At 37.0% G+C, this 72089-nt stretch overlaps 1 protein-coding gene and 1 long non-coding RNA gene across 2 annotated transcripts; one reads left to right on the plus strand and one right to left on the minus strand.

Moving 5' to 3' along the window:
* Positions 1–30966: 30966 nt before the first annotated feature.
* LOC149820911 (uncharacterized) lies at positions 30967–34947 on the plus strand. The gene is made up of 3 exons (XR_016426345.1): positions 30967–31205; positions 34002–34513; positions 34653–34947. It is a non-coding gene; the product is annotated as an uncharacterized LOC149820911 (long non-coding RNA).
* LOC149820912 (putative 38.1 kDa protein) lies at positions 32881–35604 on the minus strand. Its single transcript, XM_089981698.1, has 9 exons — positions 35386–35604; positions 35247–35302; positions 34437–34551; positions 34249–34362; positions 33970–34157; positions 33829–33885; positions 33562–33721; positions 33399–33467; positions 32881–33298 (listed from the first exon to the last, which is right to left on the minus strand). Exons 1-9 carry the CDS (start codon positions 35545–35547, stop codon positions 33200–33202), a joined length of 1020 nt encoding a protein of 339 aa, XP_089837824.1. The 5' UTR covers positions 35548–35604; the 3' UTR covers positions 32881–33199.
* Between the last annotated feature and the right edge of the window lie 36485 nt (positions 35605–72089).

A 72089-nucleotide genomic window follows, 5' to 3' on the forward strand; every position in this document is an offset into this window, starting at 1 on the left:
ACTTCAATATGCTTAGTTCTTGAGTGCTGAATAGGATTTTTCGAAAGATTTATAGCACTAGTGTTATCACAATAAATAGTTGTTGTGGAGTAATTCAAACCAAAATCTTTTAAGGTCTGTTTCATCCAAAGTACTTGTGAACATGCTAAACTAGCCGCTATATATTCTGCTTCAGTTGTTGAGAGTGATACTGAATTTTGCTTTTTACTAAACCAAGAGACTAAGGAATTTCCTAAGAAATGACAAGTTCCACTAGTACTCTTGCGATTAGATTTACTTCCTGCAAAATCTGCATCACTATATGAAACCAAATCAAAGGAAGATGATTTTGGGTAAAAACAAATCGAAATCTGAAGTATCTTTCAAATAACAAAGAATTTGTTTTACTGCAGTTAAATGAGATTCCTTTGGATTAGCTTGAAATCTTGCACACATACAAACACTAAACATAATATCAGGTCGACTAGCAGTTAAGTATAATAGAGATCCGATCATACCTCTGTAGAGTTTAGTATCTACACTTTTACCATTTTCATCTTTATCAAGAGAAGTAGTTGTACTCATAGGATTCCTTCTTGATTTCGATGAGTCCATCCCAAATCTCTTGAGAAGTTCTTTTGTATACTTAGCCTGATTGATGAAGATTCCTTCTTCAGTTTGCTTTATTTGAAGCCCAAGGAAGTAGTTTAATTCGCCCATCAAGCTCATTTCAAACTCTTCCTGCATAGCTTTAGCAAATTCTTTATAAAGAGAATGATTAGTAGAACCAAATATTATGTCATCAACATAAATTTGTACAATAAGAATATCTAAATTAAGATTTTTAATAAATAAAGTGGAGTCTACCCGACCAATGGAAAAACCAGATTGTTCTAGAAAATTTCATAGTCTTTCATACCACGCTCTTGGTGCTTGTTTGAGTTCATACAAAGCTCTTTTCAATTTGTAGACTTTTTCTGGATATTTCTCATTTTCAAAGCCTGGAGGTTGCTCTACATAAACTTCTTCATTGATGTGTCCATTTAAGAATGCACTCCTAACATCAATTTGATATAACTTGAAGTTCATGTAACTAGCAAAAGCAAGCATCATTCGAATTGACTCTAATCGAGTCACTGGTGCATAGGTTTCATCAAAATCTATGCCTTCTTCTTGATTATAGCCTTGTGCCACTAGCCTTGCTTTGTTACGAATGACTTCACCATTTTCATCCAGCTTATTTCGGAAGACCCATCTTGTTCCAATTACCGGATGATCCTTTGGTCTATCAACTAGATCCCAAACATCATTCCTAGTAAATTGGTTAAGTTCTTCAGACATGGCCAAAAGCCAAAATTCATCAACACAAGCCTCATTGATATTCTTTGGTTCTAATTTAGATATGAAAGCAACATTTGCAATATATTTTTCTAACTACCTTCTAGTTAGGACACCACTCTTTATTTCACCAATAACTTGTTCATGTGGATGATTAGGAACTTCTTTCCAAACCGGTTGAAGAGGAATATTTTCTTGAGAAGTACTCTCTATCAAGGGTTCTTCTTGAAGTATTACTTCTTCTCCTTCGCTTAGAGGTATAACCTGCTCACAATTCTCATCAAATGCAACATGTAAAGATTCTTTAATACAAGATGTTCTTTTATTGAAAATACGATATGCTTTACTTCTAGAAGAATATCCAAGAAATATTGATTCATCTGATTTTGAATCAAACTTATCAAGATTATCTTTGGTATTTAACAAGAAACATTTACTACCAAAAATTTTGAAATATGAGATCTTTGGTATACGATCATAATACAATTCAAAACATGTCTTATGTAAAATTGGTCGAATAAGAACACGATTTAAGACATAACATGTTGTATTAATTGCTTCAGCCCAAAAGTATTTTGGTAAATTTTTATCTTGAAGCATGGTTCTAGCACATTCTTGCAAAGTTCTATTCTTTCTTTCAACAACTCCATTTTGTGGAGCCGCTCTAGGAAAAGCAAAGTTGTAAGATATACCATGTAAATCACAAAACTTAAGAAAAGATTCATTTTCAATTTCACCACCATGATCACTACGAATTTTAATAATAGATGTAGATTTTTCATTTGTAATTCTTCTACAAAGTTTAGAAAATTCTGAAAAAGCATCATTTTTGCTTTTTAGAAAAATCACCCATGTAAACCGAGAATAATCATCTACTATAACAAAAGCATACTTGCTACCATTCAAACTTTGAATTCTAGATGATCCAAATAGATCTAAATGTAAAAGTTCAAGAGGACGTTTTGTTGAAACTATATCTTTTGCTTTGAAAGAACTCTTGATTTGTTTACCCCCTTTGACAAGCATCACATAAGTGATCCTTTTTATATGGTATTCTAGGTAGGCTTCTTACAAGATCATTCTTGGATAACTTTGAAATAATTTTAAAGTTAACATGTTCAAGTCTCTTGTGCCATAACCATTGAATTTCATTTAAAACAATAAGACATTTTTCATTAAAAGAGGGTAATTCATCTAGATATAGTTCATACACATTGTTTCTTTTTTTACCTTTAAAAATGATCTTTTTAGATTGAAAATCAGAAATTAAGCATAAATCATTTTCAAAAGAAACATGAAAACCTTTATCACATAATTGACTGATAGATATTAAATTATGCATTAAACCATCTACTAAAAGAACATTTTCTATCAAGGAAAATTTTGGATTACCAATATTACCAATACCTATCACTTTTCCCTTGTTATTGTCACCAAAGGTGACGGTTCCTCCATCCTTATTTTGGAGGGTGGAAAATAACTCCGGCCTTCCAGTCATATGTTTGGAACAGCCGCTGTCCAATATCCATTTGCTCCTTATGTTGTGTACCTACAACAAAATCAGAAAACAGAGCATTTGACCCCTTTCTATTTTCGGGTCCATGAGAGTTAGTCTTAGGAACCCATATCCATTTGGATTTTGGTTTCCTTTGATAATAAATATTCTTTCTATAAAAGGATTTAGAATAAACATGTCTAGAATAATCATATCTAGATGCATTTCTATTAGAACTAGAAAGTTTAGTTCTATGAGCAAAAGGTTGAGAATAATGTCTTTGATTTTTCACCACATAGTTTGGTCTATTTTGAGTATCAAAGAAGCTATATCCCAATCCGGTTTTATTAACCGAGCATCTTTGAGAACCAAGAAGTTTTTCTAGATTCTCTTGACCATTTGTGAATTTGGTCACTATAGAAAGAAGATCATTTGACTTTTCTTCAAGACTAGATATTTCTTTTTGTAAGAGATTGGTTCTAACTCCAATTTCTTTTATCTCAAGTGCTTGGCAAGAATTTTCCTTCTTGAGATCTTCTATTTCTTGAAGTAACACTTTATTTTGAGAGTCAAGAGTTAAATTTTCAGTTTTTAACTCTTTATTTTTAGAACTAAGACTCTTAAATTTAGAATATAAATCATTAAATGCTTCAAATAACTCATCATAGTCAAATTGACTTACCGAATCTTCTTGTGCTACAAAACACATGTTGGCGACTTCTTCATTTGATTCTTCATCGGAAGAGGAGTCACTATCATCCCAACATGCTTGAAATGCCTTTTTCTTCTTGAATTGGTCCTTGGGCTTGATTTTGAGAAGAGGACAATCTTTCTTGATATGTCCTGCATTTTTGCAGTTAAAGCACTTTACTTCATTGGGAATGGAAGAATCTGCTTTCTTTGCCTTTCTTTGAAATCTTTCCTTTTTGATGAATCTTCTGAATTGCCTTGTGATGAGAGCAATATCTTCATCTTCATCTTCTTCTGAATTTTCTGAGTCAGAAGTAGTCTTAAAAGCAAGAGATTTCTTCTTAGGCTCTTCTTCTTGTCTGTCTTGAAGTTGGACCTCATATGCCATTAGGTTACCAACTAAGTCTTCAAGAGTGAGAGAATTGAGATCATTTGCTTCTTCAATAGCAGTGGTTTTTCTCTCCCATTCAGGAGTTAAACACCTTAGAATCTTTCTGACTAAATCCACTTGTGAATATTCTTTTCCAAGGGATTTCAAAGTGTTAGTTATATCGGTCATTCTAGTTACCATGTCCGATATAGATTCATTTTGCTTCATTTTGAACAATTCAAATTTATGAACTAAAGAAGCAATTTTAGATTCCTTTACCTTTGACGTACCTTCGTGAGTTACTAGAAGAGTATGCCAAATTTCATTTGCTGTAGAGCATTGAGAGATGCGATTGAGTTCTACCTTGTCAACGCCACAATATAATGCATTCGTGGCTTTGGCATTTAGTGAAGCAGTCTTCTTTTCATCATCGGTCCATCGGCTGAAATCAGTTGATGGAGTTTGGTACTTTTCTGAAACAACTCTCCAGATATTGAGATCCATGGATTGCAAGAATATTGTCATTCTTACTTTCCAGTATCCATAGTTTGTTCCGTCGAACAGAGGAGGACGAACAGAGGAGCATCCTTCTTTGTGCTGAGATGTTGTAGTTGCCATGCTAGATGATGGTCAAATAAAAGTAATAGCAAACCTGTGCTCTGATACCAAATGAAAGTGCACTAGGATCGAGGCAACGAGCACTAGAGGGGGGTGAATAGTGCTTTTAAAAATTGCCTGCGGAATATTGAAGGATTTTGCAATTTGAAAAGCAAACACACAAAGAACACAAGATTTTATCCTGGTTCGGTCTAACCCGACCTACATCCAGTCCCCAAGCAAAACCCGCTTGAGATTTTCACTATCAACCTTGTAAACTACAAGATCACACAGACCATAACTGGTCCCACTTTCAGTAACAACCCTACTGAAAGCAAACAACTCCTTTACACCAAGGAGTCCTTCTTTTTACAGAAAATAAGTAACAACTTACAAAACAACCTATGAGCCTTCCTTTTGAATGCAAATGAGATGCAATTGGCTTTTGAGGTTATTGAAATACTCTACTCACGAATTCACTATCTCTCAAAGTGATTTGAGTGAAAAACTGAAGTGAAAATATCACGTGAGTGAGAAAACAAATACTTGAATGAATAGGAGTGAAAAACAATAAGTAAATAATTCAAATCGATTGAATTCTTGTTATTTTTCAGTGTACAATGCACTCATATTTATAGTTAAAGTTTTCCATACGTTGAGAGTATGAAAGGGTGTCAAAACTTTCCATTTTGAACGATCAAAACGTTTGAAAAATGAAAAGACACGCTTTTTTGAAGTTTCAGGAAAACGGCAAAATTAGTCGACTGAAACATCAGTTAGTCGACTAATAGTTAGTTATTAGTAGACTGACAGTTATCTTCGGTCAACTGATCTGTTAATCGAGCCGTTTGAAAATCTGAACTTTTGAAACTTAGTCGACTTGAGAAAAGTTAGTCGACTGATAATATCATCAGTAGACCGAAAAACCTTTTAGTCGACTGCTGCTAAAATCTTCTGAAAAACAAACATTCTGTTCGATCGACTGATAAAACCTTCGGTCGAATAATTTGACAAAAATGACTTTTTAGAAAATATGGCACAAAAGGATTAGTCGACTAGTAAGTCTATTGGTCGACTAATAAACATGAAAATTTAAGAAAAGAGTTTTCTAAAAAGATTTTCAAGAGGGTTCTTTTTAGAAAAGTTTTTCTAAAGACTTTTAAGGTGAAATGCAACCTAAATATGCACTCTAAGTAAGGCTCTTACAAGAATCTAAGACTTTTAATTAATTAAACATTTGCACACTAGTCTTCAAAGATTCTTCACTGAATTCTTCAATTTCTTCATAGCCTTAGCTGAAATGCAGTTGATTCCAGTTGCTCATCATCAAAACCTTGTACTTGAAGTATCATGTATGGCTTCATTATCGTAACAATCTCAGCCGATAGTGCCTCTCGTAGCATTATGTGTCACCATTGCCTTTTTTTTATTACTATCAGCTCTTCCCTCACGTTCATTGTATAAGTATATACATAGCATCCTCTTTACTAATCAGTTCATTGTCTCACCATACTCACCTTCTACCATTAAGGATGAAAATGCTCCATAGGCATTTTTCAAATGTTCAGTAAAGTTAGCCCCCATGAATCAGCAAGCATGCATTCATTTAGCTATTGACCTTTCTTTGGAAAAACTGTCTAGAGAAAACATGGCACTGTTGTGCTGAAATACGAGGCAAAAGTGAGGTTAATTCAGTCTGGTCTTATGTCGGATATTAAGTCCAACATTGAGTCTGATGATAATGAGCATAAACTACCTATGGCTAAAAGTCTCTACACATGCTGGGAGCAAGGAGCCAAACCTGGCAAACTGATTCCATTCTGGTGGATCAGGATAAGAGAGCACACACAGCAATGTTGTGTGACCAGTATCATTTTGCTGAAGGTGACATTGAGCACGAGTGTCTGGGGGTTTCCAGCCCTTCATTGCTGCGTCTACAATGGTAGTGTTTACTCCTGTATGCCCATTAATAGTCATCCTCTTGTCATTGCCCAACCTGCTGTAATTTCTAATTGTAGTTCTCAACAGTACCCTGCTGTCAGCCCCTTTAGCAGTGTTCAGCCACTCCCTCCTTTCTAACACCTGCACACCAGTTATTTTATTCATACATCTGCGGAATCACTATGCAATTGCATAGTATGTCATTCACCATATAGTAAATAACTGTGTAAATGCGCATTTCATCATTCATTTAAGGCAAGTTTCGAATGCCTTCTCATATATAGGTTCCCATTGATTTCAGATATTACTTATATATATACAGATATATATACACATATATATATACATGTATATATATGCATATATATATATATATATATATATATATATATATATATATATATATATATATATATATATATATATATATATATATATATATGTATGTATGTATATCCATATGTCCTCACAGGTTGTGTATATATGCACATATGTCATTATAAGCATGATCACTTATAGGTACGAGTATAGGCAGTTTTAATGGATCTCTTTATGCTTTGTATTTCCATCATATCATGCTAACTCATCTTCTTTTGCAGGAAACTCATAGGAATTGCTATTTCCTTCCCTAGAATTAGAAACTCCTGTGATTTTGAGTTAAACTCAATGTTGTAATATGCTAGATATCAATGAAAACTCTATATTTCCTGTTTTAGGTAGAATGAATGAGCATTGTAAAAATCATGAATTGCTTGTTTCCATACATTTTTTCTTTGTTCTCACAAATGGCAACACGAATGACACGTGCACCATTTCGTAAGAGGTAATTAATCCTAAGTTGATGATTTACATCAATGGCCATAGTCAGGATGTAAACAAAACTTAGGATTTTTATTTTTTATAAAATAACACTGGATCCACACTCATCATATTTTCCTTAAATATTTTCTTCTTTTATCAGAATTTAACTTAAAATTAACTCAAAATATATACCAATGGCCATAGTCAGGGTATATTCAGAGTTCATTTCATTTGAAATTCTATAAAAGCACCAAATGTATTTTATTCTTCTCTTGATTTTTAAATATAGATTATTATATAATACATTCAACGACTATAGTCGAGGATGTATTATATCTTCAATCTTATTTTAATTCATTTAAAGAATAGAATAGCTTTTCAAATCCAATTTCAAATCTTTTAAATTCATTCATCATATAGGATAGAATTGCATCATATTTTCAAAATTCTTTTTTAAAAATCCAAGTAATATTGAATATCTCTCTTCAATTTCTACTTCATCAAATTCTATCTCATCTTCAGAGTCCAATTTGACTTTGAAAATTCAAATTCATTTTATATTCAAAAACTCCATTCAATTTCAAAGTTCAATTTAACTTTGAGATTTCTTTCATCTTCTAAAATCCAAATTCAAAACTTCAAAATTCAAGGTCTAATTTAATTTTGAAATTCATTTATATATTCAAGATTCAATTTCTAAATTTCATCTTCTAAATTCAAATAAAAATTTTTTGACTCATCTTCTGATCCCAAATTCTGAATTCAAAGTCGAATTTGACTTTGAAATCCATTTGTATATCCAAAATTCAAAATCTAAATGAAATTTCAAAGTTCGAATTAATTTTGAAACTTCTGATTCATATTCATATTCAAAAGCTAAGTTTATCTTCAAAATTCAAAATCCAAAATTTGAGATTGATTTTGAATCTCAAAAACTTGGCCTTTTTCTAAATTTTAATTTCAATCTGAGTTTTTAAAACCCAGATCCATCTTCAGAAGTCTCATTTGGATTTCCAGAATCAAAGTCTAAAACTAGATCCCAATCATAACTTGGATCCAGTTTTCTAAACACAATTCTACCTTTGGATCTCAGACTTCAGATCCAAAATCTATCTTAGGATCCAGAGTCCAACTCTACATTGGATCTCATACTTCAGATCCAGCTCCATTTTAGGATCTAGAATCCAATTTTACTTTGGATCTTAGACTTCAGATCCAAATCCATCTTAGGGTCCAGAGTCCAATTCTACATTGGATCTCAGACTTCAGATCCAAATCTATCTTAGGATCCAGAACCCAATTCTACATCGGATCTCAGATCTCAGATCTTAAATCCACTCTAAGATCCAATTCCACTTCAAAATCTGGATTTAAAATCCAAGTCCATTTTCAGATCCCATTTGAACTCCCTAAATCCATTTCTATTTTTAAATACATTTGATTCTCTCAGATCCATTCTAAGATTCAAATTCAATATCACTTCGAAACTTCATCTTCTTCTCCTAAATCCATGATTAAATTCAAAGTCCATTTCTGACTTTGAAACTTCATTTCCTTTCATTTCAAGGCTTTAAATCATTCTTTTTCGAAGTCAAGATTTATTTTTCCAACTCTGATTTGCTTCAAAAACTTAGAACTTCTCTGATCTATTTCAAGTTCTAAGTTAGATTCAATCATTTCTTCACTCCTTTACCAAGTTCATCTCAGAATACTTGGAAATTTCCAAATCAAATTTTTGAAAAGAGCATACATCCTTGCATTGCACAAGCATGATTCTTTGTGTATTTAAGTCTTTAGGATAAATTCTTAGATAATGTTTAGGCAAAACAAAAGGCATAGATTCGATCCTTGGTTCGATTACCCCTGGTAAAGGCGCCAGGAACGGTTGAACCTCGTACCGACGAGCGAATCCCGTCTCTCTATTTTTCCCGCAAATTTTCAAAACAGAGGCGAGTTAAATTTTTTAAATATTTTTCAAATCAAGGTCAAGTGAGACCGCGCAAAAGAGTTCCTCTTCTCTTTTTCTTTCTTTCTTTTCTCTTCTCTTTCTCTTTTCTTTCTTTTATTCTTCTCCCTTCAAAAAGGAGGAAAATAGAGGTTAGAAAAGGAAAAGAGAAGGGAAAGAGAGAAACCACGAGAGAGGAAAATTTTTGCAATGATCACACCTATACAACCTTTTCTTAGCTTTAAGGTAGCTTTCGTTCAATTCCTATACCCCAAACCCCAAAATTGCATCTTGTCAGATACTCAAAATATCTGAATTCCCTAATCTGATAACCCATGACTGTCAAGAACCTTTTTAAGTGTTTAGAATATATCCTAAACCTTTGCATACATTTCTAGATGACCCTAGAACCCCTGGATCAGGTCTTCTTAGTTCTTGACTGAAACTGCACTTGAAACGCTTATCAGAGCCAAAGCACACCTACCCGATTTAGTTGTTTAATCATGTTTCCACTATTTTGCACAATCAATAATCAAAAGAAACCTTAGCTTTCTCTTCCACATTGTCCAGCAGGGTTCTTCACCCCTGACACGTGTACCATAGGTCCCATGATCCAAGAATCTTAAGTTCAATGATCTTGAGTTCATCGGACTCAAATTGCAATTATCGTCTGTTGGTAATCCGAACCTACCTTTTGGCCCTTCTTTCGAACCATCAACTTCAAAAATTTTAAAGTGTCTAGCAGAGTGGTATTAGAGCGAACATACGCAAATGGAGACTCCTCCCTCAAACATTGATAAGATGGAAAAAATCTGCAAGCATGTGGAACAAGCTCAGGTGATTGTCGAGCAAACACAAGATGAAGTTTTTTGGTAATGGCAAGAGAGCATGAAGCAAGGAAACTGCTTGAAGAGTATATACTTGTCAATTGTAGACCTCGTAGGTCATATCAAGGTTCTCACACTCAACATACCGGGGCAACCAGGCACCCAGGGCTTCATATTTTCCAGTGGGCACATTGAAGGACCGAACAACTCGATTCTCGGGGAGCCGCCTCATAACTTCATGCAAGGCATGGGTAAGAAACCTTGTTTCAAAGTACCTTATTTTGCTAGCGAGAACATGCACGAGTGAGTTTTCAAACTCAAGTACTTTTTTACATGTCACAATATGTCCCCCGAGACATGTGTTGCCAAAGCAGTCTTCTGCCTTGAAGGTAGCACCCTTTGACAGTACGAATGGTTGGATATTGTATACAAGAGACCCTCTTGGGAGTAGTTTGTTGAGCATATCATGGAGAGGTTTGGGCCCACAGTATTGGTGAATCTTCATGTGGAGCTCAAAAATCTCAAGCAATGGGGCAGCTTAAATGAATACCAAACATAATTTAAAAATCTATACACACTTTTGCCCTAAGTCGATGATGAGACCTTGCTCGGGTATTATGTTGGTGGGTTGTGTGAGGATCTTCATATAGAGGTCCTAGTCGTAGCCGTGTTGAGTCCAAAGGAAGCCTATAAGGTTGCCAAACTTAATGACGATAAGCAAAAGAGACTCCAAGACATGTGAAGGTTGAATCGCCCTATCGATAGCTACAACCATTCCTCGAGAGGCCAAACCAAGTCTGATTTATCCAAAGAGGTGATGCCAACCCTTAAAGTGGAGCCCATCTCACGAGCATAATGTAGGGAACACATCAAGAAGTGGTTGTGCTTTAACTATAACAAGAAGTAGTTCAAAGGCCATATGTGCATGCACTACCATATCTTTCAAGTGGTAGAATTGAACTCCAAAGACGACCAACCACCAAATAAGATAAATAGTGAGGAGTTGTCTAGATATGGTATCTCTTACCATGAGCTCTCGAGCATCTTCATGCTCAACTCTATGAGGATCCATGACCATCTCAGCTCGCGAGAGGTAAATGTTCCCATCAACACTGGTAGCACTCATAATTTCATCTTTGAGAGCATAGTTCAGGAAATCCTATGCAAATTCAAGAAGCATCATTCCTTTGATGTTATGGTTGGCAATGAGACTAATCTCAAATGTTTAGAAGTCCGTTTTGATATATGTTTATAGCTCTAAGGAGATAAATTTATGGTGGACCTATACGTCTTCCTTATTCATGTTGTAGACGTGATTCTTAGTATGCATTGGCTACGAACTTTGAGAAAAGTAGCTTGAGACTTCTATAATATGTAGATGTCTTTCTGAAAGGATGGAGGAAAGGTGATGCTTGCTACTATCAGACCTCCGACAGTGGAGGAAGTGCAACATAAAGGGACATTAACATTTCTACAAGGCACTCAAACTACCTACTTGCTCGTCGCCCAAGTGATAGAGCCAAAAACTGCCATGGTCTTCTTGGACATTTTCCCCAATATGGCAGATTTATTGGCAGAATTTTTTGACGTATTTGCTAAGCCACATAGGCTATCCCTAGGCAGTCCCAAAACAATCACATACTCTTGAAGGAGGATATGAGACCCGTGAACATCCTATTGGTACACCTACTCCCATGTGGATGAGATCAAAAAACTTGTGGGAGAGATATTGGGCCAAAGAATCATTTGCCCTAGTGTGAGTCTTTTCTCCTCGCCGCTGCTCTTGGTGAAAAATAAGGATGTAATATGAAGGTTTTGCGTTAACTATAGGGTCTTAAACAGCATCATCGTGAAGAACAAGTTCTTGGTCCCAGCTATCAAGGAACTACTTGACGAATTGCATGGTATCACTTATTTCACCAAGCTATATCTTTGTTCGGGTTACCATCAAGTGCATGTGGCCTATGACAATGTTCATAAAATGACTTTTAAGACTCATGAAGGTCTCTATGAGTTTCTGGTCATGCCCTTTGGGTTTGTCAATGCACTCACAACTTTTTAAGCTATCATGAACGATGTTTTCAAATCTATTATATGAAAGTTTGTGCTTATTTTCTTTGATGATATATTGGTGTATAATTGTTCTTGGGACGTACATATCCAGCATGTGCATTAGGTTTTGAATACTCTACGGGAGCATCACTTGTATGCTAAGATATCCAAGTGCCTCTTTGGATAAGAACAAGTGAGCTACCTTGGCCATATTGTCTCTGGCCAAGGCGTCTGAGTCGATCCGGACAAAGTGGATGTGTTGCAAGCATGACCCAAGCTGCAAACTGTACAGGCACTTTAGGGTTTTCTCTAGCTGACTGGGTACAACTTGAGATTTGTGAGGGACTTTGGTCTTATAGCCCAACCCCTTACCTCCCTCTTAAAGGAGGATAACTTTGTATGGATTGATAAATCCACTAATGCTTTTGAGCGATTGAAAGAAGACATGTGCCAATCTCTCATTCTTGCTTGACTTTTTCAAGGTCTTTATGGAAGAGACAAACACATATAACAATGGGGTATGTATTGTTCTGATGTAAGAGAAACACCCTATTGCATTAATGAGCAAGACCTTTCCCAACTAGGGTCATGTCTTGTCTACCTACTACCAATAGATAATTGCTATGGTTCTTACGATGGAGAAGTGGTGCCCCTACCTCCTTGGGTTCAAGTTCATCATGCAGATCGATCACCAAAGCTTTAAATACTTATTGGGCAGCATATCATTATCATCAGCCAGCAAAGATGGGTTGCAAAGCTCATGGGGTATGACTTCGAGGTCTAATACAAGAAGGGCATGGAGAACAAAGTGGCTCATGCTTTTTCTCGATATTTTGAGGATACATTGCTTTTGCACACACTTATCACTATTGAATATGATGTATGAAGTAAGACATGTAATACTTAAATGGGCCATAGTGAGATTCATAAGATTGTGTGTGAGTTGGGTACAAACTAGGATAGTTTCCCTTAGGGGTGGGCAATAGGCCGGACGGCCCGCCATGGGCTAGGTTTGGTCCAAGATTTTAGGCTCAAGCTCGTTAGGTGTTGGGCTGAAACCCAACCAGTTATATACATGAGTCGGCCTGATGGGCTTGAGTTGTTTATTATTTTTTAATAATATAATTTTTTAAAAATTAACTATTGCATAGTAACTTGACAACTATTACTATTTACCTAATTAGTTGCATTAATTTTATAGAAACTAGAAAGATAATTAGTTAGGTACATAGAAAGTTGTGAACTTGTTAATTATTACTATTTACAAATGGATTTAGGTTAGGCCAGGTCAGATCTGACCCGCTTCATACTGGGCCGTTGGGCCAACGGGCCAGGCCATTGCCTGCTCTTTAAACACGAGCCCGTTAGGAACCGATCCAAAACCCAAACTGTTAGTAAACTGGATGGGACATCTCAGGGTCGGGCACACTTAAAGCCCAACAGGCCGATATCATGGGCCCGGGCTGGCCCGATACCCACCCCTAGTCGCCCCAACCATACGGTTAGAGGTAGGGCCTTGTCCTACAAGGAATAGATCTACCTATCGTTGAAAAGTGATGTGATCCAAGCTTTATTGCACGAGGTGCATAACATGCCTAGTGGCTGACATGGGGGCATGTCTGAGACATACAAGAGGCTAAAGGCCCTCTTTTATTGGTCGAGCATGAAGGCTTGTGTACGTGAATATGTGCAACAATGTGTAGTTTGTCAAGCCAATAAGTACGAGGCAATGAAATCGCCCAGGTTGCTACAGCCATTGTCGATCCCCAAGCGATCATGACAAGATATTTTCATGGACTTCATGGAAGCCCTACCCTCATCTGAGTGGAAAGAGGTCATCATGATAGTGGTGAACTAATTCTCCAATTATACTCATTTCATTGGGTTGCCACGAAATTATTTGGCAGAGTTGGTGGCCAAACAGTTTGTGAGCCACGTGGTGAAGCTCCATGGGAAGCTAAGGATGTAACACCCTAGAATTTCTAATTTGAAATAAGTGAAAATTTGCAACCAAATTTTTTTAAGTACAATATACAATGAAAATACTTTTGGTTTTCGAAATTGGACAACCATGGGCAGGTTACATAAACTAATAACAAAACATTAGAAATTTGACCCCACAAGAATAGTAGTAAAGGCATAATATCATTCTATCAAAGATTAAATGTATTTAAAACTATTATACCATGTTCGTACAACAAAGTCACAAGAACATCTCAATCTAATTGAGATACAAAAATCTTAAGATCGATAAAAAGATAGAATATGGTCCCTGGCCTTGCCATCACATCATCGTTCATTCACCATATGTATCCCCATAAAATGAGGTCACACTCTTTCGAGCAGGTAAGTTTAAACAAATAACAAAATATTGTATATACTAGAACATTCATCACAGTTCAATAATATCATCATATCATGATATAACATAATAAAGAATAAGCATGGATCTCAACATTAATGTGAATAACATCATGTATCTCAAAATTAATGCAGAAAACAAATATGCATCTCAACAATTAAAGTATAAATAAAATTTTATGAGTCAATGCACATCTTGTTTTTCTTTTTTAACATCCCTAGGTACTCGAGTATAATCATCGTATCTGATGAGGTTATGATGGGTGATTGTTATGCTACGTGATTTTTTTTTTGAAGTACCTAATAGACCAGATATCCAATGTGAGAGATCCATAGCCGAGGGAATTCCCTCAAATGCTAGATGTTTAGTAAGGGTTGTAATCCAGAACTATTTGCAGTAGTAGAGGTGTATCACCTAGGACACATAGATAACACCGCCTTCCCTAACTTTGAGTTACTAGAGACCAAAGGGATGTCACTACAAGAAAAACGTCAATTAGCGACAAAAATTTATGACGGAAATAATCCATCACAATTTTGTGATGGATTAGCGAGAGAAAATGAGCCGTCCCTAACATTGAAATTAGTTGCGGGATTAGCGACGAAATAATATTCGTCGCTACTTAGTGACGGATTAGCGACGGATATTATTTTATCGCAAACATGTCAAAACTTAGCGACGGATATTATTCTGTCGCTCATTAGCGTCGGTGTTGGCAATGGAATTGTTCCATTGCGAATCTATCGCTAAGTTTTGATTTTTAACGCCCATCTAGGGCACAAAAATGTGTTTGTGGTCTCTCTCTCTCTCTCATCCTCACCACGCGCCCCGACCACCTACCGCTCTTCAGCGATCACCCCAGCCACCTCCTGTTCTTCGACGACCTCCTTGGCCACCTCCCACTCTTCGGCAACCGCCCCGGCCACATCACTTTCTCCGGCGACCGCCCTGACCCCCTCTGCACCCGCTATTCCCTCGACCGCCCTCGTGTTGCTCGCCTCGGCCACCTCCTGCTCTCCGGCGATAGCCCCGACCACCTCCCGCTATCCAACGACTGCCCCGTCCACCTCCTGCTATTTAATGATCACCCCAGTGATATCTGCACCTTCTCTTCCGCCGAACAACCCCGTGTTGCTCTCCGGTGACCGCCCCCGCTCTTTTGTCGACTGCACTTGCTCTCCAGCGACCCATCAACAGGAAAGTACGTTGTGAGCCTCCCATACTTTTACCTCCCTTCTATCTCTCTTTCTAAAATATTGTTGGCAGGGGACCCACCCCCTGCCAACAGTATTTTCCGGCAGGGGATCCCCCCCCCTTGCCGTTGTTATTTTTCGGCAGGGGGCTGGACCCCCCTGCCCTTGTTTAAGCAAGGGCGATAGGGGATCGCCCCCCTTGCCGCTATTATTTTTTGACAGGGGGGCAGAGCGCCCCTGCCCTTGTTTAAGCAGGGGCGACAGGGGTATCTGCCCCCCTGCCGTTCTTTTTGCTCGGCCGGTAGGGGCAGGAGCCCCCCTATCGCTGGTATTTTCCAACGGCAAGGGGATCTGCCTGCAGGGGGTGGAGCCCCCTGCACTTGTTTAAGCAACAGTGGCAGGGGGATCCTCCCCCACTGTCGTTGTGTTTGCTCGGCCGGTAGAGGGCCCCTCACCCCTACCGCTGGTACTTTCTGGCTTTGTTTAAGCAATAACGATAGAGGGATCCGCCCCCTACCGTTGTGTTTGCTCTGCCGGGCTGGTACTTTCTTATGTCTTTGGTGGGCAAGAGTAATGTGCATTGCACGTGCGTAACAGAGCAAAATGCACGATGCTTAATGCTAAGCATCGCATGCGGCTTAAAATGCTATGCGAAAATAAACAAGCAAAATGTAAATCGGGTAAATACCCGTGGTGAGTAAGTGATGCAAGCATATCACGTTATTTAATTTCTTGGATGCAACACTTTCTTGTTCACATACTCACTTAGTTGTGGATATCTAGGACTGCTTTGATGGAGTTTGGAGATCATGCTAAGCATGATTTTAATGTATGAAAATAAAAGTGTTCTTATTTTTGGAGTACGGATTTCATGCTAGGCATGGTAGTAGTTAGCGAGATATTGAAGTGTGTTTGTTGCAGGTACATGTTTTGACATTGTTTTGATATGAATGATTTGAATGTATTGCAATGTTTGATGTGTCTGTATCCATGCTTGCATGAAGTTATTTTTTATATGATTATGCCTTCCCTGTGAAATTGTATCATGAAAACATGCTTGAAATGAATGTATCGTGTTATGAAGTGTGATTTCATATTTCTAAATATCCTCGTGATGTGTATAAATATGATGTGATGGTGTTACATACAAAAATATTAAATTATCAATGCTTGCATAATAGTTCATGGAATTGCATTTTATGTTAAGCATGTTTATGATATACAGGGAAAGAAAATTTATGAATTAATTGAAACAAAAAATTATTCACAAACAATCACCAAACAAGAATTAGTAGATAAATTAGATATTTTTTCATCATAGCATTATTAAGATTCTCTTTTAACTGGTGATGATAATATTCGTAACATTATAGGAAAAAATGACTGCAAACCGTGAATGAATGTACCATAGAATAGTTGATAATGAGGTGTCACATGAATATATGGACAGTGTTGATAGTTTTATTGAATTCGCAATAGCAAGTGTCAGTACAGTGGATCCCACTAGTCGGATATGATGCCCCTGCACGATGCGTTAGAATAATCGATTTATAGAACCTCACGGCGTTAGACATCACCTATATAAGAAGGGTTTTGTTAGTGGTTATGAGATTTGAACGCTTCATGGTGAAAAATTTTAAAATAATTTTAATGCACGGGTGGATGTGGTGCACGATAATTTATATGTGGATTTGATATTTGATGTCGTAGGACCGGAAATGGGTTATGCTATGGGACATAGTGATGCACCAACTGGGGTAGAGGAAGAAACAATAAACAATGTAGTTAGTAGATTTTATGACTTACTTAGAGATGCTGATGAGCCACTGTAAAAGGGTTGCGAGAGTCACACTATCTTGTCTGCAGTTCTTCAACTACTGAATTTGAAGTCACAGTATAATTTGAGTCAATCATGTTTTGACCGTCTGTGCTCTATTGTGAAGAGTATGTTGCCCAAAGATGAGAAATTGCCAGAAAATCTCTACCGTGCGAAGGTCATAGTCAAAGCTCTAGGTATGGGGTATCAAAAGATAGATATTTGTCCAAATCACTGTATGTTTTATTTCAAAGATCAAGAAAATAGCAGATCATGTCCATCATATGGACATCCTTGGTTCAAGTCAAAGATAAGGAGAAATTGTAGCACGAGGTCAAAAGAAGTGTCATACAAGTCACTCCGCTACTTCTCTTTCACCCCTAGATTGCAACGATTGTATATGTCTTCGAGGACAGCTAAACACATGATATGACATACAAATAAAGTTCAACATGATAAAGACAAGATCACACATCCTATTGACGCGGAAGCTTGAAGGCACTTTGATCGTACTTATCAGAACTTTGCACTGGAAGTGAGAAATGTTAGGTTAGGTTTATGTACAGATGAATTTAATCCATTTGGGGGTAGATCAACCTCATACTCGTGTTGGCCGGTATTTGTCACCCCATACAACCTTCTTCTAAGCTTGTGTATGAAGCATCAAAATCTTTTCTTGTCTCTATTAATCCCTGGTCCGACTTCTCCTGGCCAAAATCTTGATATATATTTAAGGCCATTGATTGATAAACTGAAAATATTGTGGGATGACGGTGTTTAAATGTCTGATGCCCACAAAAAATAAAACTTTAATATGAAGGTTGTTGTTCTATGGACAATCAGTGACTTCCCTACATATGATATGTTATCTGGTTGGAGCATACATGGGAGGTTGACATGTCTGTACTGAATGAAGGATACAAAATCTTTTAGATTGACATATGGAAGGAAGTCGTGCTAGTTTGATTGTCAGCATCGATTTCTACCCATCGACCATCTGTTCTGATGACAAAAGAATGTGTTTCGAGCAGGCACAACTGAAATGGAAGGTCCACCCACAAGATTGTCTGGCATAAAGATTTTAAGAAGATTGCGATACTTTTCATGTGGACTAACAGATGCCTGTAGCCCGACACCCTTCCTTGGATTTGAGAAGGATCACAATTAGACAAAGAAATCTATATTTTGGGAACTATATTGGTCGACCTTATTGATACAACATAATTTGGATGTGATGCATGTGAAAAAAAATATGTTTGATAATGTGTTCAATATGGTAATGAATGTGAAAGGGAAAACGAAGGATAATCCGAAAGCCCGTATGGATTTAAAAGTAATGTGTAAAAGACCAGAATTGAAATTCAAAGAGTACAATGGCAAAGTACTGAAACCAAAGGCAAGGTACGTGCTTGGACTAGATCAAGTAAAACAGGTATGTCAATGGTTAAGACAATTGAGATTTCCAGATGGATACGTCTCTAACATTGCTCGGACTGTGAAGATAGACAAGGGACAATTATATGGGTTGAAGAGCCATGATTGTCATGTCATTATGCAAGGGTTGATACCCCTAGCATTCCATGATATGTTAGACAAACCTATATGGGAGGTATTGTCCGAGTTGAGTAGATTTTTTAGAACAATGTGTACATCAGAAGTCGTAGTATCTGAGGTAAAGAATCTTGAGGATTCTGTTGTCACTACTATTTATCAGCTAGAGAAGCTTTTTTTGCCAGTATTTTTTGATGTTATGAAACATGTGATCATACATTTGCCATATGAACTAAGGGTTGGTGGTCCTATGCAATATCGGTGGATGTACCCATTTGAAACGTATATATTTTTTTATATTTTTCTCTTCAATGCTATTGAGAAATTTATTGTAATTCGAGATGTATATTGTTGACAGATGCATGTTTGACCTCAAAAAAAAGGTTCAGAATAAAGCAAGAGTAGAGGGCTCTATTTGTGAGGCGTATACTTTAAAAGAGATTTCAAATTTTTTATCTACATACTTTGACCCTCACATTCCAACACGTTACACATGCCCACCTCGTAATGATGATGGAGAACAATTTACTATAGCTGACAAATTGTTGATATTTTAACCACTTGGGTATGCATTTGGCAGTTTTCGATCAAGACTCTTGGAAGAACGAGAGCAAGACGCAACACAAATCTATATCCTTTTTAATTGCTCAGCAATCGACCCATACATCGAGTAAGTATACTTAATATGTAACACTAAGTTCTATATGTGCGTACATAGTTCGATAATATAAGTATTTGTTAAGTGCAGACGATTTGAGCTAAAGTTGCGAAGAAAACTTCTACATCTCACTGATGCAAAAGTACAGAAAGAACGTGAAAATAAGTTTGTGGCATGGTTGAAATAGTTGGTAAGGACGATGACATACATTTTTTCTGTGTAAACAACAATAAGATACTTAATTGGTCATGATCACAGTCATTGTTTGTGCTTGTAGGTCTGCCATGGTGATGTTAAAGATCAATGAATATGTGATTTACAAAATGGTCCGACCAAAGTTGTGCAATGTTACCGTGGGTACATCGTAAATGGTTATCGATTTCATACAAAGACTACAATGTAAACAAGTCAACGATGAATAGTGGTGTGTGCGTCAAGGATAGCAGCTACGGTGAAAATGAACATGAGGAAAAAATGCAATTCTTTTTAAATGAAGTCATTCCCAACATTGTCCGTAATGAGTTGTGCAACTTTTTTCAGGACATGAGAACTTCGTCTGCATTCAACATGAGCTCCGGTGCCCGTCAGGTATAAAGATTCATGTCATTTGTTTCATGTCGTTAGATTTCAAGCTAGTATTTCAAGCTAGTATATGCATGATTGAATACATATATGCATGATTGCCTCACTATAAATTTTTTTGACACCTTATAACACATATATGCATGATTGATTCACTATATAATTTTTATGATACCCTTATAACATATATATGCATGATTGAATCACTATAAAAGTTTTTTTACAACCTTACAACACATATATGCATGATTTCATCACTATAAAATTTTTTTAGTGCCTTATAACACATATATGCATGATTTAATCACTATAAAAGTTTTTTGACAACCTTAGAACACATGCAAGCATGCTTTCATCACTATGACAACCTTAGAACACATATGAGTCTGATATTAGCATATATGAAAGTTTTTCAATGCCTTATAACACATATATGCATGATTGAATCACTATAAAAAAATTTCACTGCCTTAGAACATGATACGCATGATTGAATCACATATAAAGGTTTTTGACTGCCTTAGAACACATATGAGCATAATTGAATCACTATAACTTTTTTTGACTGTCTTAGAACATGATACACATGATTGAATCGCATATAAAGTTTTTTTACTACCATAGAACACATATGAGCATGATTGAATCACTATAAAAGTTTTTTGACTGCCTTATAACACATATGAGCATGATATTAGCATATATGAAAGTTTTTTTATTGTCTTATAACACATATATGCATGATTGAATCAATATGAAAGTTATTTGACGACCTTAGAACATATATATGCATGATTAAATCAATATGAAAGTTTTTGGACAACCTTAGACCACATATATGCATGATTGAATCACTATGAAAGTTTTTTGACAACCTTAGAACACATACAAGCATGCTTTCATCACTATGAAATTGTTTCACTGCCTTAGAACACACATATGCATGATTGAATTACTATAAAATTTTCCTTAGAACACATTTATCCATGATTGAATCAATATAAAAGTTGTTTAATTGGTTTAGAACACATATGAGCATGATTGAATCACTATGAAAGTTTTTTTACAACATTAGAACACATATAAGCATGATTTCATCACTATGAAAGTTTTTTTATTGTCTTGTAAAACATATATGCATGATTGTGATACATAACACATTTATTTGACAGCCTTATAAACCATATATTCATGTGTGAATCACTGTGACATTCTTTGACAACCTTAGAACACATATCTGCATGATTGAATCACTATAATTTTTTTTCCAGTCTTAGAACACATATTTGAATTCTGTTAATGTCTTTTAGTTTATTGTTATTTTATGTGTCATTCAGCCATTTACTTTGTTGCATTAGATTAGGTGTATTGCGTATAATTTATTTTATTATATTTTGTTTATAAATACTAACATTTTTGTTCTCTTGTAGGATGCTGTAGATGATCAACATAGAGGAGCTGATTGAGGCATGGAGGGAGAGGCAGATCGAGAAAATGAAGAGGATGATGCCCAAAATCTTGGCGAGGATTGGATTCATTTGTTTAATTTATTCGATGTACTAGTAACTAATTATAACTTGGCAAGGACTATATTTGGTTGTTAAAGTTTGTTTAACTTAGAACTTGTGTTAAATTTGTTTCACTTGTATATATATTTTTATGTGTACTTTGTTTTTTATAAGCAGGTTATATGAATTGTATAACGAGAACTTTTTCTCGAGTTTCATAATATTTAAAAAATAATAAATTTTTTTTAAATTAGCGACGGATAATATCCGTCGCTACTCTATCGCCAATTTAAACCAGTCGGTGGTTTGCAACGAAATTTAAGTCGTTGCTAATGTTCGTCGCCAAATTGGCGATGGACATTAGCGACGAATACGTATCCATCGTTAAATAGTAGCGATGGATTAGTGACGGATCAAATTCCATCGCATAACCAAATCAGTCTCTATTTAGCGACGGACATGATATGTCGCTAATCCGTCGCTACTTAGCGGCGGATTGACGACAAATAAATTATGTCGCAGTTTAGCGACTAGGGTTATGCGATGGATGCTATCCGTCACAAAATCCATCATTAACGTCTTTAGCGATGGCTTAGCGACGGATAGCGTCCGTCGCTAATACGCATTTTGCTTGTAGTGTGTTATCGCTTCAATAAAATGTTTAGTACACCATGTAGGTGAATCTATATGTGTTTGTGTCACTCGAGGTTATATCACATACCTTCTATAAGGTAGATCAAAGTGTGAATGTGTTTCATAGTTTTTCTTAATTAATGCATTTAACATTTCATATACCTCTATCTATGAGGTAAACAAGGCTCAGTAACCCAAGCACCCTCTTAGGGCATAACTATCATATAATGTTATTATATTCCCAACCCAATCACGTTGCTCTAGCACCTTTAGCCCATATAAGCAATTCACCAATAAAGGCAAGTGCAACCATTTAAGGTGTAGACATATACATGTAGTATGGTACGCTCTTGCATACCTCATGGGTTCTTAATGGACCCAAGCTCATACCCGAGCTATCACATGGATGACATAACTCACATACATGATAGTATGACATGCAATAATATAAACATCCACACAAGTGTGTCCATTGATACTGTGAAGGTTCCTTGAACCATACACTCAAACATAAGCAAATCATGGTGCAAGCATGATTCAAACATAGAACCTGAGAATAACATGCTTCACATTCAATCTCATTGCCTATATAATTTATGCATCTAAGTCAGACATCATTTCATTGCATACTTGGTCATGCATTTGCATTATACATCATTTTATTGCATATATTTACATCATATTACATACCTAGTCATGCATTTGCATCATACCTAGGTTTATTGCATGCATTTACATCGTCTTTCATATTTAGACACACATTTGCATTATACATCATGTCATTGCATGCATTTACATCATATTGCATACTTAGTCATGTATGTACTTCATACATTAGTTCATTGCATGCATTTACATCATAGAGCATATTCAGTCATGCATTTGCATCATACATTTGTCATTGCTTGCATTTACATCACATTGCATATTCAATCATGTATACATTAACTCATTGCATGCATTTATATCACATTACATATTCAATCATGCATACACTAACTCATTGCATGCATTAATCATACATCATAGTTATATATATATATATATATACACACACAAACTGCATATACAGATATATATTTTTTTCTAAAGTTTTTGCACATATACATAACTTCAAACTGCGGTATACGCATACGCATACACTTTTTTTTCCTTTTTCAATGCTCTTTTTTTTGTTTTCGTTAACAGCACGCCCAAATGGCTCATTGGTTCAGATCATATATGGACCCACCTAGGTCCAAGTCTCTCGTTCAGACCTGATTTGAACTGGCCTTGGTTCATATCAGTATGAACTCAAGCTGGGTTTAGGTCTGGTCCTGAACATGCCAGCGGTTTAAACCTGACCTGAACCAAACATGGTTCATGTCTGGTCTAAACCGGCCCGAGTTAGATTTGACCTTAACCGAACTCGGTTAAGGTCTGGTCTGATCCAGCCAAGAACAAGAATGAAACCTATTTTTTTAATATATAATTTTTTATTTCTTGAAAGCTCAAGAAAATGGATTCAGATCTGAACACCTGTGGTTCATATATGAATCCATGGTTGAACATGCCTAGTCTGTGCAGACTACCACTCAGGCCATGGTCTGAACTCATTGTGGTTCAAACCATGGTCTGAACCGAATTGGTTCAGACTGAGCCTAAACTGATTTAGTTAGTTCTTGTTTTTTTTTGCCTTTTCGAGGTAGGATTTCATTGACTTGCGTGTGTACATAGCACCAAAGGTGTATATGTATGTTGGATTAAATTTTTGGACCTGTTTATTGGATGATATCAGTCCTAAACATGATTTTGGACTGATATCCTATGATTTTGGAAGGCTATGAGCCTCCGAATGATTTTTTACGAAAATTCATGTATGAAAAACCTTAATTCGTTATCATAGTTCACAAAAAGCATAATTTATATTTTCAGATTTTGTTGAATATATAATTATTGTTATCAACATATTGAAATTTATATTTAGGTGTTTAATCAAATAAAATCTAAAAAATAAACTAAAACTCTAAATATAGAATATCAATTTTGGAGATTTCGGGTTTCTTATTGGAAAATTGACTTTAAATATTATTTGTTGTTATGATTCATGTTAATATTCATGTATTGAATTATCTAAACTGTATTCATGTTTGATTCATGATTTTATGATTACTAAAATTAAATATCATAAATAAAAATATATAGTTCTTACTGATTATGGTTTATGGGAGTTTTTTCAAAAAAATATGAGTTATGTGATTTTATTGGTGATATGTATTTGATGTATACATGATTAGTCCATGTTTTATCCATTATGTTAGATCTGATATATATATATATATATATATTCATGATTCATATTAGATTCCAAATTTATTTCTAGTTTTTTTATATTTATTTTAGTGTTTAACAACTTGTTTTAGAAATAAATGGTTTCTTGTGTGTTCCAAATTCAATTCCATGCATTAAATTAATTTGGTTACAATATGAAGAAATGTTGATACATGTATAAATTTTTATTGATTGTATTATGATGAATCAAATCATGTATCTATAGTTTATTTTATGAAAATATAAAATACACATAATTTTCTATAAAAATGCACACTATCTTTATTTTCACGGTCTCAGATAATTTTCAAGAACTTTATTGTATGATCAAATGGTTTGGCAAAAAAAAAAATAATTTTGAGTATTTTAGACTCATAGAGAAAGTCCCAAGAGAAATTTTGGCTCTATTCGAGTTCTAGATGAGAAGTTACGGTCTTTAGAAGTCAAAATAAGATTTTTGTCCTAAGAGAGATTATGTATTTTGACTATATTGTGTTTCTAATTTTATTTCTTTTAATCTATACCATGGTTGTGGTTGAAACACTTATGTGTGTTAGCTTATATATTGAAGAGTCCTCACTAAAAATTAAGTAAACAAACGGTCTATGAGTTAAAAATCATAAAAATTGGCTTAAAAACTTGAAAAGTTGTGTAGTTCTATCTATCCAAGAACCTAAATAGGTTGTGGTCCATGAATTTTAATTCACATCTATGATAGAGTTTGGACCTGATATCTATGAAAGATTGTTTTAGACATATTCATCTATTTACAGTAATTTTTAGAAAAAAATTCTTATTCTTTAAGATTATTGATTGGAGGCTTCTTTAGAGGGATTGAACTAGATAAGTCAATTTAGAAGTAGAAAAACACTTTTAGTAAAATAATTATTTCTCCCTGATCCAAACTCCAATTGAGGCAAGGTTTGTAGCTATGTTTAGCTAACACATCCATGCATCTATTATTAATTTTTTTTTTTTTTATCAGTAAAATCTGACCAAGATAGAGTTTATACCAACTGATAAAATCCAGTCCCTGCAATTTCGAGCTAAAACAATTATGGTACTTGTGTTCGGGTTCTGAAAGATGACCAGCTGGACAAGTCCTAATTCCAAAACTAAACCAGATGGATGCACTGATATATAGAGATCTATGTGTATTTTAAATGATTTTTATGTTATGATTATGCATACACTGAATGATATTTGCATAGTTACATGAATGCATGATATGTTTATGTGCTTACATGAGTATGACATACAACGCATGTTATGATATAGTTTGTGTACAAGCATCATAATGATTAATTATTGTCGTTACATAAATTGCATGATGCATGATTGGTTACTCTAGTGTGAGCTCACGGTTCAAAGAACCAATCAGTGCTTAAGAGCCTGAATTGATGTGTTGTATATGCTCATATGGATGTGCCTTGTGTGTGCATTGTTGTGTGGATAGGGTCAAATGATATTCTTGTGTTGTAAGGCATATATATGTGACATGAAAGCACATGGGACCGTTCACTTGTAAGCGAAGGGGTTGTGTAAACCCTATAGAGTGTTGATTGTGCACCAATTTATAAAAACATATCATTAACCTATGACTTTAATAAAGATAACCCCATACTGAATGATTTTTTGTACTTTGACAGGGTACTAGAATCGTTGAATTTAGCATTCCAAGTCTACCTTGGGGAGGGTAGAGAGTACAAACTCTTGAGACATTACCGTTGTTTGAGGGCGGAAGGTCTCACTTGATCCCCAATCACAAAAGTTAGGAGGTCAGACTACCTATTTGTCTTAGGTAGTAATTTCTTTGACCTGCAGAGTCTTCTTTTACGATATTGATCATATTGTTGTTGTCTTTAAGAAATTTCTCTCTCAGTTTCTGATCGTTCTTCTATTATATCCGTTTAGTTAGTTATTTGAGTTCTAATAAAATACATAGCATAATAAATGCCCAAATAGTCTTGACTGAATGAATAATTTTGCCCAGGGTGCCTACAAGATTAAGCAAGAAAAATAATTAATTAAATGATTAGGATCACTTTACATTATGTTGTTATTATTGTTCTGCTAAAAGTATGCTTATATTGATATGATATTTAATGATGATATATTATGATAATGTGTTTCTTGAAATTAACTATCATTGAGATTCAGTTGAATGATTGTTATCATACGTTGTGCGATGTTAAGAATACATGCTTATGTATGCTTAGTATTGTGTATGCATGCAACATTAATGTGTGTCCTACTAAGACCTAGTTGGGTGTCTGACATCCTACTTTTATAATTTTTAGATAATGATTAAGTTGAAGAGCGGTTGCAGGATGTTGCAGGGGGCGCCATGTGAACTTGTTCTTTTATTTTATTTAGATTTTGTGGATTGTACTTTGCTCTAATAACTATTTATTTAAGTGAACCATTGCTATAAATTATTTAATTATGAAATTAATGATTTAGATTAGTTATGGTTTGTTAATGCTATTTTAAATACCTGTAACTCACCCCAAAAGGTTTAACCCTTTTAAAACTATTGTTTTTATTATAAATTTTAAAGTATAAGAGATTTTAAAATCAAGGGTTTTATTAATTAGATGTCTTTTCTCGAATTCAGTTATAGGGAGCTATTAAACGCTGGTACTTTTGTAGGTTGAATCCTTATGGCCCAATTTGGTTAAGGCAATACCATAGATTCAGGACTATCATGCTTACATATATGAAGGATGATCTAATTAGGATATTCAATGATTACGCTATAGTTGCTCTTGGAGTGATACAATTTATGTAAAATGCAGAAAAATGATAATGTAGTCGACCATATGAACAAAATGCTGGTAATGGAAAAAGATTTAGACATAGTAAGTAATGTGATCATATATCATATGCAGATAACTACTATTCTGCATAGCTTTCCATCTTCATGGTGGATGGTCACCGCTGCTCTTAGGCTGAACTCCGACAACCTATTATTGGAAGATCTATCCGCTCAATTGAAAATTGAGCAACAACATATGCAATAAGATAAAAGAAGCGAATTATATTTTACTAAATATGCTCCTAGTAGTAGCCATGGTCCTCCTAGCCACCTACAATTTAAAAGAAAGTCATTTAAATTTTTTGGCAAATTTGGTAAGAAAAGGAGTTTAATATTATACAAGCCACAAGAAGCAACCTCCCAAGTGAAGTGTTTCAAGTGTGAAAAACTTGGACACTTCAAAAGAGATTGTAGGAGTTACTAGATCAACAACAACAACAATAATAGAAACAATAAAAATGATGAACAACAAGAGAGGCATGACATAATCTGCGAGATATCAGAATGTTTATATGCGAACGAGAAATTTTCTAGACGGTGGGTGAATTCTGGAGCAACACGACATATGGCCAAGAGCAAGGAAGGCATGGTGGACATGATTGAGTTTAAACCTAGAGAACATCAGATGTACATGAGAAATAATACCTACTCTGATGTTATGGATGTTAGGATTTACTGTATTAAAACCTCAAAAAATAATATTTTATTGACTGATGTGTTGTTTGTATCATCCATGAGACAAAACCTTGTGTCTGTTTCAACCCTGATTAATAAGGGCTTTGAAGTTAGGTTTCTACCAAAAAAGGTCATTATGGAAAAACATGGTCGAGTTATGTTTGGTGGGATTTTTTACAAGGACCATGGGTTGTTTAAACTTTATGTTTCTAATTTGAATAAAATTGCATCTACTTTTGCTTATATTGATAATGTATTTAATGTGAATGTATGACATCAGAGGTTAGGACATATTAATTTAAAAAAAATAAAGAAACTTGTCAAATAAAATCTAATACTTAACTTTGAAGTCACAACTTTTCATTGATGTGAATAATATATATATGAAAAAATAACAAGAAAATCATTTCCAACTGATATAATTAGAGCATCTGAACTGTTAGAAATTAGCTATTAAAATATTTGTATCCTTTCAAGACCCAAACTCATAAAAGAATGCAATATTTTATATCATTTATTGATGATTATTTAAGATATAATTATACATATCTTATAACATATAAGTCTGAGGCATTAGACAAATTTAAAGAATATCATAAAGAAGTTAAAATCCAACTTGAAAGAAGGATTAAGGTTTTAAGGTCTGACTGAGAAGGAGAATTTACCTCAAATAAATTTTTTGAATATTATAAGGTGAATGAAATCAAACCTCAAACAATATCTAGAACACCTCAACAAAATAGTGTGGTAGACAAATATAATAGGACACGACTTAACATGGTTTGATATATGTTGTCTCATGCTTCGTTACCCAAGGTTTTTTTTAAAAGAAGCTATTTATACAATTATATGTATTCTGAATAGGGTTAGATATAAGGCTATTATCTCTACACCTTATGAGTTATAGACTAAAGAAAACTAGATCTTAGCCATCTTCGTAGATGGGGTTCAGTAGCTCATATAAAAGTTATAAATCGATCAAGAGATAAACTTGATAACAGATCTATAAGATGTACCTTTATTGAATATCCCAAAGAAGCCAAAGGTTATCGATTCTTCCATCCTAATAAAGAATTAATTGAAGGAAGAGATGTATTCTTGGAAGATCAAAACATGAAACCAGTAATTCTTGAGATAAATGGAGACGATCCATTTGATTTTATCTATGACTCTAATTATTCACAAAAATAGTTAGGTAATGATGAACCAACTATTAGTGATGAAAAATAGTTAGGTAATGATGAACCAAATGTCAGTAATCTTTCTACTTCTCATCAGACTCAGGTCAGTTGCAAAGGTCGAGAGCTCATTCATATTTAAATGACTATTATGTTTATCTGGTGGATGAACTATGTTATTCAATAAATCTTGATGATATAGGAGATAACCTGCCATATAATGAGGTAATAAAGTCACTTGAGTCAACATACTATGTAAAAGCCATAGACGAGAAAATTGAGTTCATTAAAAAAAAACAAGTCTAAGAATTGACAAATTTACCTAAGGATAGAAAAGTCATTGGATGCAAATAGATATTAGAGAAAAAATTTAAGTCAGATGAAAATATAGATAAATTTAAAGCTAGATTGATAGCTAAAGGATTTTATCAAAAAGAAGGGTTAGACTTTGTTGATACATATTCACATGTTATAAAATTTACCTCAATAAGGATAATCCTAGCTATTGCAGTTCATTACGATTTAAATCTACATCAAATTGATGTTAATACTACATGCCGAAATGGTGATTTTAAGGAAACCATATTTATGGAACAACATGAAGGATATGTTGTTAAATGCCAAGAGAATAAAGTATATAGGTTGAAAAACCCTTATATGGACTTAAACAATCACCACGTTAGTGATACTTGAAGTTTCATAAGTAAATTACTTTATTATGATTTATGGCAAATAGATTTAACCATTGTATTTATGTTTGAAAAAGAAAAAAAAATCTATATTCTCCCACTATATGTGAATGACATTCTTTTGACTGAAAATGATAATGATATGATTGTAAAAATCAAGTTATGATTAAATTCTCAATTCAAGATAAAAGTCATGTGAGAGACATCCTATGTTCTTGAAATTAAAATCACTTAGACAAAAGGTCTAAACTTTTGAGCTTGAGTTAAGAAAGATACATTAATCATATACTCAAAAAATTTAGAATGAGTGATTGCAAGATAGTTAGAACATCTATAGTAAAAGGTATAAAATTAATTAAGAATGATTGTTTGAGTGAAGGATAAGAAATATTGAATGAACTTTATGCACAAATTGTTGAAAGCTTGATGTATGTTATGCTATGTATGATGCATGATATTAGCTTTGTTATTGGCTTCATTAGTTATTGTCAAAGTAATTCTGATTAGCTTCACTGATCTTTGGACTAAAAATTTATAATTATATTTTCAAGAGAATATTTTAGAACTGATTAGACATTTTGATATTGATTTTACTGGTAATAGAGATCATAGTAAATCCACTTGTAGATATATTTTTTTTACTTGCAATGTAGCTGTTACCTTTGTCATTTAGATAAGTTGCTTCATCAGATACGAAGGATATAATCAATGAAATATAAAATGAAAAATCCTCAGTTTGCATGGCTGGGAGATGTTGGTCATACATGACCATGTATGGCCTTGCACCTCATGTATTGAGGAGAGAGGTGGGCTCAATCTCTGCTGGATGCATGGGATGCCCGTAAGTAGGCATATCTAAATAAGACATATTAGAATATACCTCATTTAGATATTCCATTCAGTTTGCCCTCTATGCGGGAATCCAAGATAAGTGGAGGTTTTGGCTGGGCAACGGCTATTCAGGGGAGGATATGTGTTTCTCAACTCACGCTCTTCAATAAAAAGACGAATACCTTCCTATATGAATCATCGAAGTTATAAAAAAGAAACCCCTGAAGCAGGCCGTAAACTGTCCAACCCTCTCTCTATCTACTCTCGCTGCATCTGCGCTGTACAGGGACGATCCTAAGGAGTCCTACGGTTGTACCAAACAGTGGTATGATACAAAGATTTGCCTGGGAGGGAGAAGAAATTCCGGTATGTTGATACTTTTTCTGCAACACGACTCAACAGAAAGGAATAACTATTCTAGTATTTTTATTCGGATTTCTTTTCCTTTTTGGATATTAAATATCTTAAAAAGTAATCAACTTCAGTATGTTCTACTTAGGAAATGGTTCTTTGATCTCCAAAGCAAGTCTAGGCTGTAAAATTTAGGTTACTGCAGCTTTCTCCTGAAAAATCACCATAAGTTCAATTTATTGATTATCAAAGCACCACTGGATTTGCCCCACTGGAAAGTCACGTTTGATTCACTATTTACTCAATCTTTTTGGGGTTAAGGCCACATTTGATCCCACACACATCCTGAATTCATTCTCCCAAACTATTTGGGTTAGAACTATTCCTTATGTCAGTATTAATCTTGCACCCAAAGTGTTCGACCGATCATTTTGATGAGCACTTCGTCATTATAAATGTGAACTACGTGCAGTAGATAGCTTACAATTAAATAACAACACACACCGTGTTTGAGAAAGCGCATCTGTTGAGGTGGCTTTTCTGAGACGCTGCAGGGTTACATTCACATAACACCTGTTTGGTGGAATGCCTCAATGAAGGCAAATCGTTGAGATGCAATCCTGCAACTTGTTCATGTATGTCATTTTTTTTCTCTTTTTCTTTGGTTAGGCCAAAGCAAAACTTTCCCTCACCCACTGCATATTGGCAGACCTCCAGTTGGTAAAACCCTTGAGGTCCCCCTATCCACTAGGGAGTACTCCCAGCTCCGGCCATGTGGTTAAAGACACTTCTCGTGGGTATCGAACTTACAATGTCCTGTCAACTTGGTGATTTTCACAAGTTGCCTCCACTAAATGAGCAGAGACCCTGTAAGCTCTACAGTAAAATTACTTTTTGATGCTTAAACGAATTGAAGTGCAAGCCATTTCGTAAAATTTGTGATACAAACTCATTCTGATGACCCATTGTAGGAGGGCGACATATTTCATGATCAGGACAATGGTTGTAGATAGACAGATCCAAATCTAGCTGGATTGGATACTGGCTTTCTTTTGTGTTTTTGATCTTTCCGTCTAGTTGCAATCAAACACAACACACCGTAACTCAATCTAAAAGAAAATCTATAATTCTTTTATGAAAAAACTTCAATTTGTTGCAAGATTTTCTTTCTTTCTTTCTTTGTGTGCGGATAGGCAAGCTAGGGAAAACCCCCTTGGTATAAAGGTTTCTTTGCCTAAATAGCACTGTGAATGAAAAAATGTCCGGATAATGGACCTAGTTCATCCCCAATACATTTCTACTCCTGGGTGGTGGCTTGGTTCTCATTCTAGTGGAACTATAAGGGTACGTTTGGTTGCTTGTGGGGTGCTGTGCGAATGAGATTCACTTTCTACATCTCATGAGAACTCGAATCTCATGAGGTCTCATTTGCAAAGGCTTTCTTTTGGGGTGCTGTGCACAACTCACTTTTTACATTTGGTTGCTTTTGAGGTACTCTGCAAATGAGATTCACTTTCTAAAAACTCATGAGATCCAACCACTCGTACCCTAAGTCTTCCAGACCGAAATTCTCCATTGATCCATAATGCACACGTGCCAACTGATGCTTCAGTGTACTGGACCACAAGAAGGATCTGCCAGAAAGCCAGCTCGATTTGAAAAAAAAACTGAACATATAGAAACAAAATTAGAGAAATACCACACATGATCTAATTCGCCATTGGTCACCTCGTTTGTCTTCAGACTTGTACAGAATGAGTGATTATGATAATACAACCAATTACAGTAGAAGATAAAGAGTCTACAAGTGGCAAAGTCTTGACTTGGAATATTGGCCTTTGCAGGGCCAGGATCCATTCATGGCGAATCATTAATCCACCAGGTGGCATCAACAAACCAAGATAGAAGTGCTTTATGCTACATATCTCAGGCCTCCTCAGAAAAGCTTGGGAGACCTTGCATTTCTATCTACAGCTTTTGTAATAACTTAAGCTCCATGATCGAAACAATCATCCCCCCCTTCGGTTGTCCTTCCTCCATTCCCACGGTTTCTCTGGGTCCGATGAAGCCCATAGCCCAATCCGAGCGAGCCGAGCTTCTTTTTCCCACTGGTATCAAACCACAACGAAAGTAAAACAAAAGCGTGATACTGATGTATCACAAAATGCAAGGAATTCAAAAGAAAATAGGACGGAAATAAGTGCTCACATGTGCCAATTGAGGGCGTTTATCATATGCTACGTAATGCCATGCAAGTCCTGTCTTCAGCATGAACTCCTGCCAAGGAAAATGATGCCCAGAAAAATGTGGGTACACCCGTGAACTGAACTGATGTTAGGAATCTTTTAGAGGCACTTCCCTTATCACACACCTGTACAAATATGCCATTGCAGTAAACATCTGCCACAGAGCGCCCATATCGATCTTCTTCATAGACATGAACATTCAGGCTCTTTCCTTCTACCAAATTCAGCAATGCCGCCTTCGCCTCAGCACCATACGGCATCGAACTTTCTGGGGCATCAATTCCCCTAAAAAGCAGCCATTATATAGTTAAGATGAAGCACTTTTGTGTGTGTGTGTGTGTGTGTATGTGTGTGTGTGTGTGTGTATGTGTGCTTGTGCGCCACTTTCACACCTTAGTCTTATTCGGTACTTTCTTGCAAGAATGTCTCCATTTGCGCCACTGAAGACCCTGAAAGTGTTGTAGAAGCTAAGAAATCGCAGACTACAAAATTGAAAACAGAAAAAAGTGGAGCATCAATTGTCCGGGACAAACCTATAACCAGCTCCAACAATTTGCTTTTGCAGAACGTCGGCTTCAGAATAGTTCTTCTTTGCACGTTCCTTTGATCTTCTGGAAACTGCAGCAATTACAGCCTCAGGAACCGCTGCAGATTCTTTAGGGTCCCTGGTGTCCACATACACGGTTACTGTATCTCCATCTGCAACTGCCTTTGCATCAACCTGGTGGGTACCACATTCATAACATGTCAGAAGAGTGAGTTGGTGATTGAATGTCTGGATCAGTAGATGAAGCCAAGGGAGGGGTGCTCACAGGAAGTGTGGTACATTCAAACTTTACTCCTTCAGGCAAAGAAGGGGGCAATCCATGACCAACCTCAATTGCTACAGCATCAGTGACAGGTAGACCATAGAATGCAAGTAGACCCTGCAGCCGCTTGATTCAGGAAATTTGGGTATAGCAGCAAAATATTGTAATAACTAGATATGTTGAGACAATACCTCTACATCTTCCTTTTTATGCCTCCTAAGGGTTTTAACAATGAGCCTCGACGCTTCTTCTGGCGTTCTGGGAGGAGGTTTGGTTTCCTTCCATGCCACAACTAGCTTCTTATACCTTTATATTAAGTTACCAACACAATCAAACAAGGAACTTGTTTCATTAATAACTTTGTGATTGTACACTAAGTAAAAGAAGCTCTAACTCGATTGCTGCAGGTGTTAACTCCCAACATTATTAGACATAAGCCTGGATTACTGGACAAAGGAGGATGGTATAGCCACTCATCATGAAGAACCTGGTAAGTCCTCTACATTTCTTGTATTTAAAAAAAAGTGTGGTAATGCAGCCCATTTATTAAAGAAACCATTCACAACCCATTAAAATAATTTTTCAGAAGCAGCTCAGTTTGGCAATTCTTTTTCCTCCTGCCAACACAATGTTGGTCTTGATTTACTAGGAATAAAGAAAAAGAGCACAGTTTCACTTGATTAGAATACCAAATGACTGAGACGGCAGCAATAAATGGTCATCCTAGTCGATTTACTTCAATAAAGGGACTACATAGTAATCTGCTTAGAAATTAGGGCCTTCCATGAAATAAAATTTCAGAAAAAGAAAAAGGTCAGATCCACTTGAGAGTTTCCGTTTTACCTTTTTAAAATAATGTAGAGAAACGGAAAAAAGGAATTGAAAGATCAATACCAACATCATTACCAATTATACAAAGCTATTTTCTCAGAAGAAACCAATTATGCAAAAAGTATTAAAGATTAGAAATTAAAACAAGCGATGGGGGTTGTTTGGTTTACCAATTAGCTTGTGCTTTCTTCGATGAAACGACGTGTCTGCTCAACCCATCAGGGACCTGACAACCAAAAAAGATAATAATGGTGGTGGTGGTGGTGGCCATAATCGTGATAAATGAATAGCGGAGAACTGGGAACCAACCTCGGTAGTGTTATCAAAGTGAAAGAGGTCGCCGGCGAGGGCAGTGACGCCGACGGTGGCAGAGGTGACGCCATGGGGGCCTAAGGCATGGTCCTGGCCCCCCTCCTCTTGCGGGGTTGGGTTGCAGCATTTGCCGAACAGCAGCCTCAAGGCGTTCCCCATGATGACGATGACGACCGCGATGACAATGGACGGCTCCAAAAGACTCCCTCCTCTCCCCTCTCCCTCCTGATCTGCCTCAGCTGCCAAGCCTTGACAAAATAATTAAAATCATTTTCAACGGCAACAATGAGGCATTTTACTGTCACGATGGCCCACGTGCCGCATCACCATTGGGCTCTGTCTAAAAACAGAAAGTTACGTTCAAACCCCTTGTTTTGCCTCTTTTGTTTACGAGCTGATTTACCACAAGCCGGAAGGAACAACTATTTTCATTTGCTTGGAATCCACTATTAGATCATGGTTATGGATCAAGAAATTTGATTTTATATGCTTAAATATTTACTAAAATTTTGTTGATTTTCAAACCTTAAACTATTCTTCTTATAAGATCTAAAAGTCAGTTTCTATAAAATCAAGCATCTAAATTGCAGTGGCGGAGCCAGGAGTTTTTCGTTGGGTGGGCAGACCTTGGGTCTCAGGGACAATGCTATGGTCTTGAAGGAGGATCCATTTATTGGGATCAATGGCGGAGCCAAAAAAATTAGTTGGAGGCACGGTCCTTGAAGAGATAAAACTTAAATAAGCCTTTGAATTATATTGAAATCAATTGGTTATCAATGTAAAAAAAATCAGCAATATTTATCACAATATACTCAAATCATTTGAGATCAGTCTTGCATACATTCAGCTCAAATAAACAGCAAGAAACCAGAACATTACGCTGCTTTCCGAAAGCAACTTCTAAAGCTTAAAATGCACAATCCAGAACCCGGTTGAATGCAGATTCGAACTCGGGGAGTGACAGACACGGGTCCAGATTAGGTGGAAGCTTAGGGTGTATGTGATACTGCTGCCACGGGAAGACATAAATGTGTCAGCACCACTTGCTGATTGTTGTCCTGGGCCACCTAAAACAAACTGCATCTAAATGACAACACACCACGGACGATAATATCCAGAACAGATTGCTGGATTAAAAGTAAACATACACTTATTTTCTGTTTGTCACACACCAGACAAATTAAAACACACATAGCGGTAGGCATTAGCATACAAGAGTTAAAATCAGATTCTTTGTTTCTTTACGAAATATCGTTGGAGGTACAATATTTTTTTTTTCGGTTTCAAATTCTGGGGTGGGCGACTGCCCACCCCTGGCTCCGCCACTGCTAGATTGCATTGGGTAGGAGAGATTCGATATTCATGTTAAACTTTAAAGTGAACGTTAAAACGCTGTTAGAACCTTCTAGATCTCTGAGTTTGGTGGTTAGGAAGGCTCGAAAAGTAAGTTCAGATTTTCGACGAACTAAGATTGCAATTTGAGCCAGTGGAATTTAAGAGGATTGAACTTACTGTTTTTGGATCATAAGACATGTAGTACACGTGTCTAGGGTGTTGAACCCTACCTAACACAATGGAATACAGCAGTACAACAAAACAATAAAAATTAAAGTCAAATGACTAAATCGGGTAGATACTGTTTAGGCTTGATAAGTGTTTCAAGTATGAGTTTTTGTCCAAAAATAAAAGGACCTAGTTTAAGAGTTCTTGGGTGACCTAAAAACATGTCTAAAGGTTCAGTATATATTTTAAACACAAAAAAATATGCTATCAGTTAGGGGTTGCTGGTTTAGGGAAATCAGGTATTTCGGGTGCGTGACAGAATGCGGTTTTGGATTTCGAGATCTAGAAAATTAATAAAAGTTATTCTAAGGTTATGAAAAGGCTATATAGGGGTATATTCGAGGTCTATAAAAGGATGAGATGAAGTTTCTCATATTTTGGAACTTTGCAATGCAGAGATGTTGTTTGGCTCACCAGAGAATCGACAACACACAATTCAAGATGTTAGGGAGCTCGAGCCTCTAAAGAGGATTGGACGACCAACTCTTGGGGTATGGACTTGATGTGAACTAGGGTGGTTTAGAAAAAGAGAGAAAGAGAAGAGAGAGAGAGGGTCATGAGAAAAGAGAGAGAGGAGAAGACGCCCGAAGAGAGGGAGACGACTAGACAGAAAGTTTGAGAAACTTTAATTTAATTTCACGCATAAAAGGAGATCCCCAAACCTTTATTTATTAATAGGAAGCTTGGGATAAGTCCTTACTTAATCAACTAATTCATGACTAATAAAGAATCCTATTGTAAAACAAAAACTAAATCAGAGAAAGAATTATAGAGCCCTACCTCTGTCTGGACTCCTACTCTAATAAAAAATCCTAATTAATTAAGGATAACTCAATTAGACTTCTTAATTAATTTGAGAGGCATCTAGAGAGGGGGACATCTCACCCTATTCATTCAATTAGATGCTCCCATGTGGGCCCCACCGGGTTGCTCTTTTCAGTTCTGACATAGACATGTGTCAAGCTCTTCTTTATTCTAGTATGAACATGTGTCTATTGACTTTTTCACAAGTGGAGATGACACATCAGTTGTCACATCACTTCTAGACCCCACCTTGACCTGGAAAGTCATTTGTCCTTGTTGCGGTGGCGTCTAGATCTTGGAGCTTGTGTCCTAGTGAGTTTGCTAGAGCCCCCAAGGTCTGAAATTTGGAAACTCCCTCTTCAAGTTAAATTCTCATTCTCATGTGGTTGAATCCCTTCTGCCATGATCTCACTCGACGAGATATTTCTGCATCATTCGATCATACTTTCACAAACTCTTCATCTTTAAGATGGCAGTGGGTTGAGGTGCACGGTCTTCATCATGGGGTACAGTGGGTTGAGGTGTATGGTCTTCATCATGGGGTACAGTGGGTTGAGGTGCACGGTCTTCATCATGGGGTACAATGGGTCTTCATCATGGGGTACAGTGGGTTGAGGTGCATGGTCTTCATCATGGGGTACAGTGGGTTGAGGTGCATGGTCTTCATCATGGGGTACATCCATAATCATTGGAGGCGCATCATAGAACGATTTAAGGCTATATATATAAGATTGGATGGATCTTCACCTCTTCAGGGAGTGCCAAATGGTAGACTAGTTTTTCTATATATTCCCCAACTCGGTATGGTTTGTAGTACTTGGGCAAGAGTTTATGGTAGTCTTTGCTCAAGAGAGTCATTTGTTATCTAGGCCTAAGTTTCAGCCACACCCAATCTCCTACCTTGAATGACCAATCAGATCAACCCTTATCATAGATTTGTTTCATGTGTTGTTAGGCCTTCGCAATGTTCTGCCTCAATATGGTGAGAATATCATCTTGCCCCTTTAGAGCATGATCTACTTTGGGATACACAACACTCTTGTGCTCGTATGGAGGAGTGATGACTTGTGTTGTATGCATACTTCGCCCATGGCAAAAGGTGGTGCCTTTTGTTTGGGTAGTCTCCCACGAAGCAACAAAGGTAGGTCTATACCATTTTATTCATAATCTTTGTTTGTTCACCTGTTTGAGGGTGATGAGCGGTACTATAGTTTGACTTTATCCTACTAAGCTTGAAAGTATATAGTCCAAAATTGACTCAAGAAGATTGAGTTTTGATCGCTCATAATGCTCCTTGGCATCCCTTAGAGCTTCACCACATAGTTTACAAATTGTTTAGCCACCAAGTCGGTAGAGTACTCTCGTGGCAATTCGATAAAGTAAGTGTATTTGAAAAATTTGTCTACCAAGGATATGATAACCTCTTTCTGCTCACATGAGGGCAACACGAAGTCCATAGAAATATTTTTTCACACTTGCTCGAAGATCAGTAATGGTCGTAACAACCCCAGCGGTTTTATTGCCTCATACTTATTGGCTTAAAAAACTACAAATTGGCGCACAAATTTTTGGATACAAACCTTCATGTTTGGCCAATAAAAGAGGGCTTTCAACCTCTGGTATATTTTGGACGTACCCCTATGTCTGCCATTAGGTGTGTCATGCACCTCATGCAATATAGCCCGGATCACGTCGCTTTCCTGTCGTAGATAGATTCGTCCTTTGTAGAACAAGATCGTGTATCTAACTGTGTGGTTAGGGTGACTATTTGGTTTCATACCCAACTCACACACAATCTTATGAATTTCACTATAGATCTTTTGGGCATTCATTCCTTATTTTATACATCACATTCAATAGTGTTGTATCCTCAAATGATTGAGAAAGTGCATCCGCTGCTTTTTTCTCTATGCCCTTCTTGTATTGGACCTTGAAGTCATATTCCATGAGCTTCGTGACCCATATTTGCTAACTGACAATGGTGATACACTGCCCCAACAAGTATTTAAGGCTTTGGTGGTCAGTCTGCACGATAAACTTGTGCCCAAGGAGGTAAGGGTGACACTTCTCCACCACAAGAACCACGACAAGCATCTTCTTATCATAGGTACATAGGACAACTCTGGTTAGGCAAGGCCTTACTCATGAACACAATGGGGTGTTCCTCTTGTGAGAGGACAATGCCTACCCCACTATCACATGCATCTGTCTCTACCACAAAAACCATGAAAAAACCTAGAAAGGCAAGAACGGGAGCTTGGCACATGGCTTCTTTTAATCTCTTGAAAGGCCATCCATCTTTAAGAGGGAGATAAGAGGCTGGGTTATGAGACCGTAGTCTCTCATGAATCTCTGATAGTACCCAGTCAGCCCAAGAAAATCCTGAAGTGCCCTCACGGTTTGTGGCTTGAACCATGCTTATATCATATCAGGTTTGTCCAGGTCAGCTCGAACTCCTTGGTCGGAGATAATATGGCCAAGGTAGCACACTTGTTCTTATCCAAAGAGGCACTTGGACATTTTAGCATACAAGTGATTCTCCTGTAAGTTGTTTAATACCACTTGCACATACTGCAAACATGCATCCCAAGAATGACTATACACCAATGTATCATCTAAGAAAACCAACACAAACATCCATAGCATCAATTTGAAGACAACGTTCATGATAGCTTAGAAAGTTGTGCGTGAATTGATCAACTTGAAGGGCATGGCAAGGAACCTATAGATACCTTCATGAGCCTTAAAAGTCATCTTATAAACATTGTCATGGCTCATACAGACTTGATGGTACCCCGAATGAAGATCTAACTTGGTGAAATAAGTGGTACCATGCAATTCATCAAGTAGTTTCTTGATGACCAGGATAAGGAACTCGTCCTTCATGGTGATGTCATTTAAGGCTCTGAATTTAATACAAAACCTCCATGTGTCATCCTTCTTCTTCACCAAGAGCACTGGTGAGGAGAAAGGACTCACACTAGAGTGGATTATCCCTTTGCCCAACATCCTTCTTTTTTGGTAGTGGGCATACTGCATGCACGTTCACAGATCTCATGCTCTCCTTCAAGGGTATGCGATGATCTTGAGACCGTCTAGGAGGCAGCCCATGTGATTCAACAAACACATCAGAAAATTCAGCTAATAAATCTATCATATTAGGAAAAAACATTCAAGGGGATTGAGGCATTTTTTGGCTCCACCACTTGCGATGAGCAAGTAGGCACTTTAAGTGTTTCATAGCAACTTCAATGCCCTCTTATGTTGTACTTCCTTCAAAGTAGAAGGTCTGATAGTACCAAGTTCTACCTCTGCTCTGTCTTTCTGGAAAGACATCTCCATATTAGAGAAGTCCTAGGTTACTTTTCTCAAAGTTCATAGTTAATGCATGCCAAGGACCACTTCTACACCATGGATATGTAAGACGTATAGGTCCACCATGAATTTAACTCCCTTGAACTGCAAAAAAATATCGAGACATACCTTTAAACACTTGAGATTAGTCTCATTACCAACCATAACTTCGAAGGAAGGGTGCTTCTTGAATTTGCACCTGATTGCTCAAACTATGCTCTCATGGATGAAATTATGAGTGCTATCGGTGTCGATGAGAACATAAACCTCCTGTGAGTTAAGGTGGCCATGGATCCTCATAGAGTTGGTCATAGAAACACTCGAGAGTGCATGGTAGGAGATGTTGTGGCAAAGCTCTTCTTCACTATCTACCTCGTCTGGTGGTTGGTTATCTGGCAGTTCCTTTTCTTTGGAGTTTGATTCTACCACTTGAAAAATATGGTAGTGATTGCATGTGTGACCCTTAAACCACTTCTTAATGTAGTTGAAGTACAAACCTTTCTTGATGTGCTCCTCACGCTATGCTCGTGAGATCAGCTCCATCTTAGGGGTTGACGTCACTCCCTTGGACAAATCAAACTTGGTTTGGCCTCCTAAGGAATGACCGCAAGCATTGATAGGTCGATTCAGCCTCCTCATGGCTTGGAGTCCCTATTGCTTCTTCTCATAAAACTTGGTCACCCTATAGGCCTCCTCCAAACTCCTCACGGTTGCAGCCAAGACCTCTATACGAAGGTCCTTATGCAGCCCGCTGACATATGACCCAAGCAAGGTCTCCTAATCAACTTGGGTTCAAAGATTGCATAGATTCTCAAATTTTGCTTGGTACTCGTTCAAGCTGCCCCATTGCTTGAGATTTTTGAGTTCTACGTAGTGATTAACTAGAAATGTCACTACAAGAAAATACGTTGTTAGTGACGGACTTTAGCGATGGAAGTATTCTGTCGCTAGTTAGTGACGGATTAACGAGCGAAAACCATCCATCGCTATAATGAATGAAATTTACGAAAATAGCGACGGAATGGCTCTCGTCGCAAAATTCGTCGCTACTTAGCGACGGATTTTGCGACATAGTGTTTCGTCGTGATGGACACAACATTTGGCCACGGCCTTTGCGATGGAAGATTTTTCGTCGCTACGTAGCGACGGACTGGGCGACGGAATATTTTTCGTCGCTAGTTTCGTAAATTTCATTTACATCGGCTTAGCGACGGAATTAATCTATCGCTAAGTTGTCGCGAATTTTTGAATAACCCTAATCCCAGACAGCTTTTCCTTTTCTTCTTTCGTTGCTCCCGCTCCCGCTGTTCATCGTTCGCCCGTTCCCGTCGTTCGCCCGCTCCCACCATTCGTCGTTCGCTGGTCCCACCGTCCGCAAGCCCCGCCGTTCGCCGCCGCCCGGAGACAGGTAAACGAGGGGGTCGGCCCCCATGCCTTTTCTGGCAGGGGGTTGACCCCCTGCTTTTTCCGGTAGGGGGTTAACCCCCTGCCTTTCCGGCAGGGGGTTAACCCCTTATCTTTCCGGCAGGGGGTCGACCCCCCTGCCGGAACAGGCAGGGGGTCGACCCCCCTGCCGGAACAGGCAGGGGGTTTTGGCAAGGGGTTGACCCCCTGCTATTCCGGCAGGGGGTCGACTCACTGCCGGAAAGGCTGGGGGTCGACCCTCTGCCGGAACAACCTCATTTTTTTTTGTGACTTCATTTTAAAACAGTGTTTTTTTTTTGCAGATTTTTTAACGGAACCAGCTTGTGCTCAGCCACCTGTGGCAAGTAAGTGACAAAAACAATGCAAATCGGGTAAATACCCGTGGTGAGTAAATGATGCAAGTGTATCACATGTTATTTAATTTATTAGATGTAACACTTTATTGTTCACACACTCACTTAGTTATTGATATTTAGGGTTGCTTTGTTGGAGTTCGGAGATCATGCTAAGCATGATTTTAATGTATGAATATGGAAGTTTTCTTATTTTTGGATTACGGAGTCCATGTTAGGCATGGTAGTAGTTAGTGAAATATTGAAGTGTGTTTGCTGCAAGTACATGTTTGTCATTTGTTTGATATGAATTTTTACGATGTATTGCAATGTTTGATGTAATTGTATCCATGCTTGCATGTAGTTACTTTCAATTTGATTATGGCTTCATGTGAAATTGTATAATGAAAGCATGCTTCAAATGATTGCATCGTGTCATTAATAGTTTGCACATGGAAATATTAAGCTATCAATGCATGCATCAAAATTCTTGTTATTGTATGACATAATATATTGCATGATAAATTTGATATTTTCTTCATCGTAGCATTCTGATTGTTCTTTTTTAATTCATTAGGTTATTATTTGTAACATCATAAGAAAATGACTACAAACCGTGAATGGATGTACCGTAGGATAGTGGACAATGAGTTATCGCATGAATATATGGATGATGTTGAAAGTTTTATTGAATTTGCAACGGCAAGTGTCAGTACAGTGGATCTCACAGGTCGGATTAGGTGTCCCTGCAAGATTTGTAGGAATAATCAATTTGTAGAACCTCATGGCGTTAGACATCACCTATATATGAAGGGTTTTGTGAGTGATTATCAGAACTAGACATTTTATGGAGAAGAATTTAGAAACAATTTTGATGCACGGGTGAATGTGGTGCACGATAATTCATATATGGATTTTATATTTGATGCTGCAGGAACAGAACTGGGTTCTGCTATGAGTTCTAGTGATGTAAGAACTGTCGTATATAAAGAATCACCAAACGATGCAGCTAGTAGATTTTATGATTTACTTAAAGATGCTGATGAGCCACTTTGGAACGGTTGCGAGAGTCACACTATCTTGTCTGCAGTTCTTCAACTAATGAATTTGAAGTCCGAGTATAATTTGAGTCAATCATGTTTTGACCGTTTGTACATGATATACCAAGTGGATGGGTAAACAATGAAGAAGAAGAAGAAGAAGAAAGTCAAACAAGTGACGAGGAAGAATTCTCAAGCTAGTGAGCAAAATCTTGTAATACAAACCTCTATTTAAATGCATTGCAATACTTGATGTGAATAATTTGAATTATTTGAATATATTGTAATACTTGATGTGAATGAATGAGTTGTATTGCAATACTTGATGTGAATGATTTAAATTATTTGAATGTATTGTAATACTTGATATGAATGATTTGAATGCATTGCAATGAATGATGTGAATGATTTGAATTATTGTAATACTTTGTAATACTTGATGCGAATGAATGAGTTGTATTGCAATACTTGATGTGAATGATTTAAATTATTTGAATGTATTGTAATACTTGATATGAATGATTTGAATGCATTGCAATACTTAATGTGAATGATTTGAATTATTTTAATGCATTGCAATACTTGATGTGAATGATTTGAATTATTTGAATTCATTGTAATACTTGATGCGAATGATTTGAATGCATTGTAATGCTTGATGTGAATGACTTGAATGTATTGTAATACTTGATGCGAATTATTTGAATGTACCCTCTGACATATGTTATTTATTAGAATATGGTTCATGGAGGTTACAGTGGTCGCTCATCCAGTAGTAGTCAGGCTCAGCCTTCATCTTCACGGTCTCCTGTGATAGGTATATCATTTAACTAATTGGATGCTTGATTAGTTCAAATGTGTATTCTGAGAATTTATAACGTATTTTTTTACAGATGATGTTTCGCTTGTACACGACCCACCTACACCAGTTGATCACACAAGTCAGGAACCAACACAGGAAGTAGGGTCTTCTTAGTCTGGTACAAGAAGACTCATTCGAATAGTGTATATCGATAATCGACCGTAAGTATTTCGTTTTCAATTATTGCATATCTTATAAATATTTTATATTGATATTTACTATGTACCAATTCATGTGCAGCATGAGGTTTGAGCTACAAGAAGTAGTACGCGAGATTATGAATTCACTTCTTCAACATCTACCAGGACCGGTTGCTCAATGGAAAGAGTATCCAAAGGAGGTGTTAGACAAATTATGGTCCTCATTCACGGTATATAGTTGTTTCTCATAGTTAATGTGTTTCATATTTAACTTTTTTAGTCATGTATACTAACTTTCTGAAAATATTTGTAGGCTTCGAATCGCTTCGCAACTACGGTGGAAGAAAATGATGCAAGGAAGGTGTGGCAGAAGGTGGCTACCAATCGATTTGCAGACATGCTGCACAATATGAAGACTGCAACAAAAAAAGCATCTAGCGGAATAGATGATCCACTACAGTGGAAGGGCCATGACCCTATTACTATCAGGAGAGATTATTGGGATGAAATGTGCGATAAGTGGGTGGGAGATGCATTTCGAAATCGCTCTGCGAAGGCTGTACAAAATCGAGTGAAAATGCCCGAAGCCCATCTACACACAGGTGGATCTAAGACATTTGGGCACCACCTGAAGAAAATGGTAACTCATCAATATATATATATTAATTTTATAAGTATTGTTGCAAACTTGTCAACTAAATATTTTATCATTTAACTTCGCAGGAAGCAGAAAAAGGAGACAACGGTATGTATTTATTCTATTAATAATCATTGCAATATGTAAGTTATCATAATGTTATCATTAATTATTAATGCATACCTTAAACATTATTTTGTAGTTGGCATATGAGCAACAGATGGTAGAGCGATATGGCGATGACGCTACTCAGCATCCATCATTTGATCCTGCAGCATGGGTGACTGCAGCAGGTGAACCCAAAAAAGGTCGTGTGTTCGGATTTGGGAGTAATATGAACACTTCACCTGTTATTGCTTCTTCCAGTTACGGTTCACAGACTTCTTCCACCGACGTAAGCTCCAAGCAACAGGTTATTCTTTCCGGTGAAGATGTACGCCAGATCGTTAAGGACACACTGCGTGACTACTTCCATGACACTGTCGCCGACGTTCTCCGAGATGAGTTCAACAATTTTTGCTGAACAGGGGATCTTCGATTGCAGGTCCCTCTCAGGTATAATCACATATTCAATTTTTTGACTGTCTTAGAACACATATGAGCATAATCGAATCACATATATAACTTTTTGCCCGCCTTAGAGTACATATGAGCATGATAGAATCACATATAGAGTTTTTTGCCTGCCTTAGAGCACATATGAGCATGCTATAATCACATATAAAGTGTTTTTACTGCCTTAGAACATATATCATTCATGATAGAATCACATATAAAGTTTTTTGCTTTGCCTGCCTTAGAGCACATATGAGCATGATAGAATCACATATAGAGTTTTTCTGACTACCTTAGAACACATATGAGCATGCTATAATCACATATTCAATTTTTTGACTGCCTTAGCACACATATGAACATGATCGAATCACATATATAGTTTTTTGCCTGCCTTAGAGCACATGTGAGCATTGTAGAATCACATATAGAGTTTTTTTAGCTGCCTTAGAACACATATAAGCATGATATAATCACATATAAAGTTTTTTTACTGCCTTAAAACACATATCATTCATGATAGAATCACATATAGAGTTTTTTGCCTACCTTAGAGCACATATGAGTATGATAGAATCACATATAAAGTTTTTTTACTCCCTTAGAACACATATGAGCACATGATAGAATCACATATAGTGTATAATTTATTTCATAATATTTTGTTTATCAATACTGACTGTTTTTTTTGTGTGTAGGCTGCTAGCGATAATCAGCGTAGCAGAGCTCAAGGGACAGATCAAGGCAATGAACAAGAAGACACACCAAATCTTGGTGATGATTAGAGAACTGTGTTGAATAAGTTCTATTTTTTTTGTTTCGAAATTATAATTGTTGAATTGTAAATAATTAAACTTGTTAATTTTAAGGTGGAATGATTAATTGTTGTAGATTCCTTTTATATGAAATTTCATGTGTACTTTGTTTTTTATTTAAAGGAAATATAAATTGTACAGGAAATATAAATTGTATCGTTCTCGATATTTAATTTCAAATAATTTTTTTTTTTATTTTTTTTTTCAAGTTTGCGACGGATTAGCGACGGATTAGCGACGGATTTTTCCGTTGCTATGCATAAAAATCTAGCGACGGCTTAGCAACGGATGTAAATCCGTCGCCAACCGAGGTCACCGTTTAGTACCGGCAGATTGGCGATGGAATACGTCATTCATTATTTTGTCGCAACTAGCGACGGAACTGGCGACGGATTTATTCTGTCGCCAGTTAGCGTCAAAAAATTCGCAACGTAAGCTTTTTGTTGCCTAGTCGTCATTAATCCATCGCTAAGCCGATTAGCGACGGAATAGCAACGGAATGTGGTCGTCGCTAATCCACTTGGGCCCCAACATCTCCATAATGTAATTTGTAAAGTCCGCCCAAGAAGGTTTTTCATGTATGATGTCTAACCATTTGTACCAATGAAGTGTGCCACCTTTAAGGAGGGTGACCGCTTCGGTAACACGTGCCTCAGGGTGCACGTTGTGACATATAAAAAAGTGTTTGAGTTTGAAAACTCACTCGTGCACGTTCTCACTAGTAAAAAAAAAATTGAATAGAGGTTTCTTACCTATGCAACATGCAAAGTCATGTGGTGGCTTTTCGAGAAATTGAGTCATTTGGTCCCTCCATATGCCCACCAAAAAAAATGATTCCCTGGTTGCCTAGTTGCCTCAGTGTATTGAGCAGAAGGGCCTCGATGTGATCTACGAGGTCTGCAATTGACTGTTTTATACGCTCCAAGCAATTTCTTTGTTATGCACTCACTTGCCATTGCCAAAAAAGTTCAGCTTGCATCTATTTGACAATCATCCGAGCCTATTCAGCATACTTGCAAAATTCTTTCAACTTATCAATGTTGGAGGGAGGCAACTGCTCCATTTGGATAAGTTTGCTCTGATACCAATTTGTTAAATCCTCTAAGAACTCCAAGGTCGATGGTTTGAATGAATGACCAAAGGGTAAGTCAGAATTTTTTATAGATGGGTATTACAATTTGAGCCAAAGGGACTCAAGATGATCGAACCTACAATTTTTGGATCATGGGACTTGTGGTACACGTGTTTGAGTGTTGAATCCTACTTGACACGGTGGAGAAGTGATCTAAGGTTTCTCATGGTTGCAATTAGGGGAAAACAATAAAAACATAGTCACACGGTTAAATTAGGTATGTGTGGTTTGGGCTCAGTAAGCGTTTTGATACATAATTAAAAGGACTTGGTGCAGGGGTTCTAATAAAAAAAATGTGTTGCCAATGAAGGGTTGTTGGTTTAGGAAAATAATGTATTCCAAGTACTTGACATGATACCGTTTTGGATTTCAGGGTTTAGAAAATTAATAAAAGTTATTATAAGGCTATATGGGTGCCTTGGAGGTCTGTAGCAGACTCAGATAAAATTTCTCACATTCTGAAAGTCAGACAGATGATCTGCAATGCGAAAATGCTACTTGGCTTACTGAAGAAGTAGAAATACACAATTCGGGATGCTAGGAGAGCTTGGGCTTCTGAAGAGGGTTGTACAACCAACCCTTAAGGTCTGGACCTGATGTGAACCATGGTGATTCAGAGAAGAGAGAGGGTCATGAGAGAGGAGAGAGAGAAAAAGACACCCAAAGAGAGGGAGGCAACTAGACAGAGTTTTTGAGAAACTTTAATTTAATTTCATGCATAAAAAGGGACCCCCAAACTTCTATTTATAGATAGAAAACTTGGGATTGAGTCCCTGCTTAATCAACTAATCCATAAGTAATAAAGAATCCTACAATGAAACAAAAACTGAACTAGAAAAAGGATTCTAGAACCTTACCTTTGTTAGGACTTTTACTCTAGCAAAAAATCCTAATTAATTAAGGACAACTCAATTATACAAAATCCTAATTAATTAAAAACAACTCAATTATACTTCTTCCTAATTAAGTTGAGAGGCCTCTAGAGACGGGAGGATGTCCCACCCCCTATATGGGTCCCACCAAGTGGCTTTTCTTGGTTCTAACTTAGACATTTGTAAGTCTCTCATTCCTTTTGGTATGAACATGTGTCCATTGACTTTTTCATATGTGAGGACACATTGGCTGCCACGTCACTCCCCTTAACCCTACCTTGACCTAAGAAGCCATCTCTAACTGTTGTGTCGGGATCCTGAAGCCTAGATCTTGGTGAGTTCACTAGATCTACGACCGTAACAAAAGCATGGAGGTTTTCTATTTTGGCCCTTCGTGTGATTGTTGGGGTGACTTTCAAAAGGTATCATAGTTAACGTTTGACCCAATGTTATCAGTATCGGTGTATACCGACTTGTATAGGCTGATAGGTATCATATCAGCATAAAATTGATATGCATCACCCTTGAATCGACTATTTTTAATCAATATAAAAAAATATTATAAATTAATTTTTTAATATTATTTAAATAATATTTTAATAGTTTTAACATGTGTCACATTATGATTGACACATAATATTTTTTATTGTTTTTAAATGATTCAGTCCCGATACTAATATGACAACATTGGTTTGGCCTCAACCATGAACATAAAATAATATTTAATTAAAAATACGGTAAAAGTAGTGCCCTTCTCTTTGAAACTTGATAGCAATATACTATTTAAGTAATATTTTATTTTCGGGTATACACCTTTGGAGCCGGCAGCATGAAGTTCTCAGTAGGGATAATTTGATTTTCGAAACCAATCTAACCCAATCAAAGTATTAAAGCCGGATCTCGGGTTGATCACGGTTCTTGTTTTGGCGTTAGGATTTGGATTCATTTTGTAAAAATTTTATACTTGATTCCTAATCTGAGTCCCCGATTAAGGCAATATTCGATAGGTCAGATTTGGTAATACTTACATCTGAACCTGTTTACATCCCCCTGAATGGCATGCCCATGTTGGGAAACTACTTCACCATGGAGGGAGGTGTGAGGCAGTTTTCATGAGGAAACATGGGTTAGGTATTAAATATGTGGGTTCCACCATATTGTTCTCACAGGGGTGATTGTTTCATCCTTTTCTTGTGAAAGATGGTCTTTTTCATATGAAAGCTTTCACAAGAAAGCGCGTGAAACAAACACCCTCTAAAACTCCTGCACCATAGGCAGACGTTCACCGCTATTTTAAAAAAATTGCAAAAGAAAAGTGGATATCTGCTACTGATATTAGCACCATGCCTCCAATTTGTGGATATCTAATGGTTTATATCATCTTGTTTCAAAGTCTATCTTATTTTGTAGTCGGTAAAAAGTTTTCCAACTTCTTGTATTTGTATATTTTTGTCTATCAAAGTAGAAGTAGGGCAGCCCCAAGGGGTTTGGCATGGTGGGGTGGAGAGTAGGCCACTAGGAGGGGTGGCTAGGTTCAAATTCCACAATCCTAAGTTGGTAACTCCTTGGTGGCCCAGGGTGCACCATAGTTTACACGGCCAGAGAAGCAACTGTAGGCATGGTAAGCATAGTCCAGCATATTATGGGGGTGGTTTCTCTGTTCTTTCATTAAAAAAAAATAGAAATAGATCGGTTTTGAATTAAATTGATTTTCTTTTTGAAATTTCCACAATAACATTTTACAATGTAATTATTGTTTTCTTATTAGTGTTCATAAGCTTAAGAAACATTCATGCGAGTATAAAGCCCCTTAGATTCCTTAATTATTGGTGGCTTAGTTGTGTGACCAATCCAACTATAGGGTATGTTTGAATCACTGTCCCCCGCCAGAAATGGGATGAAATGAACATGGGGGATGGTGAATTTAACAAACGTTGGATGGGGTGGGCGCTCGGAACAATGTCCGCTGCATCTTTAAAAACCAATTCTTTTTGTAACACCCCTCCTCGTATTACAAAAAGAACAGGATGCGAGGAACATGTTTTAAAAAAAAAATCGGGGGTAAGGGTCCCTCGACTCTCTCTCCTTGTCCTTGGCAGCCGGGGGGTCACCGACACTAGGGATGAGGCCCCATTGAGAGGTCGGCGATGCTGCCAGGGATGAGGCCTCCGGCGAGGTTTTCCATTTTCTTTTTTCTTATTTTCATCTTTCTTTTTTCTTTTCTTTTCTTTTCTTTTCTTTTTCTTCTTTCTTCTTTCTTCTTTCTTCTTTCTTCTTTCTTCTTTCTTCTTTTATTTCAGTTTGAATCAAATTTCTTTTTAGGGCATTTTTAGGTTTTCATATGTGAGGGTTTTCTTAGATTAGGGGTTTTTATTTGATTTTCATATATTAGGTTTTTGTTTGATTTTATTGATTAGGGTTCTCTTCTTGATTAAGGTTTCATCTTCTTGATTAAGTTTTTTTTTTCATTGATTAGGGTTTCTTCTTTTTTATTCTTCCCCCATCAAACAAAGGACATTTGTTGGACTTGGAACAAAAAGAATAGAACGAACAGAACCAACGTTTTGTTCCATTCTTTTTGTTCATTTCGTCCAACCCTAGACAAGCGATCAAACACACCCATAGGTATGGAAAGTGTAGTCCAACGAGTGCAGGTCTCTTGAGCAGTTTTAAATTAAGTTGATTTTCTTTTTTTGAAATTTTCATAAATAACATATTACAATGTCACTGTTGTTCTTTCATGGACATGCTCAGGAAACATTCAAGATGGTATAAAGCTCCTTGATCCCTTAATTGATCGCTCAGCTACCATGCTCCTTTTTCCTGGTTGGGTGGGTGACTGATTAGTTGGATTAGCTTCTCATCTTTGGTCTACAAACATTAACTTTAACTTCTTGCTTGGGACCCCAAAAAAAAAACTCTTAAAACGGTACCAATGCACTTTTGTATGAGAAGAATTGCTAACCCTCAAGTAGCTGGCGAAGACAAGTTTCCTCAGCATGCCCAACTCTAAACTAAACATTAATAAAAATTACTTTTGATTTCATTTTATTTTGGTTGATCTTGTTCCGACTCAGAAAAGTACAAACATTTCAATGGAAAGAGGATCAAGCATATGCATTCTAGAGATACTGAAGAAAAAAGCTTACACTGTTTTGGCCATGATATATATAGGGTAATACATCCGTGCTAAATGGGGTTTTCAAGCTTTTTTTTGTTTTATTTTTAAATTCTGACTGTATAAGTGTGATGTATGCGCTTGGTTTTATAGGGATCAGCTCTTGAAGCGTTAGATTCAGACACATGGGTGGGTTTTTATAAGGTTTAAAAAGTTAACGGTCCAAAATCTTTGTAAAATTTTGAGGAGAGGGTGGTGTATGTTCGCCCCCGATGATTCACTGAATCCCACGTCTGTGTTCGGGGGATCGAATGAGCGCCACGTATTCATGCACATGGGGCTCGTATTCCCGTGTATGTTGACATAACTTTGCATCGGACTCTGGTGCTGTTGCAAAGACTTAATCACCCTTACTTGCTTTTCTTGCTCTGAAATGACGGTTCGAGGAAATGACAAAAATATCCTCCATTCAAAAGTTGTGAAACGACGGGTCGATAAAAAGACAAAAAAGTCCTCCATCCAGAAAGTTTGATGTTAACCATTTAAAGTGGAGACGTTCCCTATTCATTAAACTCCTGCGCCATTTGCTGTAACAGTTGCTCCCATTATCAACCAAAACTTTGCCTTCGTCTCCAGTCGAGCTTTCCGCCATGTTTTTTATCCTGTTGTACAACACACTGTCGCCTTCTCGTGCCTGCCTTGCGTTACAAAACATTCCAGTGTCTTCTCTTCATTTTTGCTGTCGTTAGGCATCATAGTAGAAAGCAATGATTCACAAACATTCCTTCTAGTGCCATTAAGGCAGCGTGAGTAGCTTTTCATCTCATCATGCGATCGATGAAGAAGGCATGTCGTCTTGTGTGCCATTAAGGCATTGTTTGGTTATTGCAGGTAAAAATTGTTCTTACGAAGGTTAGAAACTTATCGATATTTGTAAGACGTTGGGACCTATTGACAAGAATGCTTGTTTGCAGATGCTAGGAAGGGTCTCTACCCCATCAGGTATCCTACATTCATTCATCGTATGCATTGTATCTCAAACCGCTGTATTAGTAACAGACTCCCATTTTTGTGAGATACATTTTTGTTAGTTAATATCGATTTGTTTGCTATTATGCTCAAGTTCTTCCTTATCGATTTGTAATTTATTGTGCGATATATTTATCGACCTTTTAGATAGTATGGTTTTGTATCGTCGAGTTGTAAGTTATTATGCTGAACTGCCGTATCGATTTTCAATATCTTACAAATCGCTATACATACATATCGTTTTGTTATATATTATATTTCATGTAATATGTATTTGTAAGATATTTGTACACAGACTTTGAAAACATGTGGTTGTAGAAACACATCGTTACACCCATGGCGGGGCGATTTTCGCATGCATATCGCTGCTCTCTCATTGACTTCTATTGAACTCGCTTTAGAGTCTCGTGGATATTATGAGAGCGTTATCGTCAACACACATGTACGACATGTGTATTTTATTGGCATGGTAAGCGATAAGTCGATGCTCAGTATAAGCAAACATCAAACTGCACTTGCTTTGATACTTTCATGCATTAAATCGTTGCTTTGACTTGCTTAACCCTAGTGGTATCCGTTGTTATATGCATCCTGATTAAATCGTAGTAAACCTATGCCGCTTGCTAACGCAAATTGATATATTGCTTACAAAACATTTCAGTCTTCTTTTATTTGTCGTTGTTATTAGGCATTATCGAAGAAAGCAATGATGCACAAACATTCCAACCAGTGTCATTAAGGCAGCGTGAGTAGCTTTCATCTCATCATGCGATCGATGAAGAAGGCATGTCGTCTTGTGTGCCATTAAGGCATTGTTTGGTTATTGCAGATAGATCTTGTTCTTACGAAGGTTGGAAACTTATCGATATTTGTAAGACGTTGGGACCTATTGACAAGAATGCTTGTTTGCAGATGCTAGGAAGGGCCTCTACCCCATCAGGTATCCTATATTCATTCATCGTATGCATTGTATCTCAAACCGCTGTATTAGTAACAGACTCACGTTTTGTTAGTTAATATCGATTTGTTTGCTATTTTGCTGCAAACACAAATTGATATATTGCTTAAAACATTGTTGAGCTTATCATCAGGTTGTAATAAAGACGATGTAGCTGAATCAATCGAAAGTTCTGGAGAATTGAATATCTATACTTATGACGCAACTGAAGAATTAAACATTTGCACTAACAATGCACATGAAAAGAAGGGTGCAGGCATTAGACCCACTCTTGACTTGAATGTTCCAGTGGAAGAAATGCAATTCAATGATGAGGTAGACTACCATGACAGTGCACATAATAAAAGTGTAGGCCCCGGGAATGTACACGGAAGTACACTTGACTTGAATGTTCCAAGAGAAGAAATGCAATTCAATAATGAGGTAGACTACCATGATAGTGCACATAATAAAAATGTAGGCCCCGAGAATGTACACGGAAGTACACTTGACTTGAATGTTCCAGGAGAAGAAATGCAATTCAATAATGAGGCAGATTTTGATGTCAATACACTTAATAAAACCATAGGAACTGGGAATGTACATGGAATTACACGTGACTATGTTCCTGTAGAAGGAATGCAGTTTAATAACGAGGAAGATGCATATAAATTTTACAATGATTATGCCTTAAAAGTTGGCTTCAGTGTGAGAAGGTTTTCTTGGTCAAAAAATGCACAGGGTGTCTTGGTTAGAAAGACATATGTCTGTTCCAAGCAAGGTTGGAAGAAATCAATGGGAAATCCAACAAGGAGCATGCCAGAATCAAGATGTGGATGTCAGGCGAGATTGGTTTTGAGAAGACATCTGAATGGGAAATTTGTCGTGTGTACTTTAATCAGTGATCATAATCATGATTTATCTGCATCATTTATGACTGCTATGCTAAGGTCACATCGTAAAGTAACTGTAACGCATGTTGCAATGGTTGAAATATCCGATAGCGCCGGCATTGCACCAAGGAAGACATACAATTTGTTTACCCGCATAGATGATTGTCGCGAAAATGTGTCATTCACACCTTTGGATCTAAGAAACCACTTGAGAAGGAAGAGGACAGATAACATGAAGAACGGAGAAATATGTTGTTTGGTTCGCTACTTACAGAATAAATCAAGCAATGAACATGGTTTCTTTAGTGCAATGCAAGTGGACGAAGATGGATATGCTGTGAATATGTTTTGGGCAAATTCAAAGTCTAGAGTAGATTATGAATGCTTCAATGATGTGCTTGTGTTTGATACTACAGTAAAGATTAATACTGAACAGTGGCCATTTGCGCAGTTTGTGGGAGTGAACCATCACGCACAGAATTGTATATTAGGCGGTGCTTTTGTGTATGACCAGACCAAGGAAAGCTTTGAGTGGTTGTTCAGAGTATTTACACAGGCAATGAATGGGAAGCATCCTGAAACTGTACTTACAGATGGTGATCACGCAATTGCGGCTGCAGTGCTTCATGTGTAGCCAGATGCACATCATCACCTATGTTTGTGGCATATCTTTAAAAATGCAACAAAGAACATAGGACACATATTTAATCAGAATACAGGGTTTGACAAAACGTTTACAAGGTGTGTACTTCATAGCGTAGACGAGGTCACTTTTAAGTCAGATTGGGACAAAATGATTAAGACATACGACCTTACTGACTGTCTATGGTTACAAAATTTATATGCAGAAAAAGAGAAGTGGGCATTGGCATATGGAAGACAATACTTTTGTGCAGGTATGATAAGCACACAAAGAGCAGAATCTATGCATGCCACCCTGAAGAAAACTCTGTATTCATGTTTAACAATGTTTCGTTTCATGAAACAATATGAATTATTTGTAGACGGTCTAAGACAGAATGAGCTTGAACAAGACGTGAAATGCTTTAATACACGACCTCAAACTTTTGGCATGAAAATATTGATGCGACCTGCAGCTCTGTATACACTAACTGTATTTGAATGGATCAAGAAAGAGGTGTTGCATGTCATGAATTGCAAAATAGAAGGACTCGTGCAAACCGAGAATATGCACAAATACCATATTTTTTGTCAGGGCGAAAAGCATCAGGAAAGGCAAGAAGCACATGTCACGTACAATGTTGACAACGGAAGGGTAGAATGTTCGTGCAAAATGCATGAGTTCAAAGACATTCTATGCTGTCATGCATTAAAGGCACTCAATCAAGAGAAGATACAAGAAATACCTGAGTCTTACATAATGCGAAGATGGACCAGACGCGCGAAGATTGAAATGCTCGTTATGGACAATGCGAGTAAATCTGGTGTTGACGAGAAGTGCCACATAGCCTCCCGTTACCAACAACTGTGTAGGCCATTCATGCATGTTGCTGATTTGGCATCGAGAAGTGAAGAAGGCTATGCATGTGTGAGAAAAGTTGCAACGGAGTTACTTGAAAACGTGGAGTTAATTCATATTAAGTCCGTTGCAGCGAATGAATACCAGGTGAAGATAATGGGATCGAAAAGCGTAGGTCAAAATCATGTTTCGCTTGACACTCCCGAGAAGTTGCACCGAAGCGTAAACATTATCTTCAACAAGTTCGTAGTGAACGTTGTTGATTATGATGAACATATTCATGAAGCGAAGGGTATCAAAAGAAAACCTGCCGCTGATCGCAGTCGTCGGAGGGCAAAGGGTGCACTAGAATTGGTTGGCAAGAACAAGACTAAGAAACAACCTACCTGTAATAAAAAACAAGGCCCTTGGAATGAACAGGTATGTAAAACATTATATTGCTTCTCATTGCGTGAAGCTTGTCAAATAGCTAACTCGCGTAATGTCCATCATGCAGCAATACCATGCAGAAGTACCACCAAACGTTCAAACCTACATTCCTCCGGACCAGATTTCCGGCAACGATTGCTACAGTTTTACAAGTCTTTTGGTATGTAATCAATGTTGCAAGGAGGTATGCATTTCTTGTGAAACTTAATTCAGTGTCTAATATTTTCTGTTTCATGACAGGCTCTGATGCATTCGACAGATAGGTATGGGACACAGGAATCTCGTGTGGGCTATTAATTTAGTTGTCATGCCTCTTTGCATGCCTCGATCTCCACAATGCCGGATTTGTTTTTGAGTTTATAGTCATTTGTCACTGACGACTTGCGGTCTGTGGTTGGATTTGCTATAATCGATAGATAGCGATTTTTTGCTTCTGCAGGAAGTCGATTGATGACATCACTGTATGGCGATTTGTGGTTATCGTTGAATAGCGATCTGTGGCATCGCAACATAGTGATTTGAGGGTATTGTTCGACTGTCGATCAAAGCGGGTTGACAAAGGTTGTTCAAGTAAGCTTTTTTAGGGCAATGAGCAAGGTTGCTTTTTTTTTTATCTAAGTATGCTATCACCTGCGCGGTTGAAAGCCTACTTAGATCATAAAATGAAGCGCAACCTTGCTCAATGCCTCCAAAAAGGTTACTTGAACAACCTTTGTCATCCCGCTTAGATCGATAGTCGAACAATACCCTCAAATAACTATGTTGCGATGTCACAAATCGTTATTCAACGATAATCACAAATCGCCATACAGTGATGTCATCAATCGACTTCCTGCAGAAGCAAAAAATCGCTATCTATCGATTAAAGCAAATCCAACCACGGACCGCAAGTCGTCATTGACAAATGACTATAAACTCAAAAACAAATCTGGCATTGTGGAGATCGGGGCATGCAAAGAGGCATGACAACTAAATTAATAGCCCACACGAGATTCCTGTGACACCTCCAATTGCCTTTTGAAATCATTATTGTTATCCTGTGAAAAGTTGTATCCATATATTATAAATAAAAGGCTATTGAATGTGTCTTTTCTCTTCCTCACTTCATTTCTTAAGAGGTAAGTCAACCTCTTCATCTGGTACAGGGGGAACTTTGTTTGCTTTAACAGTGGAAGTGCAAGTGTGAGTGGTACTCCACAATTTCTCACAATCGCTATGTAGTTCAACCCGTGGTTTTTTTTTTAGATCTGTGGGGTTATTATCAACAAACGTTCATTATCAATTTATACTAGTATCATTTAACACCGCAAATCGGCGTTGACTAACATGCTTTACAAAGGCCGAGTATTGCTGCACAAATCGCTTTCCCGCGATAACCACAACTCGCTATGCAGCGAATATGAAATCAAATTACTCAGTTACAACGGATAACAATAAATGTTTGATTTGTCGTACAATATTCATTGATCATGTTGGTTGAACAGTACATCTTTTAGGTAATAAATAGTCGCACGAGTACTGGAAGCTGTGTTTGTCTTCTACTTCGTGAAACAGCAACAATCAAACCGACGGTTCCTTCATAAACCTGGAGATCCGTCCTCCAACATCATTTTTTTTTCATCCAAAACACATGATCCAAGTGTGGATTCCTAGTATATATATATATTTCACAATACCTCCTATACAAGAATTAAGGAATTGTTGTAATATCATTAAGTATGGTCTTGGGATAAGTATAAAATAGACTAACTTGCCTTTAGGGCTATAAAAGGACAAAAGATTCCAATGTTGTGCAGTATTATGCAACCAAGTGGGGGGCATGTTTGGTGTTCGTATCAGAATAAGTCAGAAAATCTTGGAAAAATCTATGAATATGTGAGTGGAAAATTAAAGGTGGTGATTGATCTTATCACAAGGTGAATATAACAAAAATTGGGTTACGTAGTGGCTATAAATTTTTCTTGCTACCAATGGGGGCTCTGCATGGTTGGTCGGAGCTGTCAGTGCACGTCTCCTTGTGGTGGGACATTGCAGGTTCAAACCCCAGTGGTGTATAATAACTGGTGAGGGTCTGCCTAACCCAGCTTGCCTTTCAATATATATGTATATATATATATATATATATATATATATATATTCTTGTGCTCGCCATCTTTTACTCGTTAGAGGCAACTAGAAGCTTATCTCCCAATCCACGTACATGGTAACGTTTCTTTTTATTTATATTGGTTTTCATGCTATCAGAAATTCAAGAAATCATGAATTTTCCAGATCATTCTATAGACCCAAAAATGAAGGAAAAGGCATTCTTAAGTGCTACTAGTACCAATAGTGAGGGTCGTATGCTGGTTGTGAGGAGATTTTACAAGCAGGAAAATGAGCATGGCTATATACCAGTCGTGAGAAAAAGGCGGGTAGAGTTTTTATAAAAAATGAAAGTGAGAACCCATGATGCTTTAGAACTCTCCTAAGGGTGCGTTTAATGCCATAGTAAATTTCTCCTTGAGAAATTCTATCTATGATAAAAAAAGAAGCCGGGGAACCCATAAACTTTTTATCTCCACTTTTTGGGTAGAAACACCCTGGAAAACAACGAAAAAAATTATGGAACTTTTAACATGTTTGATGGCATGCATGGGGCCCACCAAAAACTTCTCCTTCATCGATAAATTTTTGGTAACATCAAACTCTTCCCAAGGGCACGTTTGAAAGTGAGAAAAAGAGTAAGAAAAGTAAAAGAAAGAAAAAATTATAACTTTTCCAACTGTTCCAAATTGAAAATTTTTTAAATGAAAGTTTTTCAAAAGAGTATGACTTTTTATAAAAAATTCCTCCACCTGAGGGGATGGAGGAATTTCTTCTATAAAAAAATTCTTCAGACATTAGTGCAACCATTCACCCACAACGCATCTCATTCCATGGGCCATGACAACAGCTTCCTCCATCTTCATCTACTTCCCACCCACCACAATTTTCAGCTCTCTCTCTCTCTCTCATTTTCTTATATTATTTCATTCTGTTTTTCTCATGCTACACAAACAAGAAAAAAAAAATTATTTCAAAAAGTTAATCATATCAAAACTTCTCATAGGCAAAATTTCCTTTTCCAATGAGAAATTTGTTTGCTTTCAAGAGAGCCCTAAATGAAAGCATGGCATGGCATTAACAATTTATAAGGAAAACCCAAAAAAAATAATTTTGGAGAAAAGAACTAACATGGGGATGATATATATTATTAGTGAGACCACTTACATATTCTCCAGAGTGGCTCCTCTATATTGTGATAAGACAGTTATTCATAATGCTGAATTTTTGAAATATCACGAGAATAAACTACGAAAAATGATTGTATTGTACAACAAAAATGATGTGTTTCCTAAAAAACCCTATAATTTTACAACATCCGTCCGATGTTCAAAATCACAAATGTCTGACTTTAAAAAAGACCATTTTAATCTTCGCATAGCAAACCTCCTGAGGGTCACACAATATATTGGTTTGCTCATCGTCTCTCTCAAACACTCACTTAAATGTAGGTTTACATGTTTTTTTTTTCAGTCCTCATGAAGTTCGCATAACCAAATTTGTGAACCTCCTGTTAAACTGAAACCTCTAAACGTCGCAAATATTATACTAAATTTTCATATATAACATGAAATTTGTATAACCATATATGCAAACTTTCAGTAACTGAAATTTGTATAAACTTTGCAAATATTCTACTAAATTTACACATATAGTTCAAAATTCGCATAACCATATCTATAATTTCCTTCATGGTTGAAACTACGCATACATAGTGCGAACTTCATGTAACTGAAACCTCTCAAAACTTGTGAGATCCGCATGAAAATAATTTATTCACACAACTTCATTTCATTCATTTAAAAATGAATCTTTTCATACATATTCTTTCCATTCATTCAAAAATAAATATGCTCTTACAATCATTTATTCATTTCATTCATTAAAAAATGAGCATGCTCATACAATCATTCATTCTCACTGAGAACTTAAGTGCAAACTTTATGAAAATCATCATCAACTAGCTTAGGTTTTGGTGTTCATAAAGGACTCTTTGTGGAATTGGAAGATGTACATCTTGAATGCTAAGGCTCCTTACTTGGGTTCGGTGCACTACATCACATAGGGTCATTAATTGATTAAATAGGGAAAGACTCAACATCAGGGGGTCGATCTTTGACTTCTTAATGCCAGACATATTATTATTTTTATCTACAGACTCTCTCTTCTCTCAAGCAAATGATTGAGACGAAATTGCATCCTCTACAATTCAAATTTTTGCTGAGGTGTAACGCCCCAAAATTTCTAACTTGAAAAGTTTAAGAAAAATTTAAATTTTTTGTAATGTATAACTTTTCAAAGTCAAATTGATCGTATAGCGAAAAATTGTATGAATGATCTAAGTTAGCAACCTTGGGTGGGTTACATAGGAATACACGACAACAAGGAATGGATCTCAGTGTTATTAGATATGGGTCTTATCCTACACACAGATTTTGAAATAGAGAAGGCAAAATTTCAAAGATGATTCATTCCGAATAGAACTTCAAAAGATAACTGAATTGAAAATTGTTGAACATAACATCGCTAAACATCAAGCACATCTAAAAAATGAAAATAGACAGAATGTAGTTTTGTGAATGGCCTACGCCATGTCTCCAACGCTTGTAACAACAGTCCACTCATTGCTTTTTCTACCACCACAAATGTTGGCAGATGACCATAGACGCCAATGGCTGGCCATTGGTGGCTAGCCATCACCTACGAAATATGTGGTCGGTCGCCAATGGCGATGGTCGAAGGGCTGGAAAAGGGAGAGGGTGTAACCCTCTACAAAAAAAATTTAAGTTTCTTGGGGGGTGTCGTGTTTCCACTGTAGAATTATAGCTATAGTGGAACCCGACCCGAGAGGGACCCGGTCCAGAACCCGAAACCAATTAAAATGGTTATGGGTGGATTGGGTTTGCTCCTAATCCGAAGGGACCTGGTCCAAGATAGTGTTGGTCTTGGATCAGGTCTAAACTTGATTTGATTGTATCCAGTCTAGGATCGTGGGATCTGACTCAGTATCCATTTAGATCATGTTCAAATCTAAATCAGTTCTGGATCCATGGGATCCGACTCGAGAACCATTAAGACCGGGTGTAGATCTTAACCAGGTCAGGATTGTGGAATCCAACCCATGTATGATTTTTGGGTCAGATCAGGTCTGAAACTGAATCCTGTGGCAGGATTCATGCACTATTTGATGCTTTAAGTTGCAAAATCGGTTTGATGACCAATTCTGTGGATTTCAAGATCGGTGCAAAGCCTTTTTTGACCAGTTCTAAAAGGTTTTACACTAGTTCCTACAAGCAAAGATTGTATTTTCTTGTATCTAAGAAAGAACAGAGATTTTCTTATTTGATTTTAGGGGTTAGAGGCTTTTAAGCATGTTTTAGACCAGTTTAGGGTATTTCTTAACCTATTGCAAGCTATTTTAGACCAATTTTTTGTACTTTTTTACCGATTTTAACACTGAGACCATGGGTATTACTTGTAAAAGCATGCCTTGTCATTTTTTCTCATGCTTTATGTGTATTTTCATCATGGATGCATGACATTGCATGCATTTTATGTTGTTTTAAGTTATCCATGATGTTTAAGATAAAATTATTAATTAATTCATGTTATATGTGATATGTTTCATCAAAATTTTATTTATGCATATGAGATGTATCATGGATTTGTGTTTTTCAATGTTATTACACATAGTTTATCATGAATATGCATGCATGGGCATGCTTTATAATAAAAATATATTTACGGTAAAAGATCTCGATCAAATCACTCTTGCAATCACCAAAGTGATATGAGTTATGTTGATTGATGGTTCTTTGGACTGTGTTAAGATTTAATATAGTGATTGTGTAACTTTATGAAACAATGATTCTACCCAAAAACAGGTCATTGTGTTCCATGAAGCATGTTTGTATCTAAAAGTATAGTGTCAAATTGCACTTGGTTACTTGATCAGACAGTTTTACCAATTGAATTCAATTCCTTGAGAATTAAGGAAGCGAAGCAACTTTGAGTATTATTGTTTTCATCAAAGTGGAAAGATAATCACTTTATTATGCTTGCCTTTGAAAAGGTGAATAATAAAAGGGTGTCATGTTTACCTTTTCGATATGAAACTCGTATAGAGTGATTAACCCACTCATATAAAGAATAGCATAGTAGATTAGAAGGTTGTCTATGAGAAGTGAGAGTGGTTAGAAGGTTGTCTATGATAAGTGTGAGCACTTAAATAGTCTTAGCATATTGCTTTTGCAATCAAGAGTGACTAAGAATATTTGTGGTGTCATTTCTCAATGTAGGACAATAAAAAAAAATCTGAAACTCATTATGGCAGAAATTATTAATTTAAAAAAGATTTCATCTCAAGCCATATAGATAAAGAACTTCATTATGGGTCTTGATGTTATAGACTCTATTGAGAGACCACTAAAGATATTTTGTGATAATGAAGTTGTGTCATTCTCAAATAACAATAAAAGCTCTATCTCATATTGACACATAGAGTTCAAGTACTTTGTTAAAGAAATTATTGATAATCATTTAGTGTATATTAATACAATCGTTATGAAGGAAATAACTATGGATCTTCTTACTAAAGGGCTAGCAATGGGATTATATTCCCAACATGTAATGAGGATGGGTCTATTTGATTTCTTCTTATGTATGACAATACATTATGATTTAATGTGATCATATTTTTGAAACTAAATTGATTCTATATGGTTGTGTGTATTGTTGATTAAGTATAATATGTCTCTCATTTTGTGAAGAAAAAATAGCAGAATAACAATATTAAAATTGCCAATAGAATGGGTCAGAGACCAACCCATTTATGAAAGTAATCTAAACATGCTAAACACTTAAAATGAATGATATTACAGTGCATGAAAATATGACATATCTATGACTCGTATGATTCATTCTTATGATACAGGATAGCATGTGAACCCACATGGAAATCGAATCGAGATAACAATAATAAACCTCGATGAAGTATTTTTCCTTGTCAATGGGTCAAGTGAGACAATGTTGGACTTTTTATCAGATCAAATTTAACCTGGATGTGACCCATATTAACATGGGTACATCAAAGGACATACATGGGAGAGGCTATTGGGTTTTGGGGGATAAGGACAGTTATGAGGCCTCATAACTATCCATGTATGCTCATTATGGACCTCCACCAGTGTCCATTATAGACCTCCACCAGAACTCCCTATAAATAGGAGACTCGTAGTGGTGTAATGAGTGCCATCTATGTATTGTCGGTCCCTCTCATCATTTTTAGGTTCAATGGGTCTTTCTCACCTCTTGACATTCTAGCATGGGCTCATTGTGGGGCATCGATTGGCAGAGAAGAATGTCAACCACCCGCATCCAGTGAAGCATCGTTTGGATTGTCCATGGCCGCATCTAGTAAGTGGCTCTTTCGTAATCTATTTTATGCTAACATTGAGTTATGGGCCTACACCACATATTTGTTGTGCATGTTTGGGTGTGGGTATGCTGGGGTCCATGCAACGCTTGCCAAAAAAAATTGTCATCATTATTTTTCCTTGTCAAACTATCATTTGATTTTGGAAAGTCAACGGTGAGGGAAGAGGCATCGACTGGCAACCCACCACTTGCGGGTCGACAGCAGTAGTTGTTGTTCTTCAATGAAGATTGATAGTGGTCGCCATCAGTGAGAAGGGATGTCAGATTCTGATTTTAGAGCCCCTTGTTAAGAGCCCACTCTACACCACTATATTTGGAGAGAGGGTGGTGTATGTTCGCCCCCGATGATTCACTGAATCCCACATCTGTGTTCGGGGGTCTGAATGAGCACCACGTATACAAGCACATGGGGCTCGTATTCCCGTGTATGTTGACATCACTTAGCATTGGAGTTTGTGTGGTTGCAAAGACTTAAGTACCCTTTTTTGCTATTTTTCTCATAAAGTGATGGTTTGAGAAAATAACAAAAATGCCCTTCATTCAAAAAAGAAAAAACAAGTAGTTTAAAAAAAGGACAAACATGTCCTCCATCCAAAAAGTCAAGGATGATGTTGACTCTTCAAAGTCTACCCAGCAAAACAAACCTTAATCGTTTCGTCGATGGTGATCCGGCGAAACGATGGTGAGTCGACGATCCGATGGTGAGGCGGCAATCCGATGGTCATCCGACGAAACAAACCTGAGAAGGCCATGAACATCAACCATCTCACTCTCTCTCCCTTCTCTCTCTACTTCTGTGCACATCCAACAAACGATCCTACATTTCTCCATCAAACACCGACTGACCTGCACACTGACTGTAGCATCGTTCAACTTGATGAGTAGTGGAGCCTGATTTAGAGTTTTTGCCCTTACAGGAGGGGGGTTTGGGGGCTCCTCCCAGCGTGGGTAGCATCATTCAACTTGAAGAGTTGTGGAGTCTGATTCAAAGTTTTTACACATTCATGTTTTAAGGCATTAGATCTCATGTTTGAACATCCACACATGTGTAGTTTGCTTTTATCATGTTCAGTTGCTTTCTAGATTATATTTTGAATTCTGGTGCATTTTAGATCTATCGATTTGTATGTAACTAGAGCTCATTTTAATATGAATTTTTTACTGAAACTTCATGCATATGTCTTCATGCTCTCCCCAAAAATCAGATCATTCTGAGTTTGTTTGATCCACTTTAAAAATCGAGATTCAGAACCTATTATTTTGCACCGTCAGGATTTTAGCAGAATTAGGACCAACTTGCAGGAGTGATTTCTCCCTAACCAGAGACGATCTTTCCGATCCGTAAAAAAGGTTGTTTTTTAAATTGAATCTAGTTTGTTCATATTAAATTTCAGCGATTTCTATGGTGTTTTCATACCAGTTTTGGGTCAAAACTATAACCCTGTCACCCTGTGTCATTTTAACGACTCAGATTTTGATCCATTTTGTTTGAATTGTATTTCCCTAATGGGAGATAATTTTTCAATTTTGTAAAATGGGTTCTCTTAGTTTATGTGTCTAATTCATCCCTGTAAATTTTCAGAATTTTTCATGGTTAATTAATATTTTATTTTGATTAAATACCAGAACCTTGTATCCAGATTTTATAAATGTTCTGATTTTAGCCCCCATATCATGACTGTTGTAGCACTTCTTCAACAAATTGCTATTTGATTGACAATATTCTTCAGCAAATCATTGTTATGATTTTTTGGGGTCTCTAATGAGTCTCTATTATGATTTGTAGTATTTTTGGGTCTCCAACGAGCCCCACAACGATTTATAGTGTTGTCCGGTCTTTTAACTACGATTTATAGTGTTTTCGGGTCTCCAACGAGCCCCACAGCAATTTGTAGTATTTTTTGGTCTTTTAACTATGATTTATAGTATTTTTGGGTCTCTAACGAGACCCACAGCGATTTATAGTGTTGCTGGACCTCGCTATAGCGATTTGTAGTGTTTCTCGCTAAACACTACAGCGATTTATGATACAAATCGTTATCTGAATCAGAACCAACTTGTCAGGGTCATATCTCCCTAACCAGAGATCGGATTTCAAATCCGTAAAAAGTGGTGTTTTTGTTATAGAGTCTAGTTTATTCTTGTAAATTTTCAGCGATTTATATGGTCATTTGATACCTCATTTGGATCTAAAACCAGACCCCTATCAGTCTGTCTTATTTGAGTGACATAGGTTTTTAGTTCATTTTGTAAGAGTCATATCTCCCCAACGGAAGATCATTTTTCAAATCCGTAAAAAAGGTTTTTTTCCTCTATGTGTCTAGTATATATCTGTAAGGTTTTATAACTTTCTATGCTCATTTGATATTTCAAACCTATTAAAAACCGAGACATGTTATTATTCCCTATTAATTATAACTTGTTGGAGACATGTCTCGGTTTTTAACAGGTTTGAAATATCAAATGAGCATAGAAAGTTATAAAACTTTTCAGATATAAACTAGACACATAGAGGAAGAAAACCTTTTTTACAGATTTGAAAAATGATCTTCCGTTGGGGAGATATGACTCTTACAAAATGAACTAAAAAACCTATGTCACTCAAATAATGCAGACTGATAGGGGTCTGGTTTTAGATCTAAATGGGGTATCAAATGACCATATAAATCACTGAACATTTACAGAAATAAACTAGACTCTATAACAAAGACACCACTATTTACGGATTTGAAATCCGATCTCTGGTTAGGGAGATATGGCCCTAACAAGTTGGTCCTGATTCGGATATCGATTTGTATCACAAATCGCTGTAGTGTTTAGCGAGAAACACTACAAATCGCTATAGCGAGGTTCAGCAACATTATAAATTGTTGTGGGTCTCGTTAGAGATCCAAAAACACTATAAATCATAGTTAAAAGACCGAAAAACACTACAAATTGTTGTAGGGGAGACCCGAAAGCAGTATAAATCGTAGTTAAAAGACCAGACAACAATATAAATCGTTGTAGGGCTCGTTGGAAACCCAAAAATACTACAAATCATAGTAGAGACTCATTAGAAACAAAAAAAAATCATAACAATGATTTGCTGAAGAATATTGCCAATCAAATAGCGATTTGTTGAAGAAGTGCTACAACAGTCATGATATGGGGGCCAAAATCAGAACATTTATAAAATCTGGATACAAGGTTCTGGTATTTAATCAAAATAAAATATTAATTAACCATGAAAAATTCTGAAAATTTACAGGGATGAACTAGACACATAAACGAAGAGAACCTGTTTTACAAAATTGAAAAATGATCTCCCATTAGGGAAATAAAATTCAAACAAAATGGATCAAAATCTAAGCCGTTAAAATGACACAGGGTGATAGGGTTATGGTTTTTGACCCAAAACTGGTATGAAAACACCATAGAAATCATTGAAATTTGGTATGAACAAACTAGATTCAAATTAAAAAACAACCATTTTTACGGACTGAAAGATCATCTCTGGTTAAGGAGAAATCACTCCCGCAAGTTGGTCCTGATTCTGCTAAAATCCTGACGGTGCAAAATAACAGGTTCTGAATCTTGATTTTTAAAGTGGGTCAAACAAACTTAGAATGATCTGATTTTTGGTGGAGAGCATAAAAACATATGCATAAAGTTGAAGTAAAAAATTCAGATTAAAATGAGCTTTGGTTACATACAAATTGATAGATCTAAAATGCACCAAAATTCAAAGTATAATCTAGAAAGCAACTGAACATGATGAAAGCAAACTGCACATGCGTGGATGTTCAAACATGAGATCTAATGCCTTAAAACATGAATGAGTAAAAACTTTGAATCAGACTCCACAACTCTTCAAGTTGAATGATGCTACCCACGCTGGGAGGAGCCCCCAAACCTCCCTCATGTAAGGGCAAAAATTCTAAATCAGGCTCCACAACTCATCAAGTTGAACGATGCTACAGTCAGTGTGCAGGTCAGTCGGTGTTTGATGAAGAAATGTTGGATCGTTTGTTGGATGTGCACAGAAGTAGAGAGAGAAGGGAGAGAGAGTGCGATGAGGTTTTACCCCTCTCCTGTAAGGGTAAAAACTTTGAATCAGGATCTACAACTCATTTAGTTGAATGATGCTACCCACGCTGGAAGAAGCCCCCAAACCCTCCTCCTGTAAGGGTAAAAACTCTGAATCAGGCTCCACAACAGTCAATGTGCAGGTCAGTCGGTGCTTGATGGAGCAATGTAGGATCTTCTGCTGGATGTGCACAGAAGCAGAAAGAGAATGGAGAGAGAGAGAGAGTGAGAGGGTTGATGTTCATGGCCTCCTCCAGGGGAGATTTCTTTCTCGGATAATCCTGCAGTGCAAAGACTGGGTCTTAAATAATCATCTTTGGGGCACTTAAGTCTTTACAACCACTTCTTTTCAAGAATCATCATTTTTTTTGCACCAATGGAGGAAAGGGTACTTAAGTCTTTGCAATCGCATCAAACTTCAACGCTAATTAATGCTGACAAACATGGGAATACGAGACGCACATGGTTACATACGTGGTGCGCTTTGGAACCCCCGAACATGAGATGTAGCTAACTCCCCTGTTGGGGGGGGGGGGAACATATAACCTGCTTACATATTTGGATTGCCAGAAATGACATATGGGCACCTTAGGTCTGTCGGGTGGCAGTTGACCATCATCGTTAGCATTTTGAGGCCTAGTGCCTGTGGTGGCAATGGCAGTAGGTGACTTTGGCACCTCAGACAGCCATTTGGCTAGCTGCCATCGCTCGCTGGCGGCCAACCTTGATGACAGCTGACCACCGAAGTCTGGTCATTGCCGACGGCTGTGGAGGTTGGCCACCAATGGTGTTTGCTTGTTGTCTATAGGGTGGAACAGGGGAAAAACCCCATCTAATTCAATGGATCCACTGTCGCAGCCACTGGCGGATGGCCCTGTTCAATAGTGGTTGGCCATCTGAGGTTGATCGTCATCGCTGGCTGTCTGAGACCCATTGCATGTGGCAGCAATGGTCGTCGCTGACTTTGGCACCTCAGCCAGCCTTTTGGTTGGCTACCATTGTTGGTTGATGGCCAACCTCGAGGGTAACTGATTGCCAGAGTTTGGTCGTCACTGACGGTAGTGGAGGTCAGTTGCCAATGGCACCGCTTGTTGTCTACAAGGTTGAAGGGAGAAAAACCCCATCTGATTCAATGGATCCATCACTGCAACAACCAGTGGATGACCCTGGTTGACGGTGGTTGGCCACTGTAGGCTGCCGATGCCGGTGACTACTGGGGCTGACTACCAGCGGCGGAGGCCAGATGAAAGGAGGATGGGGGAAGAATCCCAAACCCAACTTTTTCCACTGCCATAAATGTCGGTGGGCGACCATGGACGTTAGTGGCTAGCCATTGCTAGAAAATTTTGTGGTCAACCGCCAGTGATGCCCGCCGATGGTGGTGGTCGAAGGGCTAGAAAGGGGAGAGAGGGTATAACCCTTTGCAAACCAAAAAAAAAGTTTCACGGGGGCTATCGGGTTTCCACTGTAGCTACAATGGAACCTAAACCGGGAGGGACACGGTCCAGAAACTAGAACGAATTAAAATAGTTCTGGGTGGATCGAGTCTACTCTCGATCTGGAAAGACCCGGTCCAAGATAGTTCAAGCCTTCAATCAAATCTGAATCTGATCCAGTTGTATCTGGTCTAGGATCGTGGGATCCAACCCAATATCCATTTAGATTCAAATTGGTCTTGGATACATGGGATCAGACCTATCATCTCTTAAGATCAGGTTTGGATTTGAATCGGGTCTGGATTATGGGATTCAACCCATGTACAGTTTTCAGGTCGGATCAGGTCTGAAACTTGATCCTTTGACAGGATCCATGCACTGTTTGGCCCTTTAAGGAGCAGAACCGGTTCGATGACTGATTCAGTGGATTCCAGGATCTGTTCAAAGCCTTTTTTGACCGATTTTGATAGGTTTTTCACTGTTTCCTGCAAGAAACTACCCTATTTTCTTGTATTTGAGAAAGAATAGAGATTTCCTTATTCAGTTTTAGGGGTTTAGAGGCTTTTGTGCATATTTCAAACTAGTTCAGTTGTTCTAGGATTGATTCAGGGTCTTTCTTGATTAGTTCCAAGCTATTTCAGACTGGTTTTGGGTACTTTTTGTCTAGTTCCAATATTGGGACCCGGAGTATTACCTGTAAAAGCATGCCTTGTCATTTTTTCTCATAGTTTGTGTATTTTCATCATAGATGCATGACATTGCATGCATTTTATGTTGTTTAAGTTATCCATAATATTTAAGTATGAAATTATGACTTAATTCATGATATATGTAATATATTTTATCAAAATTTTATTTATGCATATGAGATGTAGCATAAATTTGTGTTTTTAGATGTTATTATACATAGTTTATCATGAAAATGTATACATGGGCATGCTTTGTAATATGAACATATTTGTGGTAAAAGATCTCAATAAACTCACTCTTACAATCACGAAAGTGATCTGAATTGTCTAGATTGAGGGTTCTTTGGACCGTGTTAAGATTCAGTATTATAATTGTGTGACTTTATGAAACAATAATTTTACCCAAAAGTACATTGTATATCAGCCCATTAAGCATGTTTGTACTCAAAAGTACAATGCCAAATTGTATTTGGTTATATGATCTACTAGTTTCACCAATTGAAGTCAATTTTTTGAGAATTGAAGAAGCTGAGCAACTTTGAGTATTATTTTTTTCACAAAAGTGAAACGATAATGACTCTATTATGCTTGCCTTAGAGAAGGTAAATAATAAAGGGTTTCATGTTTACCTTTTCGATATGGATCTCATATAGAGCAATTAACCCACTCCTACAGAGAATAGCACAATCGTTTAGAAGGTTGTTTATGAGAAGTGGGAGTGCTTATAAGGTTATCTTTGAGAAGTGAGAGCACTCAAATAGCCTTAGTATGTCACTTTTGCAATCATGAGTTGCTGAAGACATTTCTGAAAACCATTGAGGCAGAAATTATTGATTTAAACGAGATTTCATCTCAAGCCATAAGGTTAAGGAACTTCATTATGGGTCTTGGTGTTGTAGACTCTATTAAGAGACCATTGAAGATCTTTTGTGATAATAAAGTTATTGTGTCCTTGAATAACTACAAAAGCTTTACCTCATATTGACACATGGAGTTAAAGTACTTTGTTGATAAAGAAAAGACTGATAATTGTTTAGTATGTATTGGTCCTTTTACTAAAGGGATAGCACTGAAATTATATTTCCAACATGTAATGATGATGGGTCTATTTGATTCCTTCTGATGTATGTCAATACATTATGATTTTATGCTATCACATTTTTTAAACTAAATTGATTCTTTATGGTTTTGTGCATTATTGCTTCTGTGTAATGTGTCTCTCATTTTGTGAAGAGAGAATAATAAAATAATAATATTAAAATGATCAATATAATAGGTTGGAGACCAACCCATTCATAAGATAATCTTAACATGCTAAACACTTAAAATGAATGACATTGTAGTGCCTGAAAATATGACATCTCATATAGCGGTGTTGATCTCTATGACTCGTATGATTCATTCTTATGATACAGAATAAAATGTGAACCCACATGAAAATTGAATCAAGATAACAGTAATAAATCTCGATGAAATGTTTTTTCATGTCAATGAGTCAAGTGGAAGAATCTTGGATTTTGAATCGGATTGGATCCAACCTGAATGTGACTTATATTGACATGGACACATC

The sequence above is a fragment of the Nuphar pumila genome, chromosome 12 (genome assembly GCF_984573655.1).
Source record: "Nuphar pumila chromosome 12, dmNupPumi1.hap1.1, whole genome shotgun sequence".
Classification (NCBI taxonomy): domain Eukaryota; kingdom Viridiplantae; phylum Streptophyta; class Magnoliopsida; order Nymphaeales; family Nymphaeaceae; genus Nuphar; species Nuphar pumila.

What these genes read in the sequence shown, in the direction of transcription:
- LOC149820912 (XM_089981698.1), bottom strand. Translation starts at nt 35,547, where the DNA reads ATGGGGAACGCCTTGAGGCTGCTGTTCGGCAAATGCTGCAACCCAACC. An exon ending in TTGAATGTACCACACTTCCT is followed by an intron (nt 34,158 to 34,248) that starts GTGAGCACCCCT and finishes GGTACCCACCAG; the next exon opens with GTTGATGCAAAGGCAGTTGC. An exon ending in GCAATGGCATATTTGTACAG is followed by an intron (nt 33,468 to 33,561) that starts GTGTGTGATAAG and finishes TTTCCTTGGCAG; the next exon opens with GAGTTCATGCTGAAGACAGG.